This window comes from Chroicocephalus ridibundus, chromosome 2, assembly GCF_963924245.1.
Source record: "Chroicocephalus ridibundus chromosome 2, bChrRid1.1, whole genome shotgun sequence".
NCBI lineage: Eukaryota > Metazoa > Chordata > Aves > Charadriiformes > Laridae > Chroicocephalus > Chroicocephalus ridibundus.
Genome location: NC_086285.1, coordinates 16557478 through 16627299, shown reverse-complemented (window position 1 = coordinate 16627299; position 69822 = coordinate 16557478). Strand labels below are relative to the sequence as shown.

The window sequence follows — 69822 nt, the reverse complement described above, 5'->3', positions numbered from 1 at the left end:
AAACGACAATTTTTAAATAGTGTGACCAAAAAGAAATAATAACAAATACTCCTGATCGGTTATTCCAAGTTAACTTGCACGGTATCTCTTATTATATTAGTAAAAGTTGTCAAACATCCAGTTTGGGAACATTTATGTGGTCTTCACGGCATTTTCAAATTGTGAGCAATCTTATCTTTCTCTTTTAAAAAAACGGTGTCTTGTCCTCGTGGTTGCAAAGATAACCTCGAAAGCATGAACTGCCTGTCACTGATAGAGTGGTATCTGCATGAATCTGCAAACATCCTGAAACAATGGCACTGAGACGTGTGGACTGTCTGCGCTCAGTTCATCTAATCAAGACTAATGTTGGCCCAAACTTTTTCTTTGATTATTTTAACACACGGAAGAAGGAAGGAGACAGTAAAATCCTCAAAAGGTGGGAAGAACAGGTTTGCTGAAGGGAAAGAAAGGCAATGGGTAGGGACCTGAGGAGTGCAAGCAAGAGAAAGAGGGAAACAAAGACTCTATTCGAGGAAAAGATAAAAATAGTATCAATAGGTGTAACTGAACATGTGGACGCATTTTTCATGTTGAATGGTATTTCCAATATCTGTATTTCCTTGATGTTCCGTATCAGGTGGTATGTGACAATCTGCAAGACAAGTAGTAAACACTGCAAATATCTTAAAGCTTTGCTTCTGTGTATCTTAGCCTGAATGCTGGTGAAAATGTCCCCTTGACACCAAGGATCATTTGACTTTGGGCTGTCTGTCCACCAAACGTCGTTATTAAAATTCTATTGATGCTGAAAGGCTGATACCACTGTCACACCTACTCGTTCAGCAGTTACAGACTCTGGGAAAACAGACTAGAGAGTAGCATGTCTTTTGTAAGAGAAACAACATCTTGCATATAGATGTCCATAATTTATCATTAAAAGGCAACAGGAACATGTAAAAGGACAGTAGTTTTGTACTCATTATTTTGTAAATGATACATATGTGGAAAAGATACAGAGTAATTGAGGGTATGGTGTTCAGTTGGATGTTTTTGTATCTGTATGCCCAGTTTTGTGGTAGAATACAGTATACTTAGGACCCTTGGGTATTTCTGAGCAAGCTGACTGCGTTTTAGCTACTGACATGCCTGAGGTATACGTAAAAGCATCTCAAAAATCAGTCATAGTAACCACATTGTAATTATCCTTCCTTGCTGCCAAGGCTTCACTGGAGTGCTGCAGGATATGGCATTAGTGATTCAGTCTGAGGCACTCTTCCCTCTGAGTCAGTGTTCAACCAATGGTCCCGCATAATATCAACATGCATAATAGAGCTGAAGGTGCCAGAAGATATGTAATTTTGAGTCCCTGCCCAAGCGCAGTCATGAAAGATTCCACATTACAAATAAACTGTCCGGCCCAAGTTCCAATTTTAGCATCTCTTGCATATTCTGCCTATGAAGGATTCCTCTATCATTTCACTGGAGTAGAAAGAGCTGGAGTTCGCAACCTTTACTCTGTATGTGACTTGTTTTTGCTGGAGATGTAGGGTGGCTGTCATACTGACACCTCAGATGGGGCTATATACATATGTTAGGTGGAAAGATCCAGTACATGTAGTGACCTCGCGAATCTCAGATTGAAAGAATTGCCAGCTGCAATTGCTTGATGTAGTTTATGTGAGCTATGGTAGAAACTACAGGAATCTTAATTCCTGTACCTATTGCATTCTGAATGTTTTATATCATAACTCACACACAAAGACATCCATCTCTCTCTTTGTTAACTGATTCCTTATGAAAAGTCAGTGTTTGAACTGTGTCTGTCTGTCCTGTTATGCCAGACTTTCAAAACCTTTGTCCAAATTTAACTATGTTTGCCAAAAGGGAGTTGTCTCAAAGGTAATTAAGCTCCCACAAGTTTTGTGAAAGCAGGCAGCCCTGTAGAGGTGCAGGAGAAGCCACGTAAGAAAGTGACATAAAAAATGCTGCAATTGTGGAGAAAAAGTTGACCCAATACTTACAATCTATCATAAAACACAAATCCATAGAAAACAAGTTTTGTAGTTCTCAAAATCCAGTCTTAGAAAAATCCATTTTTGGAGTTTGAATTAGACATAGAATGGATGCTTTCTCTCCTTAGATTCAAAGTTTTGAAGTACTGGGGTCATGTGTATACTAGTCTGAGCCTATTAAATTTGAAGGGCAAAATCCCGTTTTACTTTTTTGCTATTTTTTCTCTTCTGAGTCCTCTTTTTCAAATCTCTACAAGTTCAGCTGTCCCTTATTTTATGCCTCAATCGCAGTAATCCTAGATGCGTGTCATATTTTAATTAATTTGAACTGCTTATCTGAAATTGGACGTTGCTGTCCTGTTACTCATAATGCCAGGACTGATGTTAGGTAACCAACAGAAATGTGCTGCTTAAAATGTGATCGGTATTAAATCTGGGTTGTTTATTCATTGTTTGCCACCCCCCTTTACCAAACAGACTAATCTCATTATGAACTATGTTGATTCTTTCTTTCGGAAATGACTGAAAAGGCAAATACAAAAAGCTTTCTCACATTTAGCAGGCAGGTACGGCAAACATCCCCCTTGCTCATTTTGCTGTCTCCTTGGGTTTCGACTCCTTTTTTGAGAGACTTGTTCTCTGTGTTTGGTCTTAGAATCTCAGAAGTGACATGCACTAGAGAAACCATTCTGATTTTAGATAAATAAATGCACTTAACTAAGCAAACGGTTCTGAAATAAATAGAAAACACCTTCATTTTACTTCAAATACTACTTACAAGCGTATTGTATAAAATGGTTCAACTTGCCTGATATAAAGCACATTACCTGGGGCATCTCCTGTCTACTCTGCTCCTACTCTCAGTTTTTTGACAGCTTCTAGCCTCTCACCTCTATCTAAAAATACTTTTACCGCCTACACATACACATATAATCAATTCAATTCCTCCTTTCTGTTCTTTCTCACCACTACAAAAAGACTTTTTAACAAAGCACAGATACCGTGGGCTTTTTGCATGAAGGTGTCAATTTACTCCCCATCTCCTGACTCAACTAACAGATGAGCCATTTTTATTTATATAACTGTACATTATAAGGAAAATCAATTGAAAAGGGAACAAAGAAAGTAAAGAATATAGAAAAAGGAACCCAGATTTCTCAGAAGTTCTGTGAAGAACTTCTTTCACCATGACACTACAAAGGAATGTTCTCTGCCTTAAGGAGGAACTTTTATCCACATTTCAGAGAAGATAATTTGTTTTACTGTGAAAAATCGGGGAGGAATTTGTAAGATTTTTCCATCTTGCCAGCACGTTATTTTTGTAAATCACATTAGCCAGAATGGGCTGTGGTCAATGCATGCTTTTTTACTTTGTGCTGTTCATTGGCCACATGGTCATTGTGCTGTTCACTATTTGTATCTCTGAGATCATCCAATGGACGCTGTGACAAAAATTCAAATGTGCCTATTGTTTGTATTAGCAGTCTCAGTTTGCAAGTAAAGAGCAATTTTTTACAACTATCTGATTGTAAGCGTTGCCAAAGAACAAAGTAATGCTTGTTTTGGTCAAACAGATCCTTTACTTCTGCTCTTGCCAAGACCAGCCTCACTAGTTACCTGCAAAGTTAAATTGTTTATCGCTTTTCCCTTGAGCATAGTATTCCAAACCGTGTCACTTCTGTGGTGAGCATGAAAAGATACCTCTGAGTCACAGCACAGAATTAACAGTGGAGAAAGGTACCGAATAATCATTTTTCTGACAGAATCGCTAAAGCAGGCAGTAGGTAAAGGGGGACATTTCTTTGTGCTACCTTGAATTAAGACCTTTGCCTAAATTAAATCTTAACTCTGCATAACTAGTTGTGTCTTTATCTAGCCATGGTTTGAGCTAACAGACGCATACAAAAAGCACAATTAATCCTTTAAATAACAATATCCCTTTCCTGCGATAAACCTATAATGAAAACTATTGATATTTAAAAAGCACAACGTAAATGTCCATTTATACCTTGCAGAATCAAGGAGGGTCCTGCACTAGTGTCTTTAATTTCTAAGCTTATTTTTTGTCTAATGAAAAGGGAGGAATTGCGTTTATGAACCACTGATAAGCAGAACTGAAAGAAATATAAAGATATTACATAGCTGTGCAAAAAGAATGAAATAAAGCCTTGTATGTTAAATGTTTTATACATATTGAAGTTCATTTTATTATACTGCACAAAATTCAGGCTTAGAGAAGATGCACAAGGGAGTTTTAGAGAAGATAGATACATGAGGGAGTTTCTGGTTCCTGAAATCACGCAAGTTCAGAATTTGCTCCAGTGCAAGGGCCCAACGTGCTCCCTTCCAGGCACTCTGAAATTGGAAGTTCAAGCTCATACTGCGTGTTGCTAGTCCCAGGCAACCGCACAGGCTTCTCACGGGCCAGTACGGTTCCCAGTGGACAGTCACAGTGAAGTTACGTGAGGTTGTCCAGTTTATACTGAATGCTATTTCTGAGGAACAGCAGAAACTGGTAGACTGTGTGGGATTCATCTCCGCTTTAACACGTATAGCTAAAAGTCAGGGGGGAAACTCATCCTGCCCAAGTTTTTTGGGTGTCTGTAAGCATGTACCTACATCAAAGCTGGATGTCTAAGCTCCCTTGAGAATCCGTGGAGTTGTATTTGTTACAGTCAAAGGAGTCTGGAGAATAATTCATCTCATCTTAAAGTAGGCACCCATATGTGATCAGAACAATTGCACTCTAGAGTCTGTTGATGTAGTTAAAGATGGAAATCATTGCTACTGGAATTGGTGAATGTCAAACTTTTCATATTCAAAATAATTAAACAAATTCATGAGAATGAATTGAGTGACAGAATTATAATTTTCAGCTGCCTGAAGTTAATTTAATCCTACCTATCCTCAGAAAAATAGACATGCATGTGTTACATTTCAGTTTTTCTCTGAAATTTTTTGTTCTATAAGCATGATATTTTCTCTTAAAGGTGTTGCTTGGTCACCATGGTCTTGAAGACAACAGAGGTAGAGAACAATCCTGATGGAAGAGGTTTGACTCTATGGATCCCAGGGATTCAGAAAAAATATTTCATTTAAGTGTGGTATTCAACTCAGTAAACATTCTTGCAAGTCACAGTCTAAGGCTATGGCTGTGCCAGGAAACAAACGGGGCCACCCACCACGTGACATTGCTAGCACGCTCCCCGACATGGGTTTGGCACGTGGTTTTGGCCAAACCGAATCCCTCCACGTTCAAGCAGTTTGAGAATTAGCACAGACCAGAGACTGTTCCCATTAGGCACTTTAGATGCATCCAGTCTGGTTTTGAGGGTGGAAGAGTTTAGCTGGTGGATGCTGCCAGTTTGCCAGGGCCAGAGGACAGCCTTAGCCTGTTTTATTTACCAGCACTGGCACAGCTTTAGTGGCCAGGGCTGTCTGTGTGGCTGGGCAAGCTGCTGCTGCATGAAATACTCTATGTGCAGGGTCTCCTGTTGGAGCTGTGAATAGATGTGAGTTGGAAATTAGGAGGTGTTTTCTAACCATAAAATAAGTAAGAATTGGTCTATCTGTTGGTAGCAAGGGTAAAATATACTCTTTTTTAACATTCAGCATGGAAGACACTATTTGAAATAATGTGAGCAGTGCATTCCATCTTCCACAAGGTCCCTAACCATTTCCGTATTTCGCATTTAGTTGAACATAACAAAGATGAAGAGGGATTTTGATCCCTCTCTGTAAATATATCAGAGGAAACACCAACAGAACTTTTCCCTCTAAGCAAAATGGATGCAAATTGGCCTTTTTTTTTTTTTTGTTAAAGCTTTTTGCCATCAGGAGGGTGGAAATTTTGAATGGCTTCAGACAGAGCACTGGAATCAGGAAAAATCTAACTCATTTCAAGATGCTGTTAAATACATTTAGACAAAAGATGTGACTTTGTTGCTTATGTCAAAGGAAGAAGGACGTGAAGGTCCCTGAATTCTCTGTGGCTGTGCCTACACCGGTGAGTTAAAGAGGCCTAAGCATCTCTCAGACAGTGAGGCCAGCTGGCCCAGAGGGCCTACAGCCGTAGTACTAAACACTCCTACTCTTCAAAATCTGTTGTTCACACCTAAGCTACCTATTGGAAAAGGTCTCATCACAGGATGTGTGTGGGAGATGGCAAGCTAGCCTCTGACCAAAACCATGGGAAGGGCTGTTCTAACAATTTCACAGTACAGATGATCAAGTTCCAGTGCCTGTGACCATGTTTAATTTACTAGTACAGATGCCACCTTTTATTCTTCCTTCTCCAGTTCCTCTGTTCCATTATAGCCCCTGCACCAGCTCTTCTCTATTTAATTTTGTTTCCTAAAAGAGAAAACAAACCTTCTGTGCCAACAGATACTGCAGAAGGAGTCAGGTAGAAGGTTATGACATTTCCATGACATGCTGTGTTTCTTTCAGTTCTATGTTTTGCTTCTGACAAAAAGGTTATTTCAAGTCCCTGAGTGGGCTGGTATGAAGGAAACTATGTGCTGGCTCAGAGTTCTTTGTAATTTCAGCATATCATAGCCATTCCCAAGGAGTCACTGGAGTTCAGGGATCAAACCCTTTCCAATCCTGTCGCTCCTTCTTCAAGTAGAGGTATCTTCGGGAATCCAAGTCTGCATTTTGTCTTGTGTTTGCTTTCCTGCAAGTTTCTGTGGTGATTTTCCTTGCTTTTTCTGTTTGCCCCATTGTTTTCCATTGAAAAGGGAAAAGAAACATGTACAAATTATTTCATTGCTCTAAGGCTGGCGTAGCAATAACACTGTAGGTGACACATTCAATGCTGCCATTAGTTCTGTTGTCTCAGCTGCTTCTAGCCAGAAATGAGTCGTTCAAGTTTTCACTAGAGACCAAACCATGGGAGAAACTCATAAAAAGGGATCGGCTGGGTTTTCGTTATTTGTATGTTTTTAAAATAGCAAAATTGATTTGTCATTAGAAAGAATGGAAATTTTTAGTATTTTTGCCTGGACTAACGTGAGTTTACACCCCAAGCTGATGTGAAGGATGACCTGGAACATTTCGGGTAGATCATAGCTTGACTTTACAATTGCTCTGTGATAAAAAAACGGAGAAAAGAAAGACTGCGTTAGCTGTGGCACTGTATTGCACCTCTTCACTGTAGCTGTTGTCTAATGCCTTTTCCCCCAGGCTCAGCCGTTCACTGTGCTGGCACTCCCTAAGGCATTTGTGAAAACTTCTTACCTGTATTGCTGTCATTAAGCCAATCGCCAAAATCTCTTATTTTGCATCAAGACCATTGATTCATGTAATCACAGACCTCATTTGAAAAGTCAGGTTTGAATTTAATAAATAAAAAATTAATAAATAAAAAATGAATAAATCTTTTAGTGAAAATATTGACATGCTAAAGTCATAACCCACTGTGCACAAGGCTTCTAGACTTTCTAATTAGGAAGTGAGATAATTACAGCTGGCTAAAATGTCCATATGTTAGATATGTCTTTATTTCACTGGCTTGTATCTCCTTTGACTTTAGCAGTACATAATATGTAAGCTCCATCCACTGTTTGACATAATTGAGGTCATGATCTCTTCCTGCAGAGTGGGAAGAAATATGGCGCAGCACCTGCCTGCCCGAAAGACAGAGTGACGCTGTGTAGGATGCTGGTTTCGGTCGGGATGAAACTATGTCCTGGAAGGGAGGAGCCCCAGAGCTGCTGCAAACAGCTGAGCCAAGATAAAAGCTATTAACACGAAGGCAGGTTCACAAGGAAGTAATAGCAGAGCTGTAAGTATCTATTATACTACTGATAAAAGAATACCTAGAAGGTCCTTCCAATTACGAAATAATAGCTATACCTTAGGGATGAATAAACTCCAAAGCCAAGTGAGAGGTGTTCGCTGGCTCAGAGTTTTGTTATCATTATGTTTGCAAAAGGGAGGGAGAGTTCTCAGGCTTCCTGCCAAGACAAAAAAAACGTAAGGGGGAAAACAAAATTAAAAACAGGCCCCGACTTGGGTCAAAACAAATTTAAATGTGAGAGTTTTAATGGCAAAACAAAGACCTTGTAGTTTATTTCAAATGAAGCAGAAACTGGATTTAAAATCATGTTTACCATCTCCTCCATATTAGCATCCTAACCATGAGACAGTCACTCGAAAGTGGGGCACCTTCGGTCCCTCTGGCTGGCACCGTTCTGGGGTGTGGAAAATAGATGGCCAGTCATTCCAACAAAGGACGTGAATGCTTCCCAGCCCGGAGCACTCCTCGAGGATGGGAGATATCTGAAGCTCAGTCCCTCTGCCAGTGGAGATTTAATTATTAATGCTAAGTGGAACAGCAGCAACAGGATTGCAAGCACCCCAGAATATTTAATGGCATGGCAGTTAGCAATGAAGGAGTAAGAAAGAGGTGGTGGAGGGGGCTTAAATCCCCTCAAGCAGACACTGAACCTGCGTCTTTCAGCCTGAGACTGAATGTTCAAAGAGAAGCAGCCCCCTCCCCCAGCTCCGTGATGGGAATACGGTGACATTGCTTTTCCTTTGCTCTCCCTAGGCAGCATCATTCAAATGAATCCAGATCGAATCTATGAAGGTTTTTCAATGAATGAGACCGTATTTGTTGTCATTTTACTATTCACTGGGAAATATATCATCCATTCCTACTGTTTACTTGTTTAATGGAAATTGTTTCATGCATTAATAACCGCAAGTTATCATTAAAAGAAACACAGTATTTATAGGCATCTGGTCTCTTGGCCAGAAAATAAAGCACAAGCTAGTTGCTTCTGAGCAGGTCTCTCAAACTGGAGTTTTCTGTGCCAGTCCATCTGGCACTGAATGATACGCTCTCACCTACCTGCACCAGCTTCGTCTCAACAGAATAGAGAGCTAACGGCAGAGCTGGTAATCTGGACCACATCCTCCATGCGTGCCACAAACTGAGTGTCTCATTAGGTGCTGAACGCACAAGAATTCCAAAATAATCATGAAACAGGTTGTTGCTGTGGAGGCTGAGAAGCCGCCATGCCAGCAGAAGTTAAAACAGTTCTGCTGATGCAGTGGTGAGTAAATAATAAAAAGTTACTATTTTTTAATAGATGTAGGTCTTCAATTATCGCTCTTTCAATTATGTTATTATTAGGATCTCAATCACATACCCACCCAAAACAATTATCTTCCTCAGCCCTTTCGATTTGTTTTTTGGAAGAGGAGACATAAAAATGGAAGAATTGTCTTTTTTTATGAGTAGCTCAGTATTTTTCTGCATGTTTTATGAGTGGGTATTGCCCATTTTTCTCATTTTATTATGCCTTATTTTAAGAGATTGAAAAAATTTATTTTTGGAAACACGATAGCAAAAAAGTAACATCACGATAAGGAGAACGCAGATCAAAAGTTTCTAATTGCACTTTTTCATAAAAAGAAAAGAAAAAAAGAAGGGAACATTCCCTGATATAGACAACTTACAAAGTAGAAAGTGAGAAAGCTTTTCACACAAATTAAAACACGATACTTGCTGCCAAAGTCTTTCACTGGGGCCAAGATGAGAAAACAAAAGGAGCTTTACACAGGTAGCTGCGGAACAACAGCAGTTATAAATGCTTGAGTTTTACAGCATAGACCCGCCTTTTGTACCTCCCCCATGAACAGAAAACTAGGGCACGTTGTCTCATTTGCTATTCCTCCAGAAGAGCTTGATTTTTCAGACTTTTAGAGATGGGATATTGGCACAGACAGACCTCTGCACTGACAGCACAGGTCTATATCTGTGTTGCTTTCTGTAACGCCAGTAAGAATTTTGAGGTGTTTAATCTTGACAAATGCAGGGTGTAAGTTTATCACATAAAATCATCACTTCTAGACACAAACATGCTCGATTCCCAAGGAAACATCTTTTATAGACTCTAGGTTAGCCAGCCTGTGTTGTTCTCTCCTGTTCCCTTGTTTATTCCAGAGAAATACAAGGAAGTTAAACAGGTTTCCATTTGTTGTGACAAAAGCCAACCTCACATAAATTTGGCAGTGTGCAAAGTGAGCAGGATGATTAACTGTGAATCACAAGATAGAAATTCCTCAGCATATTTTCAGGAGCTATGAAGTAGCTGTCGACAGAATAGTACCAGGATTTTGTCCCTGTCTTTTTAAAGGTGCGTCCTCTACGCTCACCACTTTTTGCCTGCAGTGCTACAGGTTAACAGTCATTTTTAGGTCATGCTTCAGTCACGCCTTGGCATCCTGTGTGTGACCAGCCGCATCACCTGACAGATGGCAGGACTGTCGCTGGGTCACCTTTGAGCTGTAAGGCCCAGAAGGGTGAACAAGAACACACTCCCACTGCTGGAAAACTTATAAAAGAAACAAAGGGAATGTGCGACCCACCTCTCTTCCTTATTTAAAATCCCCCCCTAAGCAATTATAGATGAATTATGCACTCTTCCCCTCTCCTGTGTATGCACTTTCTAGCTCGATAGATCTTAGTAATCTATTATTCATTGGCTTGCTCTCTCTTCCCTGCTTTTCCCCTCTCTTCCCGCCGCCGGGATTTGGCAGGGCTGTGGGGAGGCTCCTGCCCCACTGGCAGTGCCACTGCACAAGCCCCCACTGCCCCAGCTCCTCCTGCTCACCCATTGTGGGTTATTGCCATCTGCTGGAAAACCAGAGTGGACCAGCCAGGGAAACTCATCCCTGTTCCTGGAACTCAAGTCAGGTCCCTTAAATTGGGTGGCTGAGCTGTGAGCTGGGGCTTGCTGCAGCGCAAGTGGCATCTTTGGGGGAACAAGTTGCCTCCAAGGCTCTGGGTGAACCCCAAAGCAACCACCACGCGGCAGCGACAGGATTATTACACAGAACAAGGTTGTCATGCATTTGGTAGGCTATCTTTTAAATACAGATCTTTTGAGGTAATTTCGTTAGATATACAACAAGACTTTTTTCTCCCAGGGGTTAAATAATCCCAAACAGAAGTGAGAAGACTCACATTTAAAATTCCCCTAAGCAAGCAGGTATTTTAGGAACAGTAAGATCTTCAACATCTTACAAAACCAAAAAACCACTCTGGAACTAGGGATGCGCTCTGATTTCAGGAGTTCCCGAGCCTTTCTGCGGCCTCTGACAAACCACATAATGGTCCTGCTGGACCAAATGTGGGAAAAAAATCTGCTGTACTTTGTAGGATCCCAAGCAGATGACTATCAATATGCACTTTTAAAAGAAGCTTTTATGCTTTTGTATCACATGTCGTTATGTTGAAGCTCAATTGCTATAACTGTCAAAGGAAAATTAATTAATCTCTTAATGGGAGATGAAATGACAGCTCCAATTTGCTGTGTTACCTTTTATTCCTGACTGTACATTGCAGTCATTTAATATCCCCCAGACAGGTGCTTTTATAGAAGTATACAGATTACTTTTTATAGTTCTAAATCTTCCTTTACTTCTTTACTTATAACTTCAAATAACTTTTTAATTGAGTTGTCAGATAGCAAAATTCTAAGTAAGATACTCAAGGGATTCATAATCTTGACCAAGGAAAATACAATGTGGAGGGGAGACAATTACATTTGCTAACAAGCCTCTGATGTATCACAAAGATTTAGTTCATCTTCTAGATAAAATCGCAAATAATGCCTTAAAAGAGGATGGATCTGAGAATCCAAGCACTTGCTCTGGAATAATGTTTAATTAAGATCGCATGTTTAAATAGATTCATCTTTAGTATCCTGAATATTTGGCTTGGTGTGAGTGCTGGGAAGTTTAACGAAATTACTAGACCCCAGCCAGTGTTCAGCTGAGCTTCCTAGGCTGAGGAAATCTGACAGTCATTCATCTCCAGACAAATCATAGTCTGACAAGATGATGTGCTGATGACTATCTATTTTCTGTAAATTCTGCAATTTTTCATTCTGTGATTGCACAGCAGGAGAAAGACAAATGACCTTGTTCAAATCAATGCTCCCAAAAGTAAAAGAAGCCTTTGATTTGGTCAAGATCATCTCTTATTATCTGGCAGTTACATGAGAAGGCTTTTGAAACTTTACGTTGATTTTTGAGCATCAGAAAGAGAAACAGGAAATGGATCTGTGGAGGCTGCAGGGCCTTTTGCCACGCTGGGCTTTTGTCACATGTGTTTCATCCACAGATTTATTCTTGTTAATTGACCATAAGCTGCAGATTATTATTTTATTATCCACCTGCGTGCTGGAGAGTATATAATGAGGGAAGTGAAGTGCTCAGAGTTGTTCGCATTTACAATCTATACTGAACAAGTAATAGATATAGCACAGGAGAAAGGTGGTTTCTGTGCTGAAAAGTTAATAGTAGATAAAAGAAAAAAGTGATACAGGAGAGAAGAAGATGCTGTGGGGACTGGGCAGCCTTGCTGCTGCAACCATATGGAGTGACAAAGAAACCCCTGGCGAAGTGCTCGGAGCTGCGTGAGGGCACTGCGCTCCTCCGCTCCCCTCTTCTCCTGGGGTATCTACGGCTCTGGGCACCTCAAAAAATACTGCGGTTGAATGGCAGCATTGGTCTTACTGCTTGATTTGGGGCATGCTTCACTGTAGTGTCTTACTGACTTTTAGCAAGAATTTATCAACTACTGTACCAAGAGCACACCAAGCCTATCCTGATGGTGGTCCATTTAGAGGTATGATTTAATTTTTTGGGGGGAGTTATTGATTTTAGAAATGCTTTAGGGCAAGAGGTAAAGGAATGTAATCCATGTAGCTGATTCTCACAATTTTATTTGTGTTCATTTGATTTAGGGGCTGGTTTGGTTAATACAGAGCTCTGCAATACCGGGGCTGTGCGCAGGCAGGTTTCTCCCTCTCTCCCTCCCCACCAGCCCACAGGGTGCCATCTTTGGCCCAACTTACTGCCTAAGGGAGTGGTTCAATCCTGCTACACGATGCCCAGCACTGGGGGAAGGGGGGGTGGGGGGGGGTGGTCAGTGGGTGCCCTTCAAGCCTCTTCCCAAACCCTAGGGGAGATCCCAGCAGGATCTGGCCCAGAGGCCAGAGCAGGGGGTCCTCAAGCCCACTGTGCTGTGCTGCTGACACCCCGGAGGGGCTCAGAGAAAGGCTTGGCTGGGGAGGGCTGGGGACACCACAGGAGGCTCAGCTGGGACCAGGTTCCCTGCAGGGAAGGGGAAACAGCAGACGGAGCTGGTGGTCACCTCCCATCAGGGGTTTCTCTACCTCTAACCCAGGAGACCACACAAGTTTCCATTCACTCCTCAACACACAAGCCTTCTCAGCGTCAGGCTGCTGTAGGACATGGGTTTAAGATAGTGAAGACCTTTTGTTTACAGGTTTCCATTTCAAAACCTGGAAGGTTTTATATAGCAGGGTAGAGATTTTTCTGTCAAGTCTAATTCAGGCCAATGCCACGCCATAATCTCCTAATTATACTATGCAGCAGGATCAGTCTCTGTAATCCCTAATTATATCTTTGCTTGGAAAATGTTTTGTCTCGCTTCTGCCCCTTCTACATGGTCTCTACCTGCCCAAAGGATCCTCAGAGCTGCTAATAGTAATTAAGAGGGGGATCTCAGCAGTTTATTAGAAGGAAATGGCAAATTCTCCCCTAAAAGTAATTCAGTCATCTCAAAACTGTTCATAAATTTGATCTAAATAGTTATTTCTAGGTAAAAAACCAAACAAACCCAACAAAACCATGATTAATTGTTGGTGACAATTCTCCCCACTACAAAGGAGGGATGCTGCAGAATGCTCTTGGCCCCTGCTCGGGGGCTCTTCCAGTTTGCACCACTGGAAAACACTCACCCCTAGCATCTACTCCAAATGAAACCTCACCCATTAGGGAGCAGCAATTACCCTGCTATTCAGGAGAGCATCCCCGAACAAGACATGATTTATTGGTCAATTGGACACAGCAGCAACGCTTTGGGTCAGCGTGACATCCTGGCAGAGCCTTGTCATTCACCCAGCACAATGGGGACACAGCTGCTTTGAGGGAGGACGTGTCAGTGTGGCGCTGGCTGCCATCGTCCTCTCCAGCTTGTCTCCGTGACCCTCTCTCTTTTCTCCTTACAAAGGCTTTTATTCACATGATTTCCTGGAAACCTGCTGTGGGGGAGGAGAAGAGCTGGAGGAGCAACTGTGTCTCCCAAGGCATTTGCCCCCCAAATATATAGCTGTCCCCAGCCCCTCTGGGCCAATCCACTCCAGGGAAGTCTCCACCAACACTAAATGGCAGATGTGGGTTTAAATTTCCCTTATTTTGCCATCTTTTCCATCTGCTATATGAGGTACTATTGGTCAGGAACAAATTTGGGTGTGTAGGAACAGATCTGTGTATGTAGTCTCTCCTGATTTTTGTATTTATAAATGAAGGGGAAAAAATGTTTTGCTTTGGGTCAGATGGGATGTTTTATGTGGACAAAGCTTTATGTGGACAAAGCTTTTTTAACCTAAGATAAGCACCTGCAAAATTTATATACTGCTCACTCTGATCTTTGTTTCTTCCTTTCTTTTATTAACATTGTGGTTCAGCTGCTGAACTGAAAAAAAAAATCAGTCATTTTCTCAAACCAGTTCATAATGCTGGGATGCGGCTGCCTCCCTGTTCAGAATAATAATGGCACTCGCAGGCATCGGTTTAGTGACCTGTGGAAGATCTGCAGTGAAAATATTTGGTTCTTCTTGAGTCCTGTACCAAAGAAACCACAAACCAAAAGAAATCAGTGGTCTGTGGGTCAGGCCCTACCGCTATAGAAGCTGCTTGATAATACTGGGTCAGAATTCAGAGATTTAATACAATTACTATGTGAAAAAGACGCAGAATTAAATTAATCTTCCAATATTCAAAGGGGGAGCAGTAAATATTGTACGAGGACCATTAGGGGCAGAAGGTTAAATAAGCTGATCCAGCAGCACCAGCAGGGCTTGGGGGCAGGCTTGAAAGCAGCGTTTAGTTCAAAATGCTTAGAAAAAACAGTAGGAGGCCATGAGGAGTCTGGGGTATAGAGGCGGGAGGCACTTGGTGAAAAAACAAGTTTGCTTTCTTGAAAATCAAAAAGAGCCATGTTAGTGGGGAAACTGAGAAGCTCACAGTCCCCCTCCTTCTCCTCCCTCTGACAGGCACCAGCACTGCACCGTCTGCACCCACACCGAGCTCCCTCTTTTATTAAATGCCTTAGCATATTAAAAGAGGCAGGACTTTAAACTTCAGCTTCAGTGGGGACACCACTTGTTTGTTCCCACCTTGTTCAATAGGCAGCTAGTCCGGCCTTTCCCTGCATTGGGAGGTGACTATGAAAATGCCCCAACATTCACCATTACTGAGAAAACCCAAACACCAGGAAATACCAGGTTTGTTTCCCAAACCAAACACGTCTGGTACTGCCCCTGTGATGCCAGATACCTTTGACAGGACCAGAGGACAAACGCAGTGGCATCAGCCAGGCAGTGGTGTCCTTCGGGATGTCGTTTGCAATGGCAAATGGTAGGCGACTCACAAGCTTAGTCATTGCAAAGATGCCTCGGATCCAGGAGAGATATTTTAGGTGTGCAGTAATGAAGGTAGGATACCCATGGACAAACTGCATGATCTGGTGGTTTCAGTGGACGGCATCACTGAGCCGCAGGCACTGAGGCAGGCACAGATCAGTTTTGTTCACACATCACCGGTGGCACAGGCAAGTCAGATCTGTTCCCCAAACTGGTAGGCAGTGGGTAAAGGCTGCTGGTGTCTGTAAAACTGCCCATGTTTGACTCCAAGAGCAAGAACACATGATTTTGTGAAGCTGTCAGGCTTCGAGCCTCTCAGGCATGGGAGAGCACAGGACGTGCAGGGCTCTCCGTGCTCCGTGTTTGAAGGACAGGTGAGGAGGTCTCTTCCCGGGTGCCCTCAGGGAGAGACACTCACCACCAGTGTGTGCAATACTCACATAGCCTGGTGGTGACTGTGGTGGAGGGAAGAGCTGCTCGGGCTCTGCCACCACTGTCCTCGTCTTCTTCCTCTTCGATGGGTCGGCAGGTTGGAGCCCTGGGCCTCCCATTGCCCATCTGCTTCCCGCTCCCTGTGGAAGAGGAGAAGCTCAAGAGGGAGGGATGGGGCTCTTGGAGGTTGCATAGGAGGAGACTTCAAGCAAGGAAGGGTGAGCAAGGAGGCCCACCAGTATTCACTGACTGGTTCTTTCTGGCTCTCATCTGGGCTCAGGGTTACTTTGTCACCCAGAGATGTGCTCCAGGACAGAGGAACTGCCAACGCTTTCGAGATCAGGTTGCAAGAGAGTTGCTGAGAGTTGCAAACAGTGCCTCTGCTTGATGCTGCACAATGGATTAATACTGCCCAGCACAATCTGTACAAGCTGAGCGGGATTTTTGGCACAGCAATTGCCTTAAAACTCTGGAATTCCTAATTGCCGTCACAACCCTCTCATTGCATGACTGATACTCGGCATGTGACACAGCATTAATTGTGCATTTCAATTCGGAAGTTGCAACTAATTACTGTTGTCCTAATGAGTACTTCTATACTTCCTCCTGTTCGCACACACAGGGTTAGTAGGAATACATCAAAGACTGGGTCTATCCAAGCCGGTCATTCAAGAAGTATAAAATGACAATGAACCTTAGGCAAGTATCGCCAGCAAAAGGCAGAGGGCCAGCCGGAGGTATGTGCCTACGTCATGGTGTGAGAGTGAAATTCATACATACTTTTGTCAAGTAGGAAGAGCAGATTTTGACACCCTGACTTGTTACCCTCACGCCTTTCCTGGCATCACACCCAACTTCGAGGTTTATCTAGTGAAATACGACTGTGAATAATACTCCTCCAAACAGCCTAGTTTCAACATTTTTGAAGAGGAAGGGCGGCAGAAGGAAGGCGCGTGGCGGCCGACGCGCGCCCACGCCTGCTGCAGCACAGCCGGGTGGTGGCCGGGCGTCACGGGGCCGGCAGCACGCTCCACTGAGTCACCCTCCCCGTAGCACCCCGCTCGGTGCCAGCGGCTCCTCCCTGCTCAGCACCTCCTCCCACGCCTGCCTCCGGCACCTCTGGAGTTACCGAACCAGCGGGCAATTGAGGTTGTGGCTCTGGCACAGGTGACACCTTGGACATTGTCGCAAACAGCCAGGAGCGCTCAAAAAGCGTCCCCAAATGCAGTGTCCCCAGGCACCTGTGTCAAGTCTGGTAGGTGCCTGTTCTGTGACAGGAATGGCAATGTGTGCCAGGGCCCTGCTACTCGAGACCTCCTGCCTGGTCACAACGTGCCCACAGCTGCCCATGGCATCCACCAACATCCTGGTCTGGGTTCACACTGTGGTTGCTGCTCACAGCCACCGAGGACGTGAGTCACCAGGGAGCGAGTGAGCAGGCTGGCCCCCTTCAAAGCACAATGCCCTTTCCTGGGGTTGGTGGGTGGTTTTTGTTTTTTTTTAAATTCCCTTTCCTGTGGGCAAAGGCCTGCCCTCCTTTGCAAGGGGAGACAGAGAGAGCCGGGACACAGCTCAGCTTGCACAGCTGTATCCTACAGGCAGAGGGGAGATGTTGTGTAAATCCGTTTCAGAGCACTTCAAGAGGCATACCAAGGGCAAGGTGCCTTAGTCTGAACACAGCCCTACCATCCCATCCCTTCCATCAGCATCTTTGTTATTAACATTAATTATTCAATGCCTAATCAATAACAGATATTCTACCTCTGCTACTAACATACTATAAGGCTTTCAGAAAATCATTCTGTACCCCCATGTGCAATCTTTACACAGAAAAGAAGTCTGACCTCTGTGAAGTGTTTCATAAACTAAGAGCAATAAAAATGGTTTTCCCCCAGGAGCTGCTTTCCCTGTTTCAAGCAAGTCTTTCCCAATATTTGTTTGTCTGCTTTTCATTTTTAAAAAATAGATTAAAATGTTTAGCACTAAGAAGTGCCATTATAGAAACAAACTGTACACAGTCTCCAACATGTGACAGTTCAGGGTAATCTCAGTGACGGTATTGCACATGCATTAGCACACACATCAAACGAAAATAACATTTTAGAGGGGAACATATTCCACGTCACTCCCCCACATGAATATTTCAGAGGGTAGGAGAGACCTGCAGCTGTTTGGAAAGTATGAGTCTCATTGAAGAGTGAGTCAATATTTAGCGACATATGTTTTTCCAAGTAAAATGGAGTACAGGACAAGATCATCCACTTTACTGATGCTCTTGGGATGCTTGTGCAGAAAGAGAGGTGGCAGCGAGCAGCTTCCTACCACCATCCCCCCAGTGGAGAAGTGTCAGCAGCCCCCCGTGCTCCCTAACAGCCAGGTGCCAGAATTGCCGGCTGCCCTCTTGGCCTGTCGCAGCACGAGCAGACGGTGCGTGGCTGCCACCAGCGATGGCAATATGACCCCCCACAGCATTAGGATGACACCCTGTGTTTTCAGGGCTCTGTGCATTCCTCAGTGAATGCTCCTGCAACACAGGACTGTTGCCAACTTGGGCTCTGCCTTGGAAGTGGATATAATATTAAAACACGAGCTTTTCTGACACTTGGTGCTAGGCCCAACCTGCTGGGGCAGGGTGGCTGCTCCCTTCCTGCCGGCCAGAGGGATGCTCGGCGATGGCCACTCTGCTCCCTGGAGCAGGAGGATCTCTGGTCGCAGCCTCCCCGGGCACTGGTGGGGCTGCCGGTGACTACAGGCTGCGTGGGCTGGGGCTGTGTGCGCAGCGGAGAGTGGCCCTGCCTCACCTCACACGCATGGTGTAAACTGAATTAGGTCATTTCAGCCGGAGAACATCAGCAAGGCTGTCTCTGTGCCACGGGATCAGCAGAACAGAGCTGTCTCGAGGAATAAGAAATCCAAACATACGTATGCGTGCCTCCATTCACACACATGTATGTGCACATACATGCATATCTATTTGTACATATGTCTATATATATATAATTATATATATAATTAATTAATAATGACATACAATTTTTATATATACCTGGATAAATACTGCATACATTGTGTAGTGCTGTGAGTAGCTTGAGGTATTTGGGGTATTAGACAGCAGCCAGCTTCCATCTGGCTTGAATATTTGTTAATGAATGTGTATTAAACGAATGCTGAGTCAAATATAAATGCTTGTATCAGTAATAGATATAGAACATAAACCTAATTCCTCTGCTAAATGCATTGCCCTCCTTCTCTCTGGCATTTTTGGGCTCCAAGCCTAGAAAACAATACAGCTACAGTCATCACACCCAACTAGCTACAAACACGGACGAGAGCCACAAGGATGATTTCGGCTGCAATAGCACCCTGAGATATTTAACTTTTCGGCTAGCGTTCATAGCGTCTTGATTACACAGTGGGCAGGGAAGAGGTAGATAGCCACCCGCAAGATGAAAAGCCAGCGCAGCGTGCCCCAGGCAGCTGCTGGAATAGCTGCTGAGGAGGGTGGGTAGGGCCCAGCCCCACTCCCCACAAGGGTTTAAACACCTCTTTGCAAATATTCTTTCTAATCCCATCTTCCAAAAAAAGAAAGGGAAGGTTTTTCAGATCTTTGAAGGTATAAAGGAGGTGGGAGTAGGGAGTCCTTTCTCTATGCCCATACATGAATCATGACTTTCTGTTTTCGTTCGTTTAGGTGCTGGGTTTGGTTTTCATTGCTGCTACTTCCACCCACTGGTTTAGTGGTTAAAACAGGCAGCCAATATGTGGGAAACCCTGGTCCAGCCCCTTCCTCCACCCAAGGGCAGTTGCAGGCTCTCACTGCCCTCTCAGCTCCACCTGCCGAAGCTCTCCCTTTTTTGTACAGAGTCCATGAATATTTATTGGGTCAAGTCAGCATGAGTCTCTGTTCTGGAAGCCACCACTCATCAGCACAGGTGGAAAAGCCCTTTCTCATCCTCACTCCTATAATTATTGAATACCAAATACCGAAACGTTCCCTGCAGCATGTTCCTTGCCACCAGGGCTTCCTAATCTGTGTGTAAGAGGGGTCACCACCTCCCCTCTCCCTGGCTGCGGTGGCCTGAGAAGCTCCAGCTGTGAGACAACCTGCCAGATGTGTCCCCACACCCACACAATGTCTGGCACAAGCGCTGGGGAGCTACGCTACTGTGGCTACAGACAGGTAGGAACTTTGATGACTTTAGGTGTGGAAAAGCAGGAGGTAATAGAGCTAGATCCTTACAGGATTAGGGCAAGCTGCTGTGAGTACACCTAAAGTTGTCTCAGGCTCGTCTTTGATGTGTGCGGTGATGTGTAATCTGCACTGCTGTAAAGAGACAACAGGAATTAAAATAAAAGGTGGCCTCATCAATCTTTTTCTAAAATATCCAAGGCCAAAATGAGTCCAAAACTTCCCCATGGATGCTGGATTTTGTGTTGATGATCCTGCCAATGATGCTGCCCATTGCTAGTAACAGCAGCAGGCAAACTCTTGCAGCTCTGCTCTGTTAGAGGCCCTAAGCTATACTTACACAATAAAATATTTGCTTAAGGTGAAAGGCTTTTCCTGGGATAGCATTCAGGAAATGTAGGGACAGGGAAAGAAATTAAATTGAGGAAAGAAAAGCTCTATAAACATTTATTCCTTTCCATCTCAACACAACACCCACTTCTCATAAAAAGTGCCCTTGACTTTCCCCCTGCCACATGAGCCATTTTCTCTTTGAACCTCTCTCCAGCCACATTGGTTTTGTCTGCTCTTAAGGATGTACTTCACTCTTCCATTTCTGCTCTCACCATATAAAATTGCAAACTTCTCACAGCGATGCACTCGACTGGCTGAACTCGAAGCAGGGCATCACGAAGCCCATCCTTAACCCCGCAGCAGACTGGTCCCTCCTGTTGATGTTGTACCCACAACCTTGCCTCACCGAATTTCTAAGCATTAAAGCAGCGAGGGACCTGCCCCGGCAGGGAGGTGTGCTTCAACCAGCAGAAACCGATAACGGCAGAAGTATTTTGCTGCGTCAAATCCCTGGCAGCGCCGTAGCTACATATTTTCCCGATGGTTATCTCCTTCCCCGGGGTGCTCTGTGGGTGCAGCACAGGCGAAACATGTTCCACCAAGTCAGTGCCAACCGGCGCCAACTCACCCTTTTATACAGCAGCAACAAGGTGTTAGCATCTCTTCCAGCATCTCTTCCAGCAACCAGCCCTTGGTGTTACCCAGAGTGAAATGGAGACACAATTCACCCTCTGCCACTGTCTGGGATGGGGCGGTGCATCCTTCCTCTCCCCTCCCTGTGCCTTGCGTTCCCGCTTTCCCCCAGGCTCTGGGGGAACAATCCTTGCCTTGTTCCCGCTCAGTGACCTGGCGCTGGGATTAACACGCATGAGCGGCTGCACCATCTGCACGGGGAAAAAATGCTGGGGCTGCGGTCGGGCGTGAGTGGCCAGGGCAAGGGCAATTGCCACTTACACCCAGCTGCAGCCTTCTGCTGGGATGGATGGAGATTTAACGTAACCCAGGAAAGACATTGCAAAAAACCCCTAACCCACCCTGTTTTTTGAGCAGGATGAAAAGAATAGGCTGATCTATGGGGTTTCTTGGGTGGAAAGGGTGTCTGCAGGGAAAGCCTTGCACCATGTTGCTGGTGTGGCTGTGGGGAGGGGGATTGTACAGAAGTGGGGGTCAAATAGGTGATATTTAGAGCGGCAGAGCACCCGGATGAATTGCCCTCCAGCTGCAAGCTTGATTTCAATAATAATAAATATAGGCCCTTTGTGGGGTGCTGCCAAGAACCTCAGCCCTGCCCAAGGCTGCAGACCACAGGGAGACCTCCCACGCCAGGAGTGGGACCTGGGGAAAGCAAGCACCAACTGGGGGAAGACGTCAAGGCCAGCAAAGCATTTTGTACTGATCACCAGCCAGGAAGCTGACAGGAACAGTTTCCATTTTCCAGCCCCGACCTTGGGAGTGGTGGGGGGCCCAGGGAAGGAGCCTGCCCTTTGCCCTCTGCGATTTTCTCAGTATTGTGGTCTCCAGCACTTCCAAAAGGCTTTTTTTTTCAGCTGCTGAAAAGATGATATCAAGGGTTGAATCTCTAGAAACTTTTTAGAAATACCACTTATACCCGTATGTAGTTTCTTGCAGACCTGAAAAAGGCAGGCAGCTGCAGCTGGATCTGACTTTCTGCTCTGGCTGGAGGCTGAGGGCGGTTCTCTGCTTGCCTTGCTGGAAAGCCCTAAGGGAAAGCAAGGGAGGCTACCGCATCCACCCACCGCTTCATTTGACTGCCCCAGCACCACCATTTCCAAGTGCTAGCAGGATGCTGCTATTAGGCAGGATGAAGAAAGACTGCTTCGAATGCTCTCAGAGCCAAACATCGGAGCTGGAAGCTGAGGGAAGAGCCATCCCGCAACGCAGACCAGGTTACCTGCAGGTCCCCTGCTTCAGAGGTGACTTGTGCCTGAGTAGACATACCTGAGAAAATCCATAAGAACAACTTGGTGGCGCCGACCTCACAGTGGTCCTTGGGCATCAGAGTGCGCTTACAGAAGGTTATAATTTCAGTTTATCATTTCACCTTAACCCTTAGGCACATTTCGGGAGCACCTCCTGCCCTCAAGAGCTGGAGCAAGCCCTGCTGGCGTGGGAAGTGTTTGAGAGCCCTTGCCTGGCTGGGTAGCGGAGGGAGGGCTGCGAACACGTGCTCCGTGGTGCTGCTCCTCCAGGGGCCATGCCCTCCGCCTGCCCGTGGTGCCTGCAGCCCAGCAGAGGTTGGGAGCAACACATGACCAGCGAAAAGGAATCTCGAGATACCATGTGCATCCATGTAATTTTCTTTCACAAGCTTCCACAGCAGATGTAGCTGTCAGAAGATTTTGTTCCTATCCATTATTTACTGTACCGAATTAGAAAACTCAGAATTGATTACAGAAAAAAGAGTTATTAGCTGCTTAGTAATTTAAATTATCTGCTCCCCCTTACTCCATTTTTTGTGAAGTTATGTTGACATTTGAAAAAAGAAGTTCTGTTGCTATAGCTACCAAGATGAGCTTCCAGCCATGAGATTATGATCAATAAAACGTGCCAGATGTGGCTCCAAGAGTTTTCATTAATGAAAAACCACGCGTGATAAGAATCTTTAGAATAATTCTAGGGGACACAAATGAGATGCTTTCAAATAACTAATCTGATGAAAAGAAAAAAGCAACTTGCACCCATAAGATTTTATCCCAAGCACTAACTGGAGCATTGCTCTCACTGAGAACACGGAGAAATGCAGCAAAATAGCCTTTCAGAAACACACAGCACGTACAGCTGAGCGCAAGCGAAAGGGGAACCCTCTGTTCAAAGAGGCTGCCACCGTTCCTTCCCCTCCTGCAGAACTGCTGATGTGCAGAACAAAACCCTGGGGCAAGTCATAACGAAGGCTGAATTCCCTGTCCTTGCAAAATCTCTCCTTCTTCGCAAGTTGTCTCAAGATCTCAGTATCTTGTTCCCTCTAGAGTATCAACCCGTACGTATTATAAATTCAAAAGAAAGATGCATTCACTGTTGGGCCTAATGAAGGCCCGCCAGCTATGCAGCCAGCAGAAGGGGACAGAAGCAGCAGAGGAGAAGCAGAGAGAGGAGCCTCAGAGCCAGGTCTTGCCAGCAGCTCCCTTCCCAGGAGCATGGCAGGGCGCTGAAGGGCTCGGGTCACCCTTCAGGCATCAACAGCCCTTAGAGTCTCTCTGCTGTGGATCCCTGCTCTTGTCTCTTGGAGCTCCTTCATGCAACAGTTTCCAAACACCTCTGGGTCTGGTTCTCTACAGCCTTGCCTTACCCTAGGTTGCCAAACGGACCAAAGAACATGACAAAGTCAAACACCACCATTCGCCAGGCTGCCAGCCCTATCTCTACCAGCTTCATCAGCCAAGCATATGAACCAAGGATCATTTTCTTCACCTCCACGCATACTTACCCTCCTCCACTTGGCTGTGGACACAGTTCTCCTCCCCTGACAGCTCCCGCACAGGTTAGAGCTGGATAAAAAGTAAAAGGAAAATGTTTATTAAAATTGACCATGCTTTAATGCTTATTTTTATGCGCTTTGCTTCTTTTTTTATGCACATTCTGTTATTTCCCAGTTCCCAGCTCATTTTCACTAGTGTGTCTCCAGGTTAATAAACTCACTCCAAGATACGTGGATGCTTTGAGTCTAATTCGAACACTCTGCATCCCTGGTTAGCGTATAACAGGTAGGGCACTTCTCTGCTGCCATATTGTCATTGAATTGTCCTGCGCTGGAACTGGATGCCACTGTATGTCACCATGGGAATGAAACATTAATTTAATGCTATCTGCGTTTATTGTATGGGCTGCCAAGGGAAACTGACAGTCCTCTACAATAATGAGCATGGGGGGAAAAAATCCATTTCTCATCAGGAATGACTCTTCCCGCCTCTCTCGTGCTGCTCATGTGTCTGTGGATCAATGGAGACAAGTCAGCTGGAAGTGAGAGAAAATTACAAAAATGTCTCAAAGCTTCACCTATGAGTGGATTTGATAATGATTCACCCACCACACAGGTCTGACTTTCTGCATCTTACATTGCTATCTTGCAGTTCAAATACATTTTGTGACATTTCCAAGTATCTTCCTGCAAAAAAATTGTTTAAATAAAAAGTGGAAAATGCCTAGGAGAATATTCTGGTACTTATTCAGAAACACAATATGCAATATTTTAATGTCAAGATTCAATTATATGCAGCTCTATCTGTAGGATAGAAGAGTTTTACAGTCACTGCTCTATATATCATGATACAGAAAGACACACACGGGATTCTTTGTGACAAATGGCCCTTGTTCTGCATGATAGCAGTAAAGCTAGTTGGGTTTTTAGCACAAGTATGAATTCTGCAGGTTTTGTTTAAGTGACTTTATAAAGGCCACACATCAGGGGAGGCCTGAAGGATGTCCGCAGGGTTTCTCCTCACAGGTAGGTGGATGCGTCAGGACGGGCTGGGAACCAAGTGGCTGAGGGGCAGCCCTGCAGCAAGGGACATCGGGGTTCTGAGTTCTGTATGGGCCAACAAGGCTCGGAAAAGGCAACCTGCCAGCTGAGCGACAGCAGGAGAGCCGCGGCCAGGTCTGGGGAGCCACCATTCAGGTGTGCTCAGCACTGGGGAGGCTGAAGGCAGTTTTTCTGTTACATGGTGAAGCTTCCCCTCTGAAATCAGAGATGGAGAGGAGGTTACTGGGATGAGAAGGACGCGTACAAAGCACAAACACATTTAAAGGAAGAAAAACACCCAGCAACTTGGAGGAAGGTAGTAAAGCGTCAACCCTCTGACAAGAGAACCGCACTGCGGCCCGGCTGCTGCCTGGCTGCCGGCCAGTCCATGTGAGACGAGGCGGCTTCGTGGGGGTGAGAGGGACACAGGCACGCAGGCGGCGAGGCCCGGGAGCCCCGGGCTGCCGAACGCACACGACCTGCGCGGCCATTTGCGGCCATCGAGGCACGCAACGCCCCCGCGCGGCGGGTTCCCCTCAGCGCCGCCGCCGGCCCCCGGCGCCCCCTGGCGGCGCCCGCCCGCGCCCGGCCGCTTCGCTGGGGACAGGCCCGGGCCGGGGAGAGGCCGTGGCCTCGCAGAGAAGGAAACGGAGATTTGTAGGCGCAGGAACACACAGTCTTCCTCCAGGAGAAGCTGGCAGGTCCTCCCTTCCCCCAGCACAGGGACAGTCTGGGTCCCAGGGCGGGCGGGGGAACCCCCAGCCTCAAAGGGAGAGGGGCGAGGCGGGCGGCGGCAGGAGCAGGTCTCCTGTGTGGATGCTCGACAAATAACCCACCTGGAGGTGGACACCCTGCAAGGCACAGCTCCGAGAACGTACAGGAGAGGAAACCCTCAAACCCTCTCCCAAAGGAGCTTCCCTCTTCCATCGGCCGTGGGGGGGGTCACCCCGCTGCAGCCCCTGCTGACGCCGGGCCCTCAAGACCACCGGTGGTCACCAGGCAGCTGCACATGGCTGACGCCACAACAGAAAGGCCTCATGCTAAGCTGTGGTTGGAACCAGTGTTCCCGGGCAGCAGGCTAAGATCTGTCATGGTTTCCGCTGAAGGGTGTTTCTTCCAGTGAAAGCATTTAAAGAATCATTTACACCCTCTCGGGAAAAGACCTGCACAAAATAATCTGCAGATACCTGCTCGTTAATGGGATGCTAAATGATGATGTAAAACACTGATCGCAGCAGCGAAACATCCCTGGGCTGATCAGAACTGACCTGTTGATGGAGACGATAAGCAGACAGGGTAACACTGGCATTGACACTTTGCTGAGCTAATTTACTTTTTAACACACCTTTTAATGCTGATGCTGACAAAAGCCAAACCAAGCATCCACTGGACAGCAAGTGGCTTCACAGGTATCTCCTGTATGGTGGTGTCAGCGGTGGAGTGTATTTGTCTCTGGTTGCAGCAGACAGTTTGAGCTGACTTTCAGAAGAGGGCAGGGGCTCACAGGCACTCATTACTCACAGCAGTCAAAGTATCTCTCTGAAATACACACCTGGGGGCACCTCTGAGTCATTTCCACACCCAGTTTTGTGGGTTTAGGAATGTGAAGAATGTGGATTATGCTGCTTTCCTTACTTGCTGGAGGTACATATCAACACTTCCCTTGGTACCGTAGGTGGAGAAGACAGTTGACAAATCCATCAGCAATACTGGTATGCCTACACTGCATAGAACGCAACAGACCCTAGAGCAAGTATTCTGCTGAAACATACACCTGCAAGGTATCCAGGATGCTGACACGCTACACCATGCTATGCAACACCCCTTTCTTTCCCCTTTATAATCATTAACCTCGTATTTTCCTTTTCAAAGGTAAATAGGCCAAATATGCTCTATTACAGTAGTCTCATTTGCATGTATCTTTTCTTCTTCTTTTCTTTTGCATTATATTTTTCTTCTTCAGGTAACTCTTCCACTCCCCATTATGCTGGGTAGCCTAGCTGACACCCTCCGCACCTTCAGCTTCCACAACAAAACACAAAAAGGAGTTAGCAGTTTAAATTACCCTCCCTACCCAGTCCCACTTCGCTTGTCATTCCCCCCAGCACACGCTGGTTAAAGATAAAATGAACAGTCCTGTAGGGAGTTCAGAAACATTCATCAGCTGAAAACTCCATAGGCAAAAATTCAGACATACCATCAGTCTTCAGTAATCATCTTCCAGATGCGTTTTCTGTGTCATTTAGCGAGGTTATGTTATGTACTTAAGTTACTTGAGACAGTTTTGCACGTAGCACATGTTAAATATAGTGATGCATTTTGACACTTCCTAAATTGGTGTCACAACCTCTTGGTACGTTCAAGGGGGAAGCCACCCTAAGCCAATCAACAGAACAAATTTGTTCTGTCAATGAATTCCTTAGCAGTTTGTGGGTTATCAGTGCCGGTAACTGCAGGGTTGGGGTTTTTTTTGTCACAGATGTAATAATTTTTTTTTGCTATTTTCAGAAGTAATTTCAGGTCATGTCATTCCTTCTAAGAAACTTCAGAGTGAAAGATTTTCCTTTTTGAGCATCCCTTAGTCCTTGTTTGAATTGGTCGTCCCCTGGCAAAGACAAAGATCTATTCGAATGTGAGCACTTCACCAGTGTGACTGAGCCATCTTCCGTTAATAGGATGCACTATGAAATATTTTATAGTATCAGATTAGCTCATCATTGATCAGTTTTACAGATGCAATTCCTTCCTCCCAAGATCTTTTCTTTTACATAACTGTACTGGCAGACTTAAATCTTGGCATCCTTTATGCTTTTATATATATACATATATATATCTCAAAACTCTGTAAGTTAGCTAATCTTTTCCTGAGAAAATTATCCAGAAAGTGATTGCAGCCTCACAAAACTAGATTGCTCCGTAAAAAGCATCAGTTCAATAGTACTCAGAAAAAAAGCATAATCAACTGTTACAGATTACTGGGAAAGGAAAATAAGCCTTCAGAGAGAGGTCTACAGAAGTCCAGGTGGCACAGAAATGTTGGAAAGGGATTAATCTCTCTGAAACAAGAACAAGGAGTCACCAAATCAGCAGAAACCAAGTTCAAAAAACTTGAAGCAAGTTGTAACTCATGGGAATTCCCTTCCAACTGAAACCAAGATAAGTTTACGTGGATTCCAAAGATGACTGTCCAAGGATGTGGATAAAAGAACTTTGAGCATCACCATAGAGACAACTCACACCACCCTCACTAAAGCCTCTGAGGTAATTCGTCTAGAGAAGACTATTGAGAAGAATCATCACATTTGACTGATCTTCTGGGCAACCCATAGATCTGGCACCTCTGGAGACAGATTTAGCTAGATGAGCTCTTGGTCAGATCTCCATTTCACTTCCCTCCTTCGCTGGCTAACGAGGAGTACATAAAGCACAAGCAGCGACAGCTCAAACTGTAAATACAGTAGGCATCAGGTGCTACAGATGAATTGGCAGTTTTCAGAATTTGTAATCCACAGGCTGAACCGCAGCAAGCAGGCACCCATTCTTTGTGCATCCCAAAGCAGATACAATGCATTGTCATCTTAAAAAGTCTTTAAGTTGCTCAGAAACTGTATCAAACGCACATACCTGCCCAAACCCTTGATCAGCTTCTACATTGTTTCATTTCAGTTTCATTTTAAAGAGTAAGTATGGAATGTAAAGTGCATCTATGGTTCCTTGATTGCCCGTAGGCCTGAATTAAGGCAACCTCCTCTAGTTCTTGCACTTCCTTCTGCTTCTGGAAGGAAGGAAGTAGAGTTGTCTCTAACCAGCTTTCAACTTACTCTAGAATGCAACCATTTAAGAAAAAAAATAAAAATAAATTAAAAAATCCCTCAATGAATAGGATTTAGCAATAGTCTTCCATATCCAACTCCCAAATACAACTAAGACATAACTACCTGTAGATATACCTCAGGGAGAAGAGGGTTGGGTTTGTTAGTGAGGGTCTGGGGGTTGTTTTTCAGTCTGTTTTTGAAAAGCAGCTGAATACTAAAGCAGACATTAGTACACTGGAAACAAAACAGCTGCTTTGAGCTAAAGAGGAAATAGCTCCTTTGAGAGAAAGGATGTCCACGGCTACATCCTATGCCAAGGGAGAATTCTTTCAAGTGTGTCACCTACCATATCCAGGATAGATAGGGCGGAAGTTGATGCTTAAAAAAAACCAAAACAAAACATACACAACCAAGAGAAGCCATTAAAAATGGCTATTAAGCTGGTGTATTTATGAACTACATAGAGTGTATGCCTTTGGGAGAGGTCAAAGTAATCCCAAATTGAAAGGGTTCAAATTCTGATATACTGTGCCTGTAATCAATTTCTGAACATTTCCACAGGCATCAACTGTTGGGCATTTTTTTTGTTTGTGTGGTTTTTTTCCTATCATGAACAATCTTTTGAAGACAAATACTTAAATATTCATATTTGCATGTGGGAAAGCTTACTTGTATTAAGAAACACTGGAATAAGAGGTTAGAGACATCCCATGATCATAATTTACACAGAGATAACTGGTCATGAAACCTATCAAGTGAAAAACATTATATGGAGACAATTAGACAAGAAAGTGTAGAGACTGAATAAGTGCACGGAGTTCAAAGATTTTTCTTCTCTTTATTTAAACACAAATACATTTACAGCATGCAGGTACGTTAAAACTATATGGCGTCTTCCCCAAACCAATTGTTTTAATGCATCTTAAGTGTACTGAAGGTAAATCATATTCCACAGGTAGACTTGTCCTCTCATGTCAAATTTAGAATTACACACAGTAGTGAGTCAGCATTTAAGTTATGTAAATAATTTAGTTGTTCACCAGAAATAAATATTATTTCACCAAGTTCCTATCCTAAACCATCTTTTAAAAAATATGATCTAGAGGAACATAAAAATAAGAACCATTCAAAGACTGCAAGTTGAAACAGCAGTGTGAACATTCCCCATATAGACTGAATACTTTAATTTACAAAAAACAGTAATTGTCCTGTCTGGCTGACCTATGACAGCCAGACCAGAAAACAAAAAGGTTGTTGGTTGTTTTTGTTTTGTTTTGTTTTTCTTTTTACATTAAGAGGCAGTTCTTGGTAAACTTCATAAAAGGTTTAAAATAAAAAAAAAGTTTAAATATAAAAAGGTGATGTACACTGAGCTACAGGCTAGTTATCACTTAATCACTTAATTTTTTTTTAATTTTTTTTTTTTTTTTTTTTTTTTTTTTAAACGCAGCAATTTTCAGCACCAAAACCCATGATAATTACCTACAGGAATGAAACCCTCATTCACAGGCATGAGAAAAAAATCCTGCTTCATTTGAATGTACTTTAAAGAAAGTGTGGTTTCTTGTTTTTATGATTGCAGATTAACAAATGAAGGTCTGAAAGCCTGTAGTTAACATTGAGAAAGATAATGGACAGTGCTGTTTCCATTAGGAGAAACTGCATTCAAAGTAGTTTGCTGTTCCTTTGCTTTCCTCAGTGTGCTGTCTTTAATCGTGCTCTAAAACAACTGGAGGTTTGGAGTGTTTGGCAGCCTTAATGAACAAAACAGTCTTAAAAGCTGAAAACTCCAAAATAGTGAGATTTCTGACTGATACACTCAACCTTTCAAAAAAATCAAACTATTAAAAATTCAGACTACTGTAGATATAGAAAAAAGTGGTTCAAGGTCTAAAATCTTACTACACTCCATCCTAATACAAATATTTTGTCTATTTATAATATAAAAGTTGAAAGTGATTTGCTGTCTGAACAGTCACAGAGTCTCTGCTGTTTCCACAAGAACTGATGAATACCCAGCAAAAAATCCAAGCCAGCACACAAAGTGGTACCAACCGGGTCTGGAAAGCTAACTGAATTTTTTCAGGAATATTCAAGTTCCTTCTTTCTCAAAGACCTGGTAACTAATTTCTATCCAGAAGGCAGCTGTTCTAAAAATTATAGTGGCTAAACCCTATGAATAAGTTAGGCAAATTATACTACAAAATTTTAAAACCCAGATTCAGCTCTGTGGGAGTACTGGAGCTCAAAAACAACAACAACAAAAAAAAAAAACAGTTTCATTTTGTTAGCCACTTTACAGGACTTTATTGCAAAGAGAAGAAAAATATTCAACAACTACTACTTTGGACATTTCATATACCTACTTACAAACAGATTACAAATACAATTCAGGGTAGCACTTTATTTTTATTTTTTTTCTTTTTTTAAACACATGTCTCTGGGATTTCCAGACACATCACTTTTAAAAAGTTATATCCTTTAAGAGTGTATCTGAATTCATTGGCCAGCTGCTGAAAAAAATTTAATTGAAAGTTAAAATTTTAGCCAAAAATTCCAGTACTGTGTACATAGTGGAATATCAAGTTAAACTTTAGATTGTGTTCATTTCACTATTATAAAATAGCAAAAGTGAACCATCACAGATACAGACAAATGGATAGACAGGCTCATCAAAACGAAGCAGAATGTTTTCACCCCACCAGACTGTACTGTGTGTAGAATCAAGAACAGGACAGACGGGATAATCCATTGACAAAGTCTTTTGTAAACTTAGGTTTACTCTTATTACTGTACAATATTTATCCTAAATTACCCGATAAACGGGCATTTAATCAGATAACAGTTAAACAGCCTTGTTCATATTGAACTTTTTAGTTCTGTGGTGTAGCGATCGCAGTGCCTCATGGCAGTTGTCATAAGCACACTTCAGTATTCTTACACTGTACAAATAAATTTAGTTCCAATGCTCTATGTAGCATTCCAAAAGAAAACTGTAATGTAGAGTGCCGTTCTAATTCAGTGGGACACGTAGTGTTATGTGAAGTGATAAAAATGAAAGTATACTTAAACACTGTTGCACATTCCCTAGGACAATAAGATGTACACAAATTAAGCTAGAAAGTTTGAACTAAGATTTTCTCAATGTACATTCAGCTTGGCACAGTGCAGACTAAATTTAAGACATGAAAGACAAACTGTGTAATGAGCAGAGCTACACTTTAAGTAACATGTCATTTTTCAAGACGCCAAAATTGCACTCTAGTTGGGTTTTTTTGGGAATCAGTTAGCAGAATTTGTAGAAGGGGGAAGAGCTGTACAGGCCAGGTATAATTTATACATTTTCAAAAAATAATCCTACAGTCCCCAAAGGGAGAGATTATTGTCATGGAATGACTCCCTCTACATGATATCCAATCCTCATGCTGCATTTACTTTTCAGCAACTGTAAATGAGAAAAATAACAGAGTTAAGTGCTCGTACTTCATAAGCCAAAAAAGCCAAGTTATTTACATTTATAGTAGACCATATTCACTATTTACATAGCCTTTAGGAGCCCAATTCTTAGACCACTCATATAAGTGCTAATAAAACATTTGCTTTAGAATAAGAAATTACTCAATGCAAAGCATTTAAGGAATGCTGCCTGTTACCAACAAATTTACAGAATGGTAAAATGACCAGGTATCCAATCTTGATTTCCTTAACGGAGCAAACATTGCAAACACAAATCAATTATAACCCAGCTCCATTTCCCATGACTGTTGGTACTTTTCCAGGCCAGTGAGAACTGTTAGGATACCACCTACCAGCTCCTGCAAAGTTTTGACTTTGCTAGTTTGGGAAGATGAAGTGGGAATGAAGACATCATTTGACATTAATCATCCTAAGAGTTTGATTTGCATAGGGAAATAGCAATTTACCATCTCTGTATTTCCTTAATTTTTCCAGAATAATTTTTCAAATGGTGGTCTCCAAATGTAAAACAGCACATCATGTTCCTACTGTACCAAAAAGTTCTTCTCTAACCAGAAGTTCAGATGCTTAGTATCTGTATTAGTCCTCAAAAAAAGTATAACAGACATTACTACAGAGAAAAATGATCCTGGCTACCTGAGTATTCCCAAGCTCAGAACAAATTCATAGTTAACAGTAAAATAAAGTCAAGAAAGTTTTGTTCCTTTACTTCCATAAGGGATAGGTTCTTCCAAAAACAAGATAGGAAAGTTGGAATAAATTGCGACCATTCTCCTGCCTTTAAGAGCTAAACTCTGCTTGGTTCTACGGCAATACGTAACATGGTGACATTAGAAGAATTCTATGAAAGCTTTACAACTGCTTAAGGGATTCTGTAAGCATATTACATGGGAGTTTTTTGGTGTGTTTGTTAAAAAGGTGTTCTAGCTAATACGTAGCAATTTTCCACTCCTTCATGATTTATCTACAAATAATCAAAAAAAAAAGTCAAAGTGCTAAGTCTCCCATTTAAATTCCCCAGGACCAACAGTGAAAGCTCTTTTCCAAAGTGAAATGCAAGCTCAAAATTTAGTTACTTATTGCCGATTATATCAACTATTATAAGTACTCTTAAAGAAGTATCAGACTAAATAGGCTCTCTTCAGTTAGAAATCCAGGCAACACCAGAGCACATGCTAAAGTAGGCATCTAAAATAAATTGGGTCAATCATACTTGAAATGTCTCTACATCGACAGCTGAGATAGCTACTTGGACTACAAAGGCAATCTATCTGAAGAATAATTCCACCACAGCAACATAATCAAGAATCCATGCATTGCCTGGTCCTTGCTCATTCAAGGTAAATGTTATTCATAGTTAAAGTACATATCACTTCAACCTCATTTACCAAACATTACCAGGTACTCTAACTAGTACTACAGTCTGATTTTTCTCTAAATTGGAGAGAAAATTTTGAAAAGTCAGCTAATAAAAAGAAACAAATGGAAACAAGGTTAACGTAAGCTGCTCTGGAGCCCTTAAGAAGAGAAGCACCCAGGAATCAAGCATCACACCATCATTTTAGGAGTATTTTCGAACTGAACCTTAACTAAGATACCTTAACTAAAGGAATGTCTAAAAGACATTTATATGAATGCTCAAAAGTGAAGTTGACAGAGACTGCAGCAAGGCATTACTGTTAGGTGACCAACAGACCAACTATAATGCAGATGTTGATAAAAACTAGACATGATTCTGTGAGCAACTTAAGCATATTAAGTACTAGACTACATATAATTACTTAGGAGATTAAAGACATTTTCAAATAAGTGTATACACTAATTTCAATTACTGTAACTGTATTTTAACTAGGCTAGCATTTTAAATTTACTGGCTGAAGACATTAATTTTTCTGTTAAATACCTCCAAATTACTTACACGTGAAGGAGTGTGCAACTGTAGTAAGAACAGCAAATAGACAACATATAAGAATAAGGTAATTTTTTATTTCATCACTGAATGTTTTATAAGGAAAACCATATTTTTAAATTCTTCTGCCCACTCCTTTCCCAAACAGTAGCTGTTGGCTGTTATCTATTATCTTATTAGATATTACCTCCAACTGACTGTTTTCACATTTCGTTCTACTCCACCAGAACAACTCCAGACTATCATTTTACAACAAACACCAGTTTTGTAACAAAAACAGCAGCAGCATTAGTCAGATGTACATGTATACTATTCCTCCAACTATAAAATTTTGTAAAAAAAGTAAGTTAATCTGATTATTCGAGTAGTTTTATGCCACAGAATGAACCGTAACAGAACTAATACGAAGTGGTTTAATCATACATTTAAAAATCCTACAAAACAAACTTACACTTTGTCTTGCCGTCCTCCACCTCCACGCAGTGCAACTGGCTGGCTGTTCTGAGTGAACGCACCTCCACCACGAATTGCACTTGGATGAGTTGGAGAAGCTGCTGGATGCTGGCCAGGACGGATAGGCTTAGCTGCATGGAAAGAAACATGACTTACAAATATATACATCACAATTTTACCTTTGATTATTCCAATTTACTAATGCTTTATTTTACAGTATCCCAAGTGTAATAACCAAAACTGAATGCACTTTGAATAAGAAACAAGTTTAGGAGACGGTATTCTGAGAACCTAACAGATTAGTACCAACTATAACATGCCCTGAAAAATAGACAAGGTTTTGCTTTTATAGTCCCTGTTAGAATTAAAGCTAGCAAAGCTTTTGATAATGATTATCTTCACATGTTATTATCTGCACACTAAATTTCCCTGTAAGAGTCCTATTTCTTGGCAATAAGAACTCAAATAAAACACATCGCTAGATGAAGTTTCATGAGAGTTACGTTCCTGTAAGGAATCATTATATACCTTGCTGTATTTCCCACATCTATTTGATTGATAAGCTACTCTGCAAGTGGTTCTGCGTACTGATTACCCCACAGGTAACATTGCTTCATCAACTTCTTACCACCATATAAAAATAAAACCTTGCTCTATTACTGAATTCAAAACCAGTAGTTTTGACAGGTATTTCACAAGCTGCATACACTTTGATAAACAAAGTGTATTTTCAATGAGTTTTGCACTAGCTCTTAACAGGAGATGCACAACAGTATGACTTTACAAAGTTCTGTAATGTTAAACAGAAGCATTTAAAGTTTCATCAGGTAAGAGTGGATATAGAGTACCTACGGGGAGCAAACGCACCAGAGAAATGCTTCTCAAGTTCTGCCTTATAGGAAGCTGATCTCCAGTAAGACATGTCTGTAGTTCAACTAGACATTTAAGTACAAGAGTCTGTGTACTTATGGTGAGCTCACTAGAGAATTCCGTTTGTCTTCTTGGAGACCACTTGATAGAAAAATAAGACAGGAAAGCACCCGTCTTCAGGCCACCACTTGAAGCAACCAAGAAAAAAAAATTATGACTTTACTCTGCAATAGCTCTTTGCACGCTTGCGGAATATGAGCGAAGTTTAACTGCAATGCTCATTTCAGTTGCATTCACAATTAACAGAAGCGTATTGATTACTGAAGTCCTGACACAGGACAACAAAAAGGCTGGAACACGTAGTTCTACAACAACAATGTAATAGGCACAGTTCAGTCCTCCACAGGTCACACACCCTCTTGGTCCTCAGCACTTTACAGCATAATGGCAGGTGGAGGACCAAGGGAGTACGACTGCCTTCCCACCACACAGTAAGAAACGCTATTAGCTACTACAGACTTCTGTTTTTCCCATGTTTTTCCCCTAGGGAGGGCTATCGAGTACTATCTGTTTTGGAACAAAGAACCAAAAAGGCAATTTGGGATATTAAAAGGTTAGTTGAGGGTTTCTGTCTGCCACAAGATCAAGAGACAGCAAGATGATTTTGTTGTTGTTCTTTAAGGTGATGGCTTAATCTCTCTCCTTACTTTGGAATACCTACTTAGCCTTTGAAATTCTTACGGAATCATGGTAAAGACCTAAGACTCGCATTCAGTGTTTTGTTTTGTTCTAGGAAACGGAACACACATTCAGGCTAGTATGCCTTTCCCAGCATGTACAAAAATCCAACTAGCAGGAAGAGACCCACTTAAATAAATAAAAACCCCAACCAACCATGCACCACCACCCACCCACCCTTACAGTATTAACCAAAATATAACTCATGGTAGAAAATACACTATGTTCACACATGCAGTTCTAACTAGGGTTGAAAGATCCATACATGCACAAAGATCAAAGAAATCAGGAGACAGATGAAGCTTTACAGGGCAAGGGATTCTTTACTAACCAATTTGCGCAGAATGTCCTCTTCTGGCCATATTCTTGGATCTCACAGCTTCCTTTATACGATCTACTTCTTGCTGATACCGTTTGCGATCACGAGAAGCATTCTCTTTGGCTTCCTTCAGTGCAGACTCCAAAGCTTTAACTCTTTCAGCTGTAGCTCTAAGTCGCTTCTCCAGTTTAGGAAGTTCACAGCGAAGATCTGCATTATCACGTACCAGCTATAAAAACGGAATCGATTATTTTCTTGGTATCTCTCCTTCGTGGGAAGAGCCAAACACCCTCCTGCCCCTCAACAGGCAAAGCAGTAGGGCTATTATATTATCTTTGCTTAAGCTTTTAGTAAATCTAATAGTTCATCTGTAAGATTGTCATTTGAAAATCAGTTACTGTGGAAGAACGTGCAACCCAACATAGGCACTTAAAGTCTACATTCTTTTTCAGTCAGAGACAGACAGGCAAGCATCCCCCAGACTGATATACTAACTCGAAACACTAACTTGGATGTTCTTCAGTTTAAATGCAGCTATTTGGTTACATTCCCACATGCATATAAAGCTATTAATTTACTTTATAGGAAAACTTTAGTCTACTGTTTTATATCAAGAGACACAGTCAAGACATAGAAGTATTAAATTATAGAACAGTTACTTGATGACCAATATGCATTCAGTCACTTCTATAATAATGCACTTTAAGTAGTTTGTTTTCAATTAAAACTTGAAATTAAGCCTCATTGTACCTGCTTGTGAACCTTTGTAAGCTGTTCAAGATTATTCTCAAGAAAGGAGATCTTCTGTTTTTGTGCAGCGCTGCCTCCTGTATCATCCGAGTCAATCTCAGCACTCTGCAGTAACAAAGGCATGCGGAGGGAGAGAGGAGGCTGAGTACACATCTGAATTTGCACATTAAGATCAAGCCAGAAAAAAAATCACACCGCATAAAGATCAATTCCTAATTTAGTTTTAAACTGAAATTTATGTAGCATTCTCAGAAACCCCCATTTTCACTACAGCACCACATTACCTTTTTCACTCTAGTAGCCAGATCTTGAACAAACAGCTTCCGAAGATTGTGAAGAGTCTGAAGTTCTTTTGCCTACAGTTAAGGACAAGGAATAAAAAATGAAGAAAAAAAAATTTAAAACAGAACTCTGAAGGGCATGGGGGAAAGCAAGCAAGTACTGACATTTCCTTTGGAACATGTTCTGACTATCTTACCACAGTCTCTTCTAAACCCTTTAAATCTTGCCTCGCTTGTTCCCGTCTGTCCTGCATAACCCTAAAAGAGAATAAAATCATGCTGAAGATTGAGCAAGATTGGAAATGTTAATGTTTTAGGAGACTAGAGTGATAAACACTATATAGTACAAATGAAAAACGTTTTTCAGTTGAAGCCCTCAATTAAGAATGTAACCAACAGATGAAACAACACTCAGAAATCCACATGGAGTAGGACGGCAGTGGGGAAGTTGCAGGTGGAAAAGAGGGAAGTACTTTTAATATTGAAGCAATACAAACAAATACATTCAGATGCATAAATAAGTTTCTAGAATAGAATCGTTTAGGTTGGAAAAGACCTTTAAGATCATCAAGTCCAACCATTAATCTAGCACTGCCAAGTCCACCATTAAACCATGTCCCTAAAGAAAGGCTCTCGGAGACAGGCTCATGAATATTTAGAGAGATGATCTCCTACAAATGTTCTTAGCTCTGACCATCTCTTAGCTGAGATGACAAGTATCATGTGACACATTAAGGATTTTTTTTTTTTCTTTGTTTTGTTCCCCCACCTCACCCCCAACACATTTGTTGTTGACTATGCTAGCTTTGGCAATCTCAGTTTACAGGAATATAACTTAATGATTATCAGTTTACAGAGCTTCTGTATTGTTTAACATGCTCCTATTGTTTAACATGAAAGCATTTACTGCACTGCTAATGTTATCTCTCAGAATTATAAGGCAGTGCAATTACTAAAATGACAGGATACAGGAAAGGAATTTGGACTTGCTAAATAATTAAGCATTTGAGGTAATAAAATATTCTAAAGAATATCTCAGCATCCTCTCCATTTTCCTCACTGGAAAAGTAGTTCCAGGCATCTTAGACAACTCTACATAAAAAACCAACCAAACAAAAAGAATAAAGCGTGAATAATCCACACTGTTTCTGTCCTGTCATTTGCCATGCACATGTCATAAGACATACAATGGAAATAACTGGATTCAAAAAGGCTGGGGGAAGACACAGAACACCAAACTAGTTTATAGTCTTTTCCTGCAAGTCTTTTGAAAAGGAAAGTTTCTAACATAGCAAGTGCCTTTAAGGGATATATGCTATTCACAGTTTAGCCTGCAAACTGAAATAAGAAGCAATAGTGTGCTACATATATCAAGTGTTACAAGACAAGAAAACCTACTGTAACTAACATAGTGTTCGTAATCGTTGTGGCACATAAATAAATCAGAATAAGATGGATTCACAAGACCAGAGTACTGTTAAAATTTTAGTCAGTTAAACCAACATCGTATTTCACAGTAAGGCTAAATGAAAAAAAAAAAAAAAGATAAAAGTGTTGCTTATTGGTTACCAGTACAAACCAATCAGGTCCCTCTGATTATTTCAAATTCTACAACAAAAACCTGAAAGCCACTGTGTGTTTTTAAACACAGCCAAAAAGCATGCACTTTTGAAAAAGTTTAAAGTATAATGTATTTTAACTTCTGTAAAGAAATTCACATATGCCAGAAAGGGGTTGCTACTGATACTCTACAAACATTTTCAGGTTATTATGGTCAGATTTCTAGATGTCAAGAACTGTTTTTCAGCTTGCCCCTTGGATACTTACCTGCAAGCAGAATTCAATTCCAATTACTGCATTAACTTTTCAGTCTCTAATTCACTAATACACTGTTTTTAGTTACTCAATGAAGTATGCAGCTGTTTCATCTCAAGAATAAGCCAGTTAGAACCACCTAACTAGTTAAATCACACAAGAACCAAAAAAGAGTAAGGGAACTATTACAAGCCTCTTCCAGTCTCAGAGCATGCAATTGAAGAGTTAATTACTCCAACCTATAGCATATTAACAAAGAAAAACTTCTGGCCTTCGTATCTTTCAATATTTTACTTCCAACTTTAAATATTAAGGCAGTGCAAAGGTTTCAGAAAAGCTAAGTTCAAGAAGGCTCTGAACACCCTCACTTTAACAAGCACATCATACAGTAAGAGCCACTTCTTCATATTAGGTTACTAGTTTTTTAACTGTAAGTGTTCCCACATGGATTTATTTTATGCATGATTATCACTTACGTAAGTTCATGCAGTTTTCTACTTTTTTCCTGATCAGTTGCTTTCAACTTCTCATGCTCCACTCTAAGACGCTCCTGTTCAAGCATCATCTTCTGGTTTTGGCTGAACACAGAAAATAAGTATTACATCAACTGAACCTGTCAGACATTATATTCAGTAAAGCAGCACAAGTTAGAAAGACACTGCTTGAGGAAACCCTTGCCACTTCCCTCCCCCCAAACTGTGCTTCTGTACTCACACAGTCCACAGATATTTGGCACTAACAAAACAATGACAATTGCTTACTCTTGAAGTTCAGTGATAAGTTTCTCCTTTGCATCAACTTCGTCTCTTAGGCTACTGATTTGTTTCTGATGTGTCTCACGATGACTCTGAATTTGCTGTTCCACAGCTTGCTATTAGAAAAAACAGTATGTATTATATGCTTTAGGAAGTCGCCATACTTCACTTTGGTTTAAAAAAAACAAACCCACAATGAAATTAACTTACCTTGACTTCATTTGCAGTTTGAACCTTATTTAGGTGCTCTTTCTCCATCTCATGGACTTTTTCTAGTAGGAATAGAGGAGAGAAAAGAAAGTAAGTTTCAGCCAGGTAACTAGGCAACCACAGGGAAGATGGTGTTAATTCCCCCTTCCCTTCCCAACACCTTAAAATTTGGGAAAGTTTCCTCTCCAAAGATCAATGAAGTCAGTAACATCCTTAATTTAATCCTATCCACAGCAGTTCTTTCAAACAGCATATGTGCTTTCCCATTGAGTAATTCTACATGTTCAGTAGCAAAAAGCCATTCTATAGCTCTGCTCTTCAATCTAAATAGAACAGAACAATTTCTTATTTATCACTATATACTTAAAATGGTGGTGGTGGAAGGTGGGGTGTAGGGAGGCAATTCCTACCCTGTGCTCGGAGTTGAACTAATTCTTCATTAAGGGAATCTACAGACTCTTCCAGTTGCCTTTTCTTCTGTTCCACATTCTGAAGATACTCAGTCAATGACTTGATCTTGGCTTCATGCTTGTAGAATGGAAAGATTCATTTACTTTGGAACTAGGTATCACAGAATTATATCTGCATAAACAGTTTATACTTATTTTTAAACAAGTAACCTGATCTCAAAACAAAAGTGGTGCCAACTCAACTTAAGAAGAATATGACTACTCAAGTAGATGTGTAATGCAGCCTGTAAGACAATGTCTTTATTCTGGATTGGAATGAAATACATTTTTGGCTGGGAGAAGAGATGTTTTGAATGTTAAATACTAATCAGAGGCATGAGAGTCCCACTGTATTTAGAAGACTGCACTGAAACATGCATCTCCTGGTTTAAAAAAAAGTGACCATCTGTATGTAAAACAAAATATAGAAAAACTGAAGTGCATACATAGTTTGCAATTTGCGGAGTTTTAGAAGTCACATTGTTAGAAAAGATCAGTAATTGCATTAAAAATGGCCTTTCTCACACTAGAAGTAAATTCAACCTACTCTGCAGCCTACTATAATCTTACTGTGCCAGTGCTACCTCTCCCACTTCCAACTTGCTGCATTACTAGGCAGAGTGCTCACTACCCACTGCTTCTGTAAGACTTGTATTTGTAAAGGATCCTGTGATGGAGAACATATGGACCCTAGTATTTAATACAAATGCTACAAAAGCAGGATCAGGCTACAGACATATTGCAGAAATCCTGACATCCCGTCACACAATTACTCAAAAGCATCCAAATTGAAAAGAGTATTGAGGATACATCTGAGTCTTGTGGCTGTTCCATTACAATGTACTTTGTTAGGTGCCAAGAAGAAATTGCAACTCCCCCCCCAGCAGGTTAATGAATTCAAAAGAACATTTAAGAAGTACAGCATAAAGAAACATTTACCTGTGAGATACGGAGCTGGCAGGCAGCCAACTCCTTTTCGTTTTCTTCCATTTTCTTATTGCTTTCTGCTTGTGTGCCTTCTAACTGTTTGCATCGTTTCACCATTGTTTTTACTTCAGATTTCATTTTACTAATGTACAGTCTCGCAACTGTGAATTCTTCATCTATCATGCCAGTTCCCTCAGGCTGCTGAGAAGTGCAGAGTGACACATTTAGAACACTCGGATAACAAAACAGAATTAAAGATGAGCTGGAGCGAACTGAAGTGCCCAGCACACATCCCCTGCCTCAACTGATAATGAGAGCATTTACACACCAAAACATAACTTTTAAGTTTTCTGATTGATTATTTAGAAGTTTGCACAAAGGCAATGAATCACTTGAAGAGGGAAATACATTTCACTATAGATTTATAACACTGCTTACATTCTTGTCCTACAGCGATCTTCTAGATTTATCTTTTATTTCAGTTCCTCATTCCATTTTTAACAAATAACATCTTGATTGCCACTGTAGGTCAGCATTAGATTTCCAAGATGCTGCTGTTGATTATGAACATTTCATATGGTAGTTTAACATTATGAATGAAGACAGAAAAAAAATCATACCTGCTCTTCAAATTCTGTTTGGGAATTGATAATTCACAGCATAAGCAAGGGATAAGCTTATTCCCAAGTTATTGATATACATGAGGCTTTTTATGGTGGTTATTTTTACCGTACTAAGAAAACTGACCCCACCTATCCACAATGTATGTGCATAACACATGGCATTAAAAACTGCACTAATTCTTACCTTGACATCATTATTTCCTACAGCAATTCCTATCTCTGCAAGATCTTTTAGTAAAGAGGCCATCATCTCCGTCGCTCGTTTCTTCTGATGGTTGGTCATTTCTTTAAGTTTCTGAAGCTCAGCATCTATACTGGCTAGGGTGACCTACAGTAAAAGAAGTTATACTTCAATAAACAAAACACACTCTTGATTTTAGAGCTACTTTCCTATTATTTATTTAAATACAGCAACATGTAGTTGCCTACTAAAGTGTCCTGGTTTTATGCCTAATACCAGATTGGTATCAATCTATGTGAATACACTGTATAGCAAAAATTTAGAAGCCCTAGAGTGATGGTGTTTCTTCTGAAAACAAAATGTGAAGTACTGGGGAGAGAGGCCTTCAGCTCATGAAAGATAATCTTACAACTCCACAATAAAATTCACATCAACCTTGCTAAACAGCATTCAGAATTATATATAGTTAAATATTGCAGAAGATTGCATTTATGAGATAAAGGTAATGGACAACAAGTCGAACATTTTTCACCATATTTTGGTAAAGGAAAATAATTTCATCTTTACCTGCACAGCTTTTAACTCTTTCCTACTTGCATATCAAAAAATGGCACCCAGTTTGGAGAGTTCATAAGCACTACACTTACTCTACAGCAGTTTTTCAGCTAGCTTGAGCTGCTGTGGTTGTAACGGCTGCAGCTCAGCAGCCTGCATACTCAGAAGTTGTCTGCTCTCTCTTCTCCAGTTTTAAAAAAAATGCCTGAAGTTTTACAGTAGGGAAGTTTCAGCCAGTGATGCCAAAGGATGGTTACTGCATGGGTTAGCTGTGACAGACTGAGAACACTGAAATGTTTTTATTTTACTACATCTCAGAACAGTTAGAATCATAGAATTGTTGAGGTTGGAAGGGACCTTTAAGATCATCGAGTCCAACCTTTAGCCTACCCTGACAAGAGCCACTTCTAAACCATGTCCCTAAGTGCCCCATCTACCCTTTTTTTAAACACCTCCAGAGATGGTGAATCCACCACCTCCCTGGGCAGCCTATTCCAATGTTTAATAACCCTTTCAGTGAAAAAATGTCTCCTAATATCCAATCTAAACCTCCCCTGACGTAACTTGAACCCGTTTCCCCTCGTCCTATCACTTGTCACCAGGGAGAAGAGGTCAGCCCCCATCTCTCTACAACCTCCTTTCAGGTAGTTGTAGAGGGTGATAAGGTCTCCCCTCAGCCTCCTCTTCTCCAAGCTAAACAACCCCAGCTCCCTCAGTCGTTCTTCATAAGGTTTGTCCTCCAGACCCCTCACCAGCTTTGTAGCCCTTCTCTGGACACGCTCCAACACCTCAATGTCCCTCTTGTAGCGAGGGGCCCAAAACTGAACACAGTACTCGAGGTGGGGCCTCACCAGTGCCGAGTACAGGGGGATGATCACTTCCCTAGTCCAGCTCACCACACTATTCCTGATACAGGCTAGGATGCTGTTGGCCTTCTTGGCCACCTGGGCACACTGCTGGCTCATATTCAGCCGGCTATCAACCAACACTCCCAAGTCCTTTTCTGTCGAGCTGCTTTCCAGCCATTCTGCCCCAATCCTGTAGCGCTGCATGGGGTTGTTGTGACCCAAGTGCAGGACCCGGCACTTGGCCTTGTTGAACCTCATACCATTGGTCTCAGCCCATCGGTCCAGCCTGTCCAGATCCCTCTGCAGAGCCAACCTACCCTCAAGCAGATCAACACGCCCGCCCAGGTTAGTGTCATCTGCGAACTTACTGAGGGTGCATTCGATCCCTTCATCCAGATCATTGATAAAGATATTAAAGAGAACCGGCCCCAGCACCGAACCCTGGGGGACACCACTTGTGACTGGACACCAACTGGATTTAACTGTTGCTTTCTCATGGATTGAGTTATTCATGACACTTAATGGACATTAAAAGTTATAATATCTAGAATCACTTGATTATCTAAAAGGAACTATGTATAAACAAAACAAAAAGAAAACAAAAAAGCCAAACCACGCACTTCAGAATCATACACAGATACAGCTACCCTATTCCACCAAGTTTTAAGTGCTGCTCATAATAGGAGGACCAAAGACCATCTGACTTTCAGCCAACCTTAAGAAGATCTAAGTAACTAATAAAGATTACTCAGCTCAGAATACGTGTAAGTTTAAAGATAGGTTTCATGATCTTGTGAATGACAATTTTAATGCCAGTGTTGTATCTAGTCAAATCTTACTAAGTAAAAATTGAAAGCCACATTGACTAGAAGACCCAGACCCACTCAGTTTTCATCTTCAAGAACAGAGAAGAATGAGACTTCCACCATCACATATTCTGCTGCAATGCCAGCAAACAAGCTGGTCCTTTCCAGTACTTACAATTTTAGGATAGTGGGTAGAGTATTAACCGTTTAAAATTGATTGAAGTCTGCCAAATTATTGGCTACCAAAACTGTCAGTCAATTCAGAAAATATGCAGGCATCTGAGGAGGTGTATGGTATTCATCCTGCAGGACTGATGCTGCATCTGTATTTTAACCAGGGCTATCTTTTGGAATATGTCCTCAGTATTCAGGACTACTCCCTTCAGAAAGTAAAATCAACTGCCTGTTTTTGAAGGCATCAAGATAAGTTATATTTTACATGCCATAAATACACCATGCAAATACACATTCCTTTCAAGAAAAACTCACTCTAATTTCAAGATTGGAAGGAGCAATTCTTAAGGGAAGATTACCCCAACTGCACCAGAAAGACAAACAAAATTGAGTCAGGTCACCAGCACGTAATGAAAGTGTTAGCTTCTGATATCTAGAATTTCTCTGAATACTCTTCAGGTAGTAAAATCCCATAGGTACTAAAAAGATGAGCGCTATCAAGATCAACATACACTGTGCATTTTCCTGATGCTTACTGGTTTTAGAAAATCATCCTTTGCTAAAACTAGAAAAGTTTTAGACTTAAGCTCCCATTTTCCCTTGGGAAATATCTTTAAATGACTTCAAGCAAGAAATACAGGTAAGGCAAGAAAAGTTACGTCGAAGACTGTCAGTAATTTCTTATCCCAATTCCGTACCGATTTTTGATTGAGTTCATCACTAAGCAGTTCGTATTCCTTTGCCTTATCTTCTACTTCCTGAGACTTCTGATCATAATTGACAGCTAATTCTTCAAGGGCTTGTAGCACCTCTTTCACTTCCTCTTTAGAGGCATCGTTTTCAGCCTGAAGGCGATTCAACTCTGCTTGCAGGTTGTCTTGGTCCCGTCTGGTTGATGCTAGAAGCTGCAACATTGATAGAGATTTAATGAAAATTACAACAAATAATCATCACGAAAGTTCCATGTGTAAGTTGAATCTTCAACCTTTTACCTACTACAATCGCTTATATCTACATTTTTAGTGTCTAACATCATGCAATAAGGATGTCGAGGACAGGTACAGTGAAAGTATAATGAATAATTACATTTATCATCTGTATCCACAGTTCTTTAGCTTTTAAAGTATTTTTAAAATGGAAGCGATTACAGATCAAGTGCAACTGGACAGCAACTGGAAACGTACACAGAATACTGCAAGTTCTCAAAAAGGCCGCTGAACACTACTCATGAGTCTGAAATTGTCACCAGGCTGGGCACTACGCTTCCGGCATTTTCACACTATTAGCTGCTGAAGAATAATTAGACAAAGTGAACAGTTGCTAAAGAGGCAGATTTATTTATTGAAGTAAGATCAAACAGTAGCTCCAACTTCCCGAGTCCTCAACCCAGTTCCTTCTTGCCATGTACACAAAGATTACTATTTTTTAAATCTTTGTGCTATATAGAATTATTTTGTCTAATATCTTGGCTAAATGAAATTAGCCATTTCATTATTAATAGGTATTTCACCAATTTAATTAAGTTACATAACTTGCAACACGTGCAAACAAATTGTTTGAATATTCTAGCGAATATGGTGTGAAGTAACCCATAGATACTTCCTTTTTCATTATGGGCCATTACATTTCGCTCCTCCTCCTCCTCTCTCTGTACAGCAACTGATCAAAAGTAAACCTTAAAACAAATTTCTTACAGTAAATCAAGGTATCTTCGGTTTTGACAAACTGCTAACTTTGCACGGGGAAAACCGTCGATGTCTTTGCATAAAATGTTTCAATTCCTTCAATCTTCATGGATACTTAAAGTTCAGGTAAACTGGTTTAAGTTTAGCAATTAGCTCAGTCTAAGTGGGAGGAGAATGAATAGGCAGAGCATTTAGATAAGGAATAAAAGAGAACTATTGTACAGTAGTAAGCCACCATTCTACTCCCTAGTCATAAACTGTGACCTATTCAGAACATCTCCAATTTCTTTAAAGGAAAGAAACAAAAACAGAATAAAGATGCAAGACTGAAACTCACCTCTTCCTGATCCAACATTTGTGTTTTCAGTTTTTCTACTAGTTGGCTCTGCTGATTAATTTCTTCATCCTGCAGTTGAAGTAAGTCTGTGTTCAATAAACTGGCAAATACCACTCAGGAAAAATTATCTAAGAGACAGCAGATGTTAGGCATCTAACTTTTCAATATTCTGAGACAATTATACAACTGAAAGCAATAAAAGTAAAAAAAAAAAAATAGTACTTTTGATTTCACCGCCTGATCCATTAGGCTCTTAACTTGGCATGTATGTGTAAAACACCATGCTTCAAAGACAAAACTCCTGGGCTTTTGCAAGTCTTCTCCAAGTTGTTCTAACTTCCAAGAAACAATTAGGATTTAATTAAAAGATTTTTTCCTCTCCAAATGTAGTACTACTGCTTAAATTTAAAATTATGTTCAAATACAATACACATAACTTGGGAGGTAAAAACTGCTGTCTTCAAATTACTCATTTTCCTGCTTTCTCATTATTTCCCTTCTTCTGGTTCAGTATTATTACAAACAATCAGCTAGGAATGTTCTACACCCAGAAAGCTGAAATACTGTTGAAGATTCTCATTAATGTTTCCTTCCTAACTTTCATTTTTATCATGTTTTCTATGTACTGATACTTTAGTTTTCAGGACATTTTTTATTAGTTTCATTAAAGGAGGGAGAGTAACTAAGAAAGGATGCTCACTTAGGACTAAAATAATACAATTTTGATTTCTCTTAATCAGAGCTTCGCAGTTAGAGTAGGCGCTTCCAGCAAATATTTAAGCAAGCTGTACTGACAAATGAAGATTGGCAAATTAAATATTATATAATATAGCTCAAGATATATTTCCAAGAGGTCTTACATTAAATAAGAATAGCATACCTTGTCATCCAGTTGTTTGTACAGTTTGGCAATTTCTTCCTCACATTTTCTTCTCTCAGCATCAGTGAAATTGCCAGTTACTCCAATTGTGGTAGCTGGTTTATCATTAATAACAGTAATATCCTTGTCCACTGCAAAAGCTTCTAAGTTGGCCTTCTCCTTGTCAAACTGTTCATCAACTGGTACAGTCTCCCCTTGAAGAAAAGAATATACTTGGTTTTAGTAGAGTCAGACATGAAGTATTTTCCACAAACTTACCCTTGAGCAGTATTACACGCTCCCTACTAACAGTACTGCGCCACAGTTAGTAAGCCATCAAGTTCACACGATTAACTGGTAAAAAAACCCATCAATCACTAGATCATCCAAACTATTTCCTGCTTACCACAGAACACTGTATTTCACCCAGTTACTTTATGAGCTCCACATCTCACATCAAACTATCTTCCAGAAAGGCACCTAACCTGCCCTGAAGACAGAAAATCCTTTCTTTTCCCTTGGCAGTCTGTTTTGCTGGGTAGCCATATTTACTTTAAATTGCTTTGCTTCTAATTTAAAATATTTGTTCAGTTACACTTTTATCCTTTTTTATTCAGTAAACCTCTTCTGATAAGAACACTTTACTAACTTTGCATAGAAAGAATACCACACACACTAATCAAGGCACTTCTCTGGTAAACGAAACTAAATTCCTTAGCACCTTATTACAAAACATGTTATGCAGTCCTTGAATGGTATGGGCTCTTTCCAACACTCCAGTACCTCGTGTCAATATTCTGGAAGAACTATACTTAACATTTCAGGTGTGGCCTCATACCGTCTCTATAAAAGATTCAAAAATAGAAAAAATACCACATCTCACTAAACTTACTTAAGTGAGCCCGTTTTTCTCAGATTTACATCAGCCTGTGGGGCAGTTGTTTACAGGATTGCAAAATCGTTTTCTGTAGCTGCCAAACTCCAGAATACACCTGCAAGTATGACCTGTGTTCCTCCATTCCTGAATTTAAGGCTTCGTATTTAACTTGCATTTTGCCAGACATTTCAATAGATAAGTCAATTATTCAGAAAGAAGAGACAGGGTGGGTTTTTTGCCTATTAATATGTTTAAGTTTTAAACAAAGATAAGATCTTGTGATATTGATTTGAATTAGAGAACCAAACCAGAGGAAATTTTACTCAGTTTCTGCATTTACAATTAATATAATTTTTTCTCCCCCCAAATAAAATTTTTTATAGTGTATGTCACTCTTCTTCTGTAGTAAACTAAGCATTGAAGAACCTAATATCAACATACTTCCAGACATTTTTGCCATTATGTGATTATTAGAAGCTGTTCCAGTTGCAATATAGTGAAAAATATGAAGTTCCTATGTCAGCTTATTATCCTTGCTTTAATATTCCTACTACTGTCTTGCATAGTGCTCTCAGTTATTTTTGGTATCCTAATTACTAAGTCAGCCTCTATCATCTTCCCTAAAGTTTGCAAAATAAGAATATAATTGCTTCTCACCATTGCGCCATCTGTTGAGCTCATTTTCTAGCCACTGTATGGTGTTACGGAGAGTCTTGTTTTTCTCTTTTTCCTTCTCATACTTTTTCTTCCATTGTTCTGCAGTGAGCTCCACATTGACACAGACTGTGTTCTTAATGGTCTTTGCTCTACATAGAAACAGCAAAAAACTCTGAATTTTATTTTTTAAAGAAAAGAATTAAAGGCTTTTAAATAAAATTTCCAAGTATCACAGTAAAAGCGTAAACAATTCCCACCTCTTCTAAAAGCTTATTTCTACTCCCTACCAACTTACTATTATTTCAATTAGATTGATACAACTATTAATGGACAGAGCAATAAAATAAACTTTGGGAAGGCTGAAAAATCCAGCTGCATACTTTCACCTGAAAGAATTCCAGTCAGGACAGTGCACAGCTTTGAACAAAGAGTAGCATTCATCACACCTAGCAAATATTTCTCCAACAGAGAGCATAACTTTGAGGGTGTAAACCATCAAGCTTATTTAAGAAACAGCCCACTTCAACCTAAAAATCCAGCTGTTGGATCTCCATTACCCAAAATGGTGTACAAGCTATAAAGTTCAGATTGATTGTCTACGTTCAGTCAGGCAAGTCTCATCTGAACACTTTAACTTTGGAGATGAAACTACAGGCACTAATAATATATCCTCATGAAGTTAATGTGTAGTTTTTACTTTAGTGCCACACCTCACTTACCTCAGCAATTCTTTTGTATAGTCTCCTACTACTAAACACCGTCCCCTCAGCCCTGCCCCCAAAGATGAAAACAGGAAAAAAGTTTAATGGTAGTTACAAACTTTTCCCCCCCATAATATGGCTCCTGTAAGCATCTTTCTGCAAAGTCTTATTGGGATTGATTACTACGAAAAGCCAAATGATTTCCTACTAAGTTATGTGATACTTATCTAGCCTTCAGTTACTACAGCTGCAGGTTTCGGCATAAATTTAACACCTCTAGGAGCCTGAATTAATATACCAGACTAATTATGGTAGCTGATAAAGAAGTGTAATCTATTAACTTCTGATGAAGTCAAGAACATGAGGCAGTGAAACTAGCGCTACAGCTGGAAGACACCTCCCAATAGCTCATTCAAGGAGTACTAATAGAAAAGGACAGGACCTCCTAGATTCTGAAAAGAGACCAAAAAATTCCACTGTTGCAGAATGCAGTCATTACCCCACACCCACTAACTACAGAACTTCTTAAAACCTTGGCAGAATATGTGAAGTCATTTAGACTACTTTCCATAACAAAAAATCTTAGAAAAAAAGAGTAGAAAACTATCTTGTTGAATTAAAGTGGAAGAGGTAAGCTAACAGAAAACCAGATGAACTAAATGAAATGCTGACAGCTTTTGTAGTAATGTGCTCCAGTAAATAAAGTGATTAAATCTACAGGTCAGGAATTGGAGTATTAAAATGAAGCACTAATAACAGAGTGGCAAAGAAGAGATACCTAACAAAATACTAAATTTTAAGTGGGTACTTATAAATTCAATTACAAATGACACAGGAATTTAGAAGTATTAGCTCAAATGTTACTGGAATGCTAGATACAGTGAACAGAACAAAAGATGTAATTCAGCACGCTGTCAAAGAAAGGTTGGCAGAGGACAGGCTCTTCCAGCACATAAAGGATTCAACTTAATAGGGTAAAATTCATTCCTCCCTCCTTCCGCTTAAAGAAAACAAAAAAAAAAAAAAGAAAAAAAAAGTCATTTACTCACCTTTGGCCAAACAGAAGAGTAGATTTAGTTTCAGACTCATTGTATGAAGATGGAGAACAGCAAATAACAATAGTGGTTCTGCAATTACCCCCTAGTGAATCTTGAAGGATTCTGGTCATTTTGCTATCACGATATGGAACATAAGTCTAGGAAGAAAATGGTTAAATGAATCAGTCACAGTTTTTCAGCATATTATTTAATGTGAAACAAGAGCTATGCTTTTGCTAGGTATAACTTCCAAAGACATTAAATTCTATTTTAATTCACAAAACATAAGACTAAACATGTATGGGATGACATAAAATCGTACTTCTGTGTTTGCTAACTTCTAGAGTACAAGAAAAGTGTCAGTATGATGCTTAGGTCCCTCAACATTAAATGTGTGTCAATACAGTATAAGAATAACGGCCAACCGCAATGCATTGATGCACTCAGAATCACAGAATTGTCTAGGTTGGAAGGGACCTTTCAGATCATCAAGTCCAACCACCTAACACTGACAAAACCACCACTAAACCATGTTGCTAAGCACCACGCCTACAGGTCTTTTAAATACCTCCAGGGATGGCGATTCCACCATTTCCCTGGGCAACCTGTTCCAATGCTTGAGAACCCTTTAGTTTAAAACATTCCACATATACCACTGAGATCAGTAAAGAATTTCTACGTAATATCGTATTCAGAGATGCAATCCTTTAACCTTGAAGTATAAGAATACAGAAGAGAACACTTACACTGCTTTCAGCCAAAGCTGAGATGACGTTTCCAAGAGCAGACAAAGACTTGTTGATGTTCTTAGCCTCATCCAGCACAGCACCTTCTGCTCCAGTTTTACTAACCTATACAATATTTCAGTAAATTACTAAATGCATCTTCAAAAAACACGTTCCACATTTAATATAAAACTTGAGTAATTTTCCCGCTTTTAAGTCAGTCTCCCTGACTTTATGAGGCACGCATAAGCAAGTTGGATTACAGGTAAGCAAACTCCTCCTCAGACTCCGTCTCTGATTCACCATCAATTTTTCATTCAAAACTCAGTGTTTAAAGATATATCTGATTTTTTTTAAGCTGAAGTGAATATTTTCCCTGCAAAGTATGCCGTTTCATAGAAGACAAATACACAGTTAAAAATTTCTATGAAATAAACAACTTCAAAAGTTTTCTGAAGTTTGACAAAGTCTGAAATCCTTAGAGTAAAAGGAAATAAGTGTTATAAGTAATTTACAATATCAAAGCAACCAAGAGTTAGAACTTTGTTTTAGTAAGAAGCTCTATATAGTTTGTCCAGAGGTCATCCTTAAAACAAAACACAAAAAAACCCCCAATAAAAACAAACAACAAAAAATACCCCAAGAAACAAAGAAAACCCCACAACAACAACAAAACAACAATCAAAAACCAAACAAACCACACACTACCACTCTCCCACCACCAACCCCCCCCCCCCCCCCCCGAAAATACAGCAGAGTCTATATTAGCAAGAATTTGCGAGAACAGATTTTAGAGGCTGAATCTGGCCTAGAGGAATGCTGTAGGAACTTATCAGCAGAAGTGTGAAAAAAAATCTACCCTGACACCATTTGATTTACCTTAGCTCTTCTGCCACAAGGGCGGAATTTGACTTACAGTTCAATAACCCTCCCTTTTCTGTTCTTCTCACCAAGCAGTGATCATGACTACAGCTAAGCAATTCTCTTTGCTGATGTCTAAAGCAACCGAAGAAAAGGCATCAAAAAACCTCATGGACTTCAAAAAGACTGGGACAAGTGCAAAAGCAAAGTTTGAAATAAACAGTGAAAGGAAAAAAGCTACAGAGGAAGGAGACCTGCAAACCAGCCTTTTTCTTTAACCCTGTTCTCACTTTAATGCTTCATTTCATTCTCATTAAAAAAAAAAAAAGAGAGACCACTACTACGAAACACATTTCAGAATAAACACAGGATCAGAGACAATAATAAAGCCACAGAACAATGACACAAAGAATGACAACAGCAAGCAGAAAGGACTGAAAAAGATGGGTATTGCCCCAGAAGCAAAGATGAACATAAGAAAAGAACATAAATCCAGCACTTAAAAAGCTAAATTACAGTCTATAAGTGATACAGAATAGCCAAAACAATACACAGTTCCTTCCTTGCTTTAAGCCACCAACACAGGAAAGAAAGCTGACATTTTAAACAATGTTAATCAGAATTTCAAATTAAGAAACTTAGTAACACTAAATAAGAAAATTCAGATATTTCACATCCATAAAACTCTTTTTATTCCAGTACCAGGCTACCCAACAGACCTGTACAATTTTTTGCTCTCACAGATACTGAGACTGAAATCTAGCCTATTTCCCCATGCTATTCCATATTTACAAACCCTTACTGAAGAAATGCAGATCAGCTTAAAGAGGTAGTATATAATAGCCAACCCAGACTAGGATTCAGAAGCCACATTTCAAAGTCAAAATTAAAATGCTTCAGAGATGACAACCAAACAATCCGTGTTGCATTAACATAAAATATTTGACTGTAAAGAACAACCAGAGGTTTCCAAAGCAGAAAAAGAAATTTAGAATTACCTTTTCACTACCTGCCAAGTCCACAAGGTAAAGTTTTCCACTTAGTTTCTGTTCTGTTTGAGTATTCTCTTGTTTTACATTAATAAGAAAAATACTATGACTTCTGGAGCTGTGTTCATTCATATCTATAATCCAAAATATATAAGTTGTCAAAAATATTTGTACAACCAAACTAACATAACAAAACAGTATCTTCAAAGAGTGAAGTGACAGATCTAAAGCTCATAAAAGCATATAGAGCAATCTCTGAACGACAATAAAACTGGAGGCAGCAAAACCAATAGTATTGTCTAATTGACTAACAAAGATCCAGTCTCCCTTGAGCTTCTATTAATACCACATAAGCTCACAGATAAGATCTGCTAGCCTGTCAACTATGGATTTCACACATTTAATTTACTTTATTAGAATGGAAAGCACACTTACATTCTGATACAGAACATAGTTTGGCTGGGGTTTTTTTTGTAGCTTTACGAAGTATCCCACTTTACCCTTTTCAAATTTCAACTAGGTGGCTGTAACCTTTCACCCCTTTCTGGTTTAAATACCTACTGCTCCCTCTGCTGTAAAACATACAAAGTAAACAAGACTTATTGAATTCAAAGAATTATTTTAATTCCTTGACAAAATTTAAGCCGACTGCAATCTGAATGAGAAAGTCTGCCTACTACTTCTTCCTTCTAACCATAAATCCCTCAGAGGCCTAAAGGATCAGCTTACCAGAGAAGCAGCTCAACATAGAATAATATCCTTCTATCCAAATTTCTGCTATTTCTCCATTACTTAATCTGGTCCCTACTCCAGAATCTTACTACCCAAGAGCAATGAAGTAGAAGTGCAGGACTGAGTCACTCCTTAAAAGGAACATCATATTTTTATTTTCGATCCTTTCCAAAGAAACAAGAAGAAAAAACTTTGTTTTCTTAATGACTGTATATTCTTTCTTTTCCTGAATAAAGAACTGGACACAGGAAGATTATGACATTCACCCTCAAACTGGCTCTCAAAGATTTCTGACAGTCACTTCAGTTGCTAAGAACTGCAGTATTATTTTGAACGCACCTCATCTTTCCTTGTTGGTTGGGTGTTTTTTTTCTTTTTAAACAATTTGTCACTTCCTAATCCTGCTTCTTGTGGGAAATCGGAGACCTATGACATGGCTCCTTGCAACTCTGCTACATGCCACAGGCCAAAAACCATAGGACACTACGATGCTGCTTAAATCTGCAGCATTTCTGAATATATATTCTGACCACCTTTTCTTAGAATATGTGACAGAATGGCCAAAGTGTAGATAAGCCACAGTGTCTTTCTTATAGATTCATAGGTGAATTGAAACAAATGCCACAAACTGGGATTCTGCACAATTCCAAACGCAGAATGACATCTTTTCTCCAGTGATTCACAGTTCCTCACTGATCACTTACTCTCTCCTTTCGATACAAGTCTAAGTAACAACATCTAACAAGAAATTAATTGAAATACTTGTTTCTGAAAGACATGATGAAACTGCATATGCTAGACCCTTTCAAAAACCTGAATTATTTAGCTCATTATTTTTGTCTTCCTTACTTTCTAAGGCATATGAGAAGCAAATCAATAAAACAGTATAAGACAATAAAAGATAATACTTACTTGTAACTGCTACATGTCGGTTTGACTTTCCTTCATCTATAGTATCCATAACTTCTTCTGGACTACATACAAAACGTTCTGTGCAACCCTTTTAAAAAAAGAAAAAAAAGGCAAAAAAACCATCACACCAACAAGCCAGAGGTAAATGACGTACACTAGAGGAGTGAAAGATGAAAACATATCCGAACGATGCTCACCTTTACATAGGGAACTCTATTCTTGTCCTCATGAACAGAAAGATTGGTCTTTGAAACTGGAAAAGAAAGAGTTCTAAAGCTGAGGTATATATGATTTCTTTGCAAAATGAATGAGCTGTGTACAACATCCTTGTCATTGTCCAAGTCATAGATGTTATTTCTCAACAATACTTTAGAAAAAACTTAATATACATGAAACAACCACTACTGCGGCTTTAGTATTATTCTATAGATTAGCTCCACGCTTTCTTATTCTGATGTACCCTTATCTTTTATAGGTTATTAGCATACTGCATACCTATCTTACTATCATGAAAAGGGGTTTGGTTGGTTTGGTTTGGTTGTTGTTTTTTTGTTTTGTTTTTTTTTGTTGTTTTTTTTTTTTTTTTTTTTTTTTAAAAACTCTCTCCAGAACAATATATTTTCTATGTTCAATATAAATAAAAGACTTACCATCCAAAAGGTCCCTTATTTTATCCAAGTATATTTCAAAATATGACACCTAGAAGTGGGAAAGGGAATAAAGATAAAGCATCAGAAAGCAAAAATGCTTTGCTTTTTGATCAGAAGGATCCAACATGATTATTAGAATGTCCCACATAATATCACATTTAGCTCAAGTCCTTAAGGCTGAACTAAAATACACCTCTAAGAAGAAATTATTTTGATCAAAAGCTTCAAGCACCAAACAGCACTGCCACAGGTTATCAGGATAGCTACCATCAATGTTTAATGGAAACAAGATTAAAGTGTTAACGTAATTCTTTAAGAAGAGTCAGTTACTTCAGAAATAACTCACATTTAAATTTTCCAAGTTACAGGCATTTGAAACAGATATAGAACGTCCATAGGCTACTTCCAGTTGTAATATAGATTAAATAACTAACAACGAAGAAGAGTTTACCTTAATATGAAACTCAAGATTCTCATCCATAGAGTAAATATAATTAAAAATATCTTGCACAATTCTTGGAATAATACCCATTCCATCTGGGTCGTGAAGCTTCCCCTTATTAGAAAAAGATATAATAAAATGAAACTTTCATACTGAATGCAACGTTACAAAACAGTATCCAAAGGCCAAACAGTTAACAGACAAATTAGTTTTAAAATGCTGACAGGTATGATGCACTTATTTTACCTATAAAGGAACACCTTGACCATCCATTTAGGCCCAGCATTTGCCAGGAGTGAAAAGAACGATCTCAGAAATCTCCCAAACTACGAAAAGTGAAAACGTACAAGTAACATTATTCTTGTGTTTCTCATCCTGCTACTAAGGGCTGAAAAAATACAATAATTGCTGTTCTCAGTCCTAAAAAAAATTTTGGGTATCAAAACATTGTAAGGAAAAGAAAATTAAAATTACAAAATGAAAACAAGCAGACATCTTATTACTAGAAAGATAAAGACTATTGTGATGAAAAGAGATGACAGTGACATTAAGAGGAAAATTATTTTAAGATTTCTTACTTCCATAGTGTGTGTCTTTCCAGATGATGTTTGCCCATAAGCAAATATTGTACCATTGTATCCCTCAAGTACATCTAAAGGGAAAGAGCATTTTCATTAGGGTTCATTTCCTTCTTCTAAAGGAAAGTCAAATGAAACAGAATGCAAGCAGGCAGTCCCTAAAGTGTTCAGCAAGTTAAATCATTCAATGTTGGGGAACTCTGTGCTAGAGGGTGTTCCTCCCTACCCCTTTTAATGCATTGAGTCATTCATCATTGACTGTGTTTTAGAAGTTTACTGTCTTAGAAGCATCTGTTCCTTCAACCAGAAAAATCAGGATTTCAGAGTCAGGTACAAAAAGGAAATCAATACAACTGCCAGGCTGAGCAGATAGTCTTTGATAACTCAGAAGAAACCACTGTACATGAGAACACTATAATATTTTCTGCCTTCAGGAAAGTTTAACTGTCCAATTGTGAAGAGAATGGACTATGCCATAAGTTTCAAGCATCTTAGTCTTTGGCCATTAAGCTTATAGTTTAAATTATGAGTGAACCACCACAAAGTTTTAGATTGAGGGGTGAGAGACAGGCAGGTTGGTTTGTTTACAAGTCAGTTACTGTAGAATCACATCCTGCATGCAAACTTTTGTTTTCCAAAACCAAGCATGAGATACTTCAAGTGGAGATGTTTTGCCACCCCATCATACCCGTAATCCATTTGTACCACCACTACAGCTCATTTCCCACATGATGCAGCACAGATTAGAAATGCTGCACAGAGAAACAGAGATCAGATTTTTAGATGGAAGAAAGGGGCAGCATTACAATTCTTAGTTAACTCCAGGTTTTAAGGAGCAAGCTTCTGATCTAATCCTAATTACTATTTAACTCATTAAAGAGTTAAATAGTCACAGCAGCAAGGATTTTTCACAGCAATTCACTTTTCTAGTCATCAAAACCCCCCTACATTTAGCCAGTCCTCTCTTGTCTCTAATAGTTAATATTTCAGGGGAAGGCTTTGTAAAAATTGTTTTGAAAGTTGTGTCAATTAGAATTTATTACTGATCTGAACAAATTAATCGATTTCATTTTCAGGAAGCTAGCTAATTGCTTACTACAACAACTTACTGTGGTATAACCTTTGTTCGAAGACTTGATTTTCTGAAGTTACTAGACCAATTCTGACAATTCAGGTTTGGAGAAATTGTACAACCTGACATGCACAGCACTAATTCACATTTAAACTTTTAATTGTGAGGGTAAAAATCACATTCAAAAAAATCCCCCTTAAACTGTGTATTAAATAAACAAACTAAGAAAGTATCTATAGCATACACATGATTTCACAAATTTCCTTTCCTCTTATATTCCTCCAAACAAACTAAGGCAATTGTAGGATGTTTTCACCAATAAATTTGGGGCGGAAAAACCAAACCTATTCATAAGAGTTAATTTTGAGTTAATTTCTGACAAATTGTTTTTAACAATCTTTTGCAGACAACTGCAAAAAACCCAAAACATGACAGGTAACTGTTATCAAACATTGCAATAGACTGAAAAAACAGGTTAAGCACTGACATAATTTATGAGCTCAACTACAGGCTGATTTTGTACTGCTATGATCCATGTTGGCTTTTATTAAACATTCAGAAGGTAAAAGGGAACAATAGAAGTATCAGTTTTCAACATTGCAATCCACACAAATATGAGACTTAGCATTACGGTTAAAGTTGCTGTTCCACCTTACCTTTGACAATCTTTTTAGCACAATCATTGTATACTTGTTCCTGTGATGTGTTTGACTGGAATACACGGTCAAATATATATGGCTTGGACTGGAGGGAAAAAAAATAGACATAGAAGAGCTATTAAAAAAACCAGATACTGTAAGAAGAACTAGAAGGTGCATGTTCATATTGTTTAGAAGTAGCCTATGCTGTCTCAGCCCAACTTTTTATTTTATTTTAAGAACTTCAAGACTGTAGCAAGGAAATCAGCTTATACAGTGTTGCCCAAATCTTCACATTTGCCTACAAGTAAGGCCTTGAATGAAATATATTTGGTTTCAAAATGCAATCTAAACAGTTCTCCAAAACTACTCTGCCACATGACCTCAATTTACTTGATTTACAATGTAAACAAATGCCCAGTCTGTACATCTGAGAACCCTTTATTCTCTTCTACTTTGGTAGCAGGTTTACTCTGGTAAACCTAAATTATTAAAAATGGCTTATACCACATCATGTAGAATATCTGTCTTGGTAATATTTGTTAAAAACCTCAAACCAAAAAGAAACATTCGGGTCACCTACAGTCAGCACAAGAATTATTTCCCCATATATGATATTGTTAAAATAGTTCCATATTGTTAAAAAAGTTCCATAAGCAGAAGCAAAAGGCCACTTTGGAGAAAGGAAACCTTCCACAGAAGACTCATTTTGGAAGACTCTGGAAGAGGAAGCTCTGACATAGCTTTTTGAAACAAATGTTGGACTTTGCTTTGTTTTAAAGAAGAGATGTTCATAATGCAGTTCTAAGCAACTGACAATCCATTAGGATATGGACTATTATGCTCATCTTAGAGAGGTCAAATTTTTTTGTAGCGTTTTCAGAGCTTGATTTAGTAGGTAGCCAAGCAGATAGGCAAGGTTTACAAAGGAGCTAGCTCAGTTACCATTGCTAAACTCACTGCAACTCCTAAGTGCTCCATTTTGCCTAAATTTAATTCATTATCATCCTCCCGCAAGGATATTCTGGAACTGCTTCCCCATCAATGAAACAATAATAGCTTCCATCCTTCACCCACCCACCACATTCCCTTCCACAGTCTGACCTCCCTTTTAATAACATCTAGCATAACACCAAACAAAGATTTTTAGATTCAACACGTATTTATCTGCTGAGAGGGCTTGAAGTCAGGTGGATGAGCTCCATCTTGGAAAAAAATAATTACAGCATTCACTGTGTAAATATGCTCAAGAAACCACAACACTCAGTAGGCAGAAACTATCCCTAAGGTGCTGAAGTTTGTCAGAACACTTGTTTCACAGCAGGGAAATCACAAGCCTTCTCGATTACTCATTTTAGCTTCAAATGCACCTCAAATTCATGCGTTGTACAGTAGAATTAAGTCCATTATACACCAGAAGACAAACAAGTTCAAATAACCCTGAGGTAAGAAAATGAAGACTGAGAACACATTACATAAAAATTTAAGTCACTGTAGAAAAAGTAAGACTAGCTATACATCTTCTTTCTCACTAGCAGCTGTAGTTTCAAAAAGCCTCCAACTCCACAAATATCCACTCCAACTCCACAGCTACACTACGCACTGCAAGTCATCTACATCACAAAACATTAATCAGATCTCTTTCATGCTCAACTTCTGCATATCTGTATGCACTGAAATAACACCATTTTGGAGGATTGTATTTACCATTACACACTGGAAAACTATAGTGAGAAGAGTGATAGCATCCAACATCACTGCAAACAATCTGTGAAGCATTAGTAATTTGTGTGTTTGTACTTGTAAGAGTTAGACTCTTCTACAGATACTGCTCCAGAAAATATATAGATGACAATTATTCCAATTACATTGATTTCGGAAGAATTAGGGAAAGTTCCTGGATACAATCTTCTGACAGTCTATGCAGCAAGTGTTAACAATACTCACTATTTCTTACAGATCCCAACATATCTGATCTTTGCTGTTCCAAATACAGCATCACAACTATGAGGACAGAAAAGTATATTAGAATGCAAATATTATTTGCATAGTATATGTGTCTGAATGTATACACATACATTATCGTGTATTTATATCTTACTACAGAATACTTCTGATGCCAAAAAGCAGAGTTTTTTTATTTACTTCAAAGAAATCCAACTCAAAAAACAAAGATAAAAAAATAAATATAGAGCCTAGTTTCTGGTACAGGAAGATACCTTGTTTAGAAAGGACTGTAGGCATAACCTCCACGAGTTTGCAACTACCCTGCAATCTACAGGTATTTGCACCAGGTTCTGAAAAAGCTTTTTTTCCCTCTAAGTTTTTAAACAGCATTTAGAGGAATTTGGTTTGTTCCTGTTTGTTTTGGGGTTTTTTTTTGGGGGGGGGGGGGGGGTTGGGTTTTTTTGTTGTTGTTTTTTGGGGGGGTTGTTTGTTTGTTTTGGGTTTTTTGTTTTTGTGTTTGTTTGTTTTTGTTTTTTTTAATTCTTCTGCCAAGCAAAGGCTGACTGAATTGAACTATTCTTCTTTATCTACATTAACGAAAATTATCCTGAATAATTTGAGAGTAATCCATAGACAGGATACTTTTAGACTATCTACTCTCCAATTGCCATTCAAATGCCTTCGTAAGAGAACAGAGCCAATTACAGTATCTCATATAATTACAGTCTCTTTTGTTTTACAAAATGTTAATATAACAGATAGCATGTATGATGAATACCACGGACTAGTAAGAACAGAAAACCAGGCTGCAAGGACTCACTTGGACAGTATTGCCTTTAGTTGATCTTCTTTATTTACACAGTGAAAGCTGCTAGGCACATGACAAATTCCAAATTTCCCTCAACTTAACAACTGCTACCAACATACCCACAAAATTTAGGAATTCTGGCCCCCAAAATAATCCTCACAAGGGGTCCTGTTTATACCACTTGTCACTTCCCCATCCCTTGCATGTGGAAAGTGGAATATTTGTTTACATGCCCTCAGTATTATAGTTCTTAGATGAAGCCACAATACAACTTCAAAGCACTCAAAAATCCAATTACATATTTCCCTCCCCTCCCAGGTCACAGTACAATTATCACACCTGTGAAAACCCACACTAGAGGCATGCCCCTGCTCCATCATTACTGAATCAATATCTAATCAAGTAGGTTTAGCCAAGCAGGTTCCAGGATAATTATGTTTTAAGAATACAAGTTACTCCCACTCATATGGTTTCACATCTTTGACATCTGCAATACTATGACTTACCACTTCTCTTTACAGTCTACTTTCTGCTGTAAACAAAGCTAAAACAGTATTACACAGATTACCCTGCCCTAGAAAGCCTCCTCATTACCTTTAAGAGATTAATCAAGAAAGATTAAAGTGTCAGATATTTTTTCTATACCAGATGCCTATTCTTCCTCAACTAGTAAACAATCAGATATTATGATGGAACTGAAAACACAAAGGTTCCAAGCAACATTACCACATAGTGTCGATAACAGTGGTAGTCGCAGCATCACTACCACTATACGATGCTGCTTTGACATACTCTAGAAATTTTCAGGAAATATTTCTCAAATCCTATTAAAAAAAGTTTAGAACATAAAACCTCTAAGCAACACAAAATATCAAGCAAACGAGCAGAGCTTCTAACTTTTTCTCTCCAAATAGAGAGAACTCAACATTTACATTCGCTCCTTGCCTAGCATTTGTTCTGTCAGTAATCAACTACAGGACAGCTTCAGCTCCCATAATTGCTTGTACTGAGGGGATGTGGTCCAACAGCAAAAACTTTGCAAGCGCTTTCACAGCCCTCAAAAAAGTACATCTGCCAACATGATTTAGTGGCAGTTAAGCTGAATCTTAATAAAGTGCCTATGTTTAAGTACACATTTCCACAATTAAAGCTAGTTATCAGTTATCCTTACACAAAAGGATGCTCAGCCTATCAAAATTATACACAATTTGGAGCATGCATGAGTCCGTTCCTCAGAAAAGTTAGTTTTTCTCAGTACCTTCAGTGTAGTCCTCATTGTGATCAGCCTGACCACAAGTAGGCTGAAACCCTAAAAGTCCTAGAAATACTTAATGTTATCTCCCATAAAAATAATTTAAAATATCTTTCATTTTCCCATTGTAACTTTCTGTAAACTACAGAATTGGTTACTCATAACAATACTTTAGTTTACCTTATTTTCTGTGAATTAGTATCTGAAGCAAAGTCAGTAGTGAAAATTTACTTGAAAAATCAGTAGAGTATTTTTCTGCCACAACATATCCAGATGACCTTTACTGTTTTTTGCTAGAATGGACTGATAGAGCAATATTATACCCACCAATGGTTGGCTTATTCTTGGTAAGAGGTTCAAGTAATGGGTTTACCTCTCCTTTAAGTTTCACATCTTTAATAAAGAACATTCTTCCCATCAGCACAAAATATGGAAAAAGAAAAATCCCACACTGAACAATTTCTGGAAAGCACCATGTCAAATAACTGACTCAGTTCTTCCTATTACTAAGCTAAGGTATTGCTGCTTTGACACACCTAATGGAGTCCAACATCATGAATGAGTGAAAAGGCACCATTCCAAATCAGTATTTTATTTTTAGGATAAGGAAAAAGCATTTTCTTCTTGTCCTAGCTCTGTGGAAACAAAACTGCAGCCAACACAGAACAGTTATTGGTTCTCAGCTCTTTCTGCCCTATTTTTTGTATTTCTGTGCAAATAATGCAACTCAACTACCAACACCTACAGCAGTTATTTATTGTTGTTACGGAAGGACTTTACAAAATGACACGTCATTTTATTTTTGAAAAAATGTGACTGGAAACCCAATTTCCAGCATAGAAACAGAGAGAAAATTTGGAACAAGAGGTTTAGCCAAGCTTTGCTTTAGTAAAGAGTTTGTTCTGCAGAGAAGTAAGCACTGCTGGCATAAAAACGGTCATAGAATTTCAGAATGGCCAACAAGTATGAGATGAGTGAGGTGTTTCTAAGCAAGTGGTACAGCAGCCAGGGAGCATGGCTCTCCCTTTAGACATTACTGTAAGCTAGAATATTTGTTTTCTGTTAAATCATCATACAGTGTCATCTGAAAAAGGTCTCTATTATCCACCATTTCACAGAATGAAAAAAAAACCAAAAACAAAACAGAGCAACACTGAAAGAATATTATTGTTTCAGCTACAGAATGCAATTTCCGATTTATATTTAAGTTGCACTGTAGACATTAAGCATTTTTATTCATGTGTGTCTAATTAAACAGTGATTACCTTCATGCTAGCAAAATAATAAAAAAGTTGTTTTGAGAATGTACCTTGTTTCTTGCATTTATACAGTCCAGCACAGCCTTTCTTTCAGCAATGCATATGAATTACATTTTCCTTTTGAATAATCTGCTGCCAAAAGCTGCAGTAATAGCAAGTGATCTTCATTAATCTTATTCTAATGTAACTTAAACCTAGCTTGGCTCTCATTTACTATCCAATGCTAGTTTAAAAAGTAATGAAAAAGAAAGCTAAATGTCTCAAGGTCTTCCCAGGATCACAGGGGTTACATCTTACATACAAAAAAAACCCACAGTACTCTAAACAAATATGAAGATACAGGCAGGCAGCCATGATTCCTTCTTAAAGGCCATAGGAATAAGGAATATACTACGATCATTACTAGAAACATTTGGACAACAGACAGACACTGGCCATTTCTGTGAATGCTCATAGCACCTCACCACTTCAGTTATTTGACAGTACTGTTTTCAGCTTAGGCTTCATCCCGAAATCCTCAATTGTCACCGTATTCCGTAATCTGTCTTATCTTTTGCACCGTTGTAAAATGAGAAAGACCAGGTACAGAAATGTTTTTTTAAAAAGAAGTATAGATACGTTCAGCAGAACTATAAAGCTACCCAGTTGCAAACAGTTTTACATTTGAAAAAATAAAGTACATAATCATATATATTATAGGCTTGCATTTCCTCCTTGTTTCATCTTACTCAAATTCCTGAAATCCATGAGCAAATTGCTATCAATTTTTGTATATAGGCACATTTATGATATTTAACATAAAAGCCATATACTCATAACAAGCTGCCCTATTATTTGTTTTAACAAAACCCTTATATTTACTTAACAGGAAGAGCCAGTATAAAAAAAAATTAAGAAAATATTAAAATGGTAAGAAGCCCCCTTAAATTAATAATTTAAAAGCTCTTTACTGTTAAAAAGCTTTCAACCTGTGGAAGGACAATACTTCTTCAAAGTCTGTTCTTTAAAACAGACCAACACCATATGTCCCTTCAAATTGCTGTTACACACTAGCTACAATTAAAACAAGTACTTTATCTAAATCAAAACAACTCACTTGTCCAGAAAGACAACCATGCCAGTAATTACACAGGAGCCAGGAAGAGAAGGGAGGAGGATAGATAGCTCAGAGATGACAGGGGAGTCAAGGAAGCAGGAGGGTTTGGTTATAGTCACCGATTTCCCTCCCCACCCTCCTCCACAGAGGAGTCAAGCCTGGTATAAGCTCTGCTTCCACCATCTCCTAGATTTCACCTCCTATCTACCATTACAGGCAACTCCCAAGTATTATTAAAGAAGCCTTCACTGTTTCAGCACAGAACCAGGTGCACACAGAAGGTGCAAGTCCTTCAGGTAGCCGAGGAAAGCGGCTATAAAAAAAAAAAAGTGGTTCAATTATTGTTCAATAGGCAGCCAATATGACATGTAGCAATAAAGACAGAAATCAAACAGCTGAAGTAACCAAACATACAGCTTATTGAGGATCTTTTAGAAACTGTTTCATGAGAGGGACTGTTTCTGTTACCATCCTCCTTTGGGCAATTCCACAACACACACAAGAAGTGGCTGGCTACAGCCAGGTTGGCAGGTTCATAACTTTGTAAAACCTCAGTCAGCTTGTTAAAAAAAAAAAAAAAAATACAAGTTAAAGTCATTGTCTCAACAGTTTTAGAGAACCAAGTCGTAACTTCGAGAACGTTGATATTGTCATATATCCACCATTATAAAAAACAAAGTCACAAAATATCAATCCTTTATTAAAATTTCGTGAAACAGAAGTCAAATACTGTTACTGCTACCCAATCTCATAATTTTGGGGGGTGTTTTTCCCCCAAAGTCAGACACAATAAGTCCTGGCCCTAGGACCCCCAAAGGATTTTTTATTGTCATTTTTACCAGTGCAGAAAACACCGAAGCACAGTTGTAACACTAAATATTAACCCCGAGCACAAAGTCCCACATGATCCCTCAGAAGCATGCCATCAGACTGTTCTACTCAGATATAGCACCACTTCAGCCCAATTTACATTGCAGATATTTTTAAAGCACACTTAAAAAGTATTTAAAGAATGTAAGTTTTCTGTTCTCTTTAGACTAGAGCTACTGAAAAAATAAGTGGAAAATTTATTTTTAAGAAGCTGGAAAACATCAAGGATTCTAAACTTAATCGTGGATTTTAAACAGAATAGGTAGTGTCACAATGAATGGATATTCACTGATGTAAGTGAGATCATTTGTTCTAGTTAAATTTTCCAGGCTCAGTTCCTCACTCTGAGGAGTTTACCTGTACAACCCCAGGAAGAGATGTACTCCAAGATACTAAACTGCCAGCCGAAATAAGCCCAAATTACCTCACTTCACAAGCATGCCATCATTCTTGTAGCTCCAGACTCATGAAATTCCAAATTTTCTTGACAAATTCAGTTGAATATTAACAGACTAGAGCACTAGTATTTAGTAAATCATACTAAAAGAAGTATTTTATTAAATCGCCTCCTTCAACTTCAGATACCGTGCGAAAAAGCTATTATCGGTAGCCTCAAGAAACAGAGCATAAAACCCAAAATTTGAATACAGATAATAACAGACATCTAAGTTACTTTCAGCAATGCAGAACCAGTACTGTCTCTAGAGAGAAAACTATTTATATGAAAACACAAATTAAACATTAGCAAGTATAAAACAAACATTGGGAATAAACTGTGTTTGTACAATACCAACCAAACCAGGCAATAAACTACTGTACTTTAGTTTTATATTCCAGTTCCACTTTGTAGCTAAACATGACACATTGAACAAAAAGGAAAGGATTAACTTTTTCCTTGTAACGTTCAGGCTGTTTTACAACTGGTCGCATACTTTGCAAGGTGACTTCAGTTAAAATAGATTTACAAACACGTAATAAGCCAAATGGTCTGTTTATTCTGATTAAAAAAAAAAAAGTTATCAGACGAAGACTGATTCACAGATGACAAGCACCAATGAACTGGAGCCTGCACTGTTGTTCTGCGTTTTGTTTTTTTTTCCCCCTCAAAAAACTCTCTTTAGGCAACTACTTCGATGGTAGCTCCGGTGCATGCATTTTGAGCACGTCTTTAGCGGTCAGACTCATCGCGGACGCCAAAGCCGGGGACAGGCTGGCCGGGGAACACACCGGGACTCGCCCGCTGTCCCCCCCCGGCAATCCACGCCTTTTCCGCGGACACACCGTGCCCGGGGCTCAGCAGCGAGACCTCACCCCACGCCTCAAGTCCCCAGCCTTTCGCTAGAGCCTTCGTCAAAGGTTTCCCGAGCCGCTACCACTGGCCTGTCCCCACAGCCCTACGCCCACCGCTCGGGGACCTCTGCCCCCACTGGCTCCCTGCTCTTTGCCCGACCGTGCACACATCCAGACGAGCTCTGCCTGCCCTCCTCCCCTTCTTCCCCCCTTCAAAGGCCACCCCCCTTCCTGAGGCGTCCCCTCTCGCCTCAGCCCTGCCCTCTCGCCTCACACCGCGCCCATCCCCGCGGTCCCCGACCCCTGACATCCCCCCTCTCCCCCCCCGCCCCAGCGCTGCCCCCGCCTTTCCCCTCCGGGGCGGCCCCTCACCGCGATGACGACGGTGTCCTCGCCCTGAAACTTAGCGATGTACTTGTCGCCGCGGGTCACTTCGGACTCATTGAGGGGCCTGAAGCGACACATCACTTTGATGTTACACTCCGCCGGGTCCGCCATCTTAGGCCAACGCCGCCTCCGGGGCGCTCAGCTCCACCGCCACCCGCTGCTTGCCTCTACGCCGACCCGCTCCGGGAGGGTCTCGCAAAGCCGCCGTTGCCGGGAAGCCTGCGCCCGCCCGAGCAGAAGGGAAAAGGGAAGGGCTCCTTCCTGGCCGCCGCCACCGCCTCCCGCTCTCACTTCCTCCCCAATATGGCAGCCATGGCGGCGCCTGCAGCCGGCGAGCCCCAGCCCTCCCTCGCCGGGCGGAGGTGGGGCACCGGGGGTGACGTCACCCTCCGCAGCGCCCAGCCCCGCCCCCTGGCGGGGACTTGCTGCGCAGGCGCCAGGCGTTGCTGGGGCGGAGGCAGAGTTGTCGCTCGCGGGCGCGGCGCCCGCGCGATCGCCGCGCGGCCGAGGGGGCGGGGCTGCCCAGGGGGTGGGGTTCCCCCTCAGGGGTGGGAGGGCGGGAAGGAGGTACCATGGCCGCCCTTTCCCCCGTGTTGCCCCCCATCATCCCGCTCTCCCTCCGCACGGTTTGCGGCCACAGGGCTGGGGTTAAGCCCGGCCACGGTGCTGCGAGGAGGGACGAGACCTTGCCTGACGGGGCGGGGGCGGCAGCGGCAGCGGCAGCCGGGCCGCTCCCCGTCACACCTCCCTCCCTCACAGCCCTGAGGCTGGCTAACGGCCGGTGCCGGGCGGACGCCGGCTCTCGTGGCGGTGAGGCGGGTCGCGACACGGTCCTCTCACCAGCTGCACGCCCGAGCGGGGCAGTTCCGCTTAGAGCTGAGCTCTGCAAGTGTGCTGAAAACTGAGAGACCGAGTGTGACGTGAAGTCTTAAAGCAGACGGTTGAGGTAGAAACCTCCGATATTTCTTTATGTGTTTTGGGTTTTTTTTCCTTGCTCGGAGAGGTAAAAAAGGAAAAAAACCCACTTCCATGAGGTGTTCACAGATGTCAGGGAGCTGTTAGTATTTTCTGAAGTGACCTTGGTGCCTGCATGTGTCTCGAGCTGGGAAGCAGGCAGTGTTCTGTGGGCGAGTGGGGATCCGAAGAGCACACAACTTTTGGGGCACCTCCTATGACAGAGTCTCTCATCACCTTCTCGCACCAATTTTAAAAAAGAGTCTACACAGTATTTTTTTTAAGCCTAATTTATTGCAAGTTTTGTTTATTTTTTTTTACAGGGAGCTCTAATTCTGGTCAATCAAAACTTAGGGATTGTATCCAGGTAAAAAGTGTCGGCTATGCCCTTCTGATCAGAGATTCTCAAGAGTCTCACAAGTTTACAACTGTACCTCTTACATCCAGGTATGAACTTTCAAACTGGGACAAAGTACAAACTGGCTGCTTGGCTAAGTTACATCTGCTTCCTGACAGAAATCATGATTTGTACTGGAAAATTTTCAAGTATACTTGAAGTTAATAAAAGAAAAAAAAAAAAAGGGAGCCTTTCTCTTAAATCAGTAAAGTTTAGTACGCCAGAATGATTCAGAATAGTAATGTCCTTCCCTTAAAGTACTTTCTTTTTCATTAAAAAAGGGGAAAAAATTGAGAATTTTAATTGGGCATCCTCTGTTTTCAAGACCCTTCTCAGTTTAGGGATTTCAATGGTGTGTTTTCACTTTGGATAGGTGTGCAAGGTCAACACAGCTTCAAAACTACTCCACATGACAGAAGAATTACCTAATAATCTAGTTTCATCTACAGCTTCTTTTCACACAGTAATACAAAAAATATTTTTGTGCCTAGTTTATCTTATGAGGTAAGCTAAGTCTTCTAAATTGAGTTCATGTTGTAACAAGTTTATTTTTCTGCTGTGGTTAAAAATTCTTCAGGACTGTGCTGTCTTATCCAGGGCAGCAACAATTATACTTCCCCACCTATCAGTACATGTGGAAATAGTTGTCTGGTAAAGCCAAGGCATATAATCAGTCTTTAGAGGGTGCAGTGCTGCTCCACAACATGTAGCATATGATATATAGAGACATCTGTCTCCAGTTCTGTTTGTCTGTGTTTTCAGTAAAATGTTTTAAACATAGTTCTTATTAGCCTCTAAGTGTCAGAAAGCCAATTTTTGTTGATTGCTACTTTAGAAATTATTTATTTGTATTGCAGTGAGCAAGATATATTAATGCATCTAACTCAACTGTTTCTGTGATTATTCACATGCTCACGGCTAGGAGTGTTCTTATACAGCTGCTGGGTTTGGATCCTCACAG

At 40.6% G+C, this 69822-nt stretch overlaps 1 protein-coding gene across 2 annotated transcripts; it reads right to left on the bottom strand.

The window, feature by feature from the left end:
• Positions 1 to 29527: 29527 nt before the first annotated feature.
• Positions 29528 to 67890, bottom strand: KIF5B (kinesin family member 5B). 2 transcript variants are annotated; one of them, XM_063324502.1, is made up of 26 exons: positions 67496 to 67890; positions 58620 to 58707; positions 56892 to 56965; positions 56323 to 56427; positions 55872 to 55920; positions 55419 to 55474; positions 55222 to 55309; positions 53587 to 53711; positions 51749 to 51853; positions 51015 to 51160; positions 49265 to 49413; positions 47752 to 47945; positions 46872 to 46940; positions 45548 to 45754; positions 42470 to 42613; positions 41675 to 41860; positions 40697 to 40814; positions 40287 to 40348; positions 40083 to 40192; positions 39798 to 39899; positions 37704 to 37764; positions 37510 to 37581; positions 37226 to 37330; positions 36488 to 36704; positions 34547 to 34679; positions 29528 to 32154 (listed from the first exon to the last, which is right to left on the bottom strand). In XM_063324502.1, exons 1-26 carry the CDS (start codon positions 67619 to 67621, stop codon positions 32148 to 32150), a joined length of 2898 nt encoding a protein of 965 aa, XP_063180572.1. In that variant the 5' UTR covers positions 67622 to 67890; the 3' UTR covers positions 29528 to 32147. The 2 variants fall into 2 exon arrangements, with proteins under 2 accessions (XP_063180572.1, XP_063180571.1); XM_063324501.1 differs by having other exon boundaries at positions 41675 to 41863; positions 67496 to 67889.
• Positions 67891 to 69822: the final 1932 nt, after the last annotated feature.

Coding starts and splice junctions, on each gene's coding strand:
- KIF5B (XM_063324501.1), bottom strand. CDS start 67,621: ATGGCGGACCCGGCGGAGTGTAACATCAAAGTGATGTGTCGCTTCAGG. Junction 47,946..49,264: donor GCTCAACAGATGGCGCAATG/GTGAGAAGCAAT, acceptor CTTTTCTTCAAG/GGGAGACTGTACCAGTTGAT. Junction 34,680..36,487: donor AGGACATTCTGCGCAAATTG/GTTAGTAAAGAA, acceptor CTTTCCATGCAG/CTAAGCCTATCCGTCCTGGC.